Below are 72089 nucleotides of genomic sequence, written 5' to 3' on the forward strand. Positions count from 1 at the left end.
AGACGCTCTAGCTGAGAATTGAACCGGACAATGTCTTACTGTGAGGTGGAAATAGACATGTTTATGGAAACAAATGATAATGGTGAAGTGGCTGATGCTATACTATAGGACAACTTTAAAGTTTATATATATGGTAGAATAAAATCTTGGTACCTTAAAAAAAGAGAGAGTGGGATAAAGAATTTTTAGACTTAAAAAAAATAGACAAGATAAAAATGGATGCAAAACCAAATAAAGTAGCACATAATGAAATTATTAAGTTAAATAAAAAATACTAAGAAGTTCTAAATCATAAGGTAGCCATAAACCTGGAAAAATTGAAATTGCAATCTTATGCTGTAAATCCCAGATATCTACATAAAATAGCAGTAATATCCCAAAAAATAAACAATCAAAATCTTATTAATGAGATTAAATATAAAAGTGATAGTTCAGTTAAGAGTACATCTAACTTAATGGGCATATTAGAAGTGTTCAAAAACTACTATAAAGATATAAATAATAACACACCACTTTTGGAGACAGATAATGTAATAAATACTTTTATTCAAGAAAATATAATTACTAAGGTGTCAATGCAACAAAATAATATATTAAATAAACAAATAACTCTAACAGAAGTGAAAGAGCAAATAAAAAATTTAAAATGGATGGAATAATTGCTGAACTATATATGAATTTTCCTGAATATATAATAAAGAAAATGATGAGTGCCTTTACTATGGTTAAGCAAAAATGTATAACACCCCCATCGTGGAAATACACAATTATCTCCCCCATATTAAAACAAGGTAAGGACCCCAAATCTTGTGATTCATATAGGCCAATTTCGTTACTAAACACTGATTATAAAATTTTCATGACAATATTAGCTAATAAGATAAAGAAAATATTACCTAATATAATACATACTGATCAGACAGGGTTCATTCTTCATAGAAAAGTGCAAGATAACATTATTAAATTACTATCATTAATAGACATAGCATGCAAATACAAAAAACAACTAACTGTTATCAGCCTAGACATAGAAAAGGCTTTTGATTCTATTAGTTGGTCTTATCTACAAAAAATTCTGATTTGTTTTGAATTATCCTCAGATTTTGTCAACTTATTAATGAAAATTTATAATGGGGCACAAGCTTATGTGAAAATCGGATCATGTCTATCCTCACCACTAGAAATCCTCAAGGGAACTAAACAAGGTTGTCCTTTGTCATCATTGTTGTTTGCTCCTTGAATGGAACATTTTGCTACATATATCAGAAACAAACAAAATATAAAAAGCTTTCAAATTAATGACTATTGTCCTAAGATACAATTATTTGCTGATGATATGTTATTAATGTTGGGTGATATTGATGGTTCTTTGCATGATGTTATAAATACCTTAAGCAAGTCTGAAAGAATTTCAAGGCTTAAATTTAATCATAATAAATCTAAAACTAATAATTAACAAAATGATCAACAAAAAACATTAGAGAGAATAGCCTGTTTAATTGGGAGAATGACGTATTAGAATATTTGAGTGTCAGTATAAAGAGTACATGGAAAGAGTCTGTTAAACTAAACTATAATAATTTAATAACCACCATTAGTGAACTAGTCAAAAGATGGAATATAATGTTTTTTCACAATGGAGGAAAGGCTCTCTTTAATTAAAATGATAATTTTACCTAAAATTGTATTTTATATACAGTCATTGATACTACACCCTCCCAAAAACTTATTTAAAAAATTAGATTCCAGGATACTTACATTTTTATGGTTCCCCTTAAACCTAGGATTGCATATAAATAGCACATTAGAGTTTGGAACAGTAAGGGGATAGCATTCCCTAGCTTAGATCTTTATTCCAAATCAGTTATAATTAATGTAATATTACATTGGATCACACCTACCTATATATCTGGCTGGAAAACAATACATGTGATTCATATAACTGATGTCAGAACTATAGAAAATCAATTTAAGGAACAATATGGAATAAGTAGAGTTCATTGGCTTTAACGTGAATTTTGTTTATTTAATAAGAAGTTTGATCATTTTTCTTATGGCATTAATCAAATATTTAATAACTTTAAAAATATAATTGATTGTAATTACAACATTAAACAATTTCTATTTCTTATATTCTCTATAGCATACTCCCCTGATTGCCTAGATTCTTTCAACATCAATGCAATGTAAAAATTAAAGGAAAATAATTTGATTTTCTGGCATTAATTTATTGAAAATAAGAGTATTAAACCACTAAACTCTCTTTTATGTAGTTTTGATAATAGTCAAGACAATTGGTTGTTTGTACACTCATTATAGCAGTTTATAGAAAACAATATGAGAGTATCAGTCAACCTAGAGACTGAATCTATACCTAGTTTGATTCAGATTTATATAAGGTATCTTGAAAATACAGATAATCAAAAATTAAGTATCTCACTTATCTATAAGATACTAAGAGAAAACACTCTAAAGTTTGACTCAGATTTTTGGAATTACTACGTAAAGATTAATGGAGAACAAATATCTGATGAATCCAAAAAATTGTTATTGGATTATACGTATGGTACCTCTTCATTATATTGGAGATTGCATACATGGAAATTTATGAATAGGAGTTTCTATACTCTACATAAAATAAATCTTATACTCAAAAACAATGAACGTAAATGTTGGAAATGTGATGAATTACTAGATGCCAACTGGGTTCACATATTCATTGAATGTAGAAATGTTGTTCAATACTGGAAAAACTTCAGATATTTTGTAAATGCTTTATGGTCTGATAACTGTCATATTTCTAACTCACTAATCATATTCAGTGTTCCTATACCTAATGTATTACCTAAATAGCAGATTCAGTTACTCTGGTCAATTCTTGCAGTTGCCAGAAAAGTTATTACTTTGAACTGGAAAAGTAAACAAGATTTGATGTTTAAAGATTTTATTAATTTAGCAAAAGTTGTTTGTAAAAAAGAACTGCAAACCATTTGTTATAGAACTCATAACATTACTCATAAAAAATAGCATGACAAAAATTGGAAAACCATTTGAACAAAAACTGGTAACTTCTCATGGATAAAATGATTATTTATCATGGATGAATATAAATATTGTAAATAGTTTTGTTATTGTTTTATTGTATTTATGTGTACATTTGTGTATGTTTATAATGAAAACAAAATAAAAATGTTTTTGAAAAAAAAGTAGTGGCCTCACATTAAACAACAAAATAAAATGAAAAGACGCAATGTTATTTTGACAGAATTAACAAAGCAGCCACACAGTATACCAAGTCAAATTTTGGCTGTAAATTTGAGTTAGAATGCATGCCTTTAGCTTGTGGATACTAAGCACATGTGGGCCAGTAAGTCTTCAGTGGGAGGATCAGTGGTTGTTGGCACTGAAGAGAAAGATGCAGTATTTTCTAAACTCTAAAACAGTAAAAATGGATGGAGAATTTTCCTTTAAAGTGACATGAATAATTTTTGATTTTGTAGACTGGTCTCCCTATGTATTATGCAGATCAGCAATTAAGTGCCATTAGTGTCAGTTTGTGAACATGACACAGTGCGAATGGAAGTAGCACATTCATATTTATTTCAGTAAAGATTGCAGGAATCATGGGGCTGCACTGTGAATCTGTGAAGGATGCTAATGAAAAGGGGATGACATTTTGAATGCTTGCTTTATTACAATTTCCATAAATAGACTGTTTTTAATAATGATAATTATTTACACTTGAGGATGGGACAATGTCTCTGCATTATAGGGATGAGCTTTTGGGCTCTGTTATTCTATACTATGACTACTGTATGGTTGAATTAAGAGCTATGGCTTCAATTGCCATCACAAGAGCAGGAAAATCAAACTCTGGGGGAACTGAGCATTATTTCATGATAACAGATTCAAGGAACAGGTGTTAATTATTCAGAACCACAACTGTAGTTCATTGCAGCAACCTATGCCTTGCCCCAAAATAAAATGCCACTTTAACATATGTGTGGGGGCAAGTTGCTTTTGGGGCCTTACATAGCTTAGCAGAACAGAAACAGCTACACTAACATTTATAAGTCAGATCGAGCCACTCTGATGGTGTAGATGTATAAAGCCCTAACTATGACCTGGGCAACCTGGGTTTGTTTAGTGTCCTGGGTGACTGACAGGGCAGCAGGGAGGGATGGGAGTGCCCATCTGGGAGGAGGGGGTTACATAGGCATCTCTTGATGACAATCCCTGGTGGAGGCTAGGGACATTACTAGAGGAGGTATGGTCAGTGGGTGACAGTGGACCTGGCTGTGTTCCTACAGAATTGGAGCAATACACCCCAAAGTCACATTGCACTCTACTCATAGACCATAATACTTAGAAGGGAAGGGGAGAGAAATAGGGTTGGTCACGTAAGACCCCCCCTTAAAAGAAGCTCAGATGTGCTAAGCCCCATTGCCTTCAATATGTAACCAGCCCAAACAAATTACTGAAATAAGTCCAGGGGCAAAGAGTAGTTTGTAGCCTCAGAGCAGATGGGCAATGAGGGCCAGGCCATTAAAGTGAAGGAAGAGTGGGAGTTAAACAGCAAAAAAAAAGCATTTATAAATCAGATTAGGCAGCATAAGAATAAATATAACTTTGTAGACACCCTGTTATGATTAGCAAACGATTTAGATATGGTCATCATATCTTCTAGTCATCTTCTTGCCCAAAATATACATTACCCTCCTGACATAATAGCTTGGTTCTATTTAGTCCAGATAACACAGTCTGTCAGCTGGTCCAGCTTAGCCTTGCTATATCAACCAGTTTACCTGGACATCTTTCAGAGGTCTTTACCTAGTCCAAGCATATTTTACACATTTATAAATATGCTGGGACAAGGTAAAGATCCAGCATATTTGCATGTTTACCATACTGTAAATGACAAGCCCAACAGATCCCAGCCTACTTTAAGTTGTATAGTATGTAAATGACCCTAGCATTTACTACCCATACAAATCATAGTCTTTCTATTTGTAAGCTGCCCTTCACCTTTCCAGTTGATGAACAGAAGAGATGACTTCAATTTAACCTTAGTAAAGTCAGTATTAAGCTTTTCTCCCCAGATTTGAAGCCACTTCATAAAGCAGCAGGTTTGAAGATAACTCACAAAGCCCAACTTCTCTTAGTAGTCCCAACATTTAAATGACAAGAAATCACATTTGACTCAGTGACAAAATGGAATAATCACTTCACCTTTGTCCTTCAGTAGGGGAACTACTATAAACTAGACTTTCTCTATCAGGGTTGACACCATAGCTTTCAACCTGCAGTCATTAAAAATAGGCACAAATGCCCTTCAAATGTAGGTACATCCAGCAAAAATTTGGAACATCTAATCAGCATAAAAATCTGAATACTACATAGCACAGAACTCTTCCTGCTTCTTGGAGGTATGTGAGACACTACTCAGAAATATTTTTACAAAACAGAGAGAGACAAAAATGATGGAGGTTGCAGGTTGGCATAATGGTTAAAGTGTTTACTTCACAAAGACAATGGTTTTATTCTCACCTTGGGAAGCATGGCTACACCTAAAAAGGCCCCTGAGGTCATTGGCCTAGTAGTACCTTATAAACCTATGAATCTATGGAAAATATAAGGAAACTATCAATGAGACAGTAGAAAGTCTGTATACTTTAACTATATAGCAAAATCCTACCAAACACTATCATTTATTTTTGTCTCTGAAAAAGAGAGATATAAAATGTGTGCCTCCTTTAAATTATTGGTGCTGGTAGTATATTGGTCATGTAGTGTGTACTTAACAGCTTCATGTATAGTGAGAGGGAGACTCAATGATTGTGTAAAGGGGTAAATCAAGCATGAAAATAGGGGGATACCTTCCAAAAGTAAGATGGGCAGGGGTAAATCACACCTGAAAATAGGTATTTTATCCAAAATAGGGACAGCTGTGAGCTCTGCTTGACACTGACTCAGCCTCTGGACAGACTAGCAACAAGTTTTCTGCTGCCAAGCCTCTTCTATAGTCCACAGTTTTTATCAACCTAGATGCATTCCATGGAAAAAAATAATACACACCCACCACCAACTGTCCTTATTAACCTTCTATTATCCCTTCAAACTTACTATTGTGTGGCCCTCAGCTATAACAACTGACTCAAGAATAGTCTAGGTCTCAAAACCCTAGAATTCACCCATACAATTCTATTTCACCTTGATGAAAGTACTACACTCCATTTCATGTTACAGTGGTATAATCTGTCTCATTCTTTTGGGTCCTCAAATAACTTCCTCTGGCTATCTGAACACTACTGACAGACATGGGAACCAGAGCTGTAGTTTGTTGTAGCACCTGGTACTGTTCCCTGATGAAGTACTCCTCAATTCTAAGATGGGGAGCAAACAAAAAAGGTCCACTCTTCACCAAAGGCCAAACTAGGTCCATTCTCCATGATCTATGCCCTCAACTCTAACTTGTGAAGCAAAGTAAAAAGCCCTTTCTCCTCTTTAAACTGTAGCAAACTACTTGATACAACTGTAACATGTGCCTTGCTGCAGCTAATTACAACATTTGAACTTTCAGTCCTAATAAATAGTACATGAATGTCGGTACTGTACCAGACCACACACACAACACTGACGTGCTTTGTCATTCAAACACTAAGTGTCAGCACTGAGGATTCCTTCCCCTAACATCTTGCTCCCAGGTCAGCTGCCCCCTTTGCCCTACCCTAGCTATGCCTCTTATGGGAGCCGTAATCAACACCAGTTCATTCAGTACAACCCTAATGAGTTGCTACTGCTTTAGCTGAACGTGTAACTATGTTCACTAGGCTGTTGCTTCTCACAAATAACTGCATTAATCCCAAAAAGAAAAATATAACTTATTTGGTTATGATAAAATGATTGCCTTTGTCATATCTGTCTATTTATGTATGTGTGTCTAGCTATAATATGTATGTGTTTGTATGTTTGTATATATATAAAAATCTATAATACACACACACATACACACACACACATATATATATATATATATATATATATATATATATATATATATATATATATATATAAACTGTAAACTGTCAAAAAGTTGTCCAAACACTTATAAATCCATAAATCTTTTTGAACATGAAAGAAAAATCACTTCACTTTGTGTAGCAGCTTTGAAATCTTTTAATCCAGCAGTAAAAAACATCACCCAAGACAACAGTATAAGAAAATTTGAAATAACCTTGAAATAAAATGGAACACTTGTATTTAAGCGCTTTTGTTCATTGTCAAGATCATTGTACAGTAATTTAACAGTCGAACTTCTTCAGAAATGTTATGGATTTATATATATATATATATATATATATATATAAACTATATATATATATATAAAATATATATGCATATATATGTATATATATATATATTTATATATATTTTTCTGTGTATATGTTTGAGTGTGTGTGTCTGTATCTATGTGTGATGGCGTACATGTGTAGTGGAGGAGTATTCTTTGTAATATGTTTAGGAATTGTTTTCATTTCAGTTTGAGGGCTTATTTTTATTCATCATTATTATAAATCATGCAGTGTTTTCAGAACCTTAGAATTTATCCATAAAAAGGCAAGGTCTTTATTAAAGAAATCCTGATGCTATCATCCTTCTGGTCTTCAAAGCTATTTTTACAGCTTGAAATCTTTGTTTAAACTACTGTCCAATTATCTAAAAACAAGTTCATATTTTTATTTTGTCTTCCATTCAGAAAAGCAGGCAGCTTGAATTTTAATTTAAATTTATTAATTTGATTACCTGGTTAGTAATCAGGTTCTTAGACTGTCTTCACCTATGACCAGAACCACAATGGTAAGAATAAAGGGTTTACCATAATGGTTAAGGTGTTTACCTTGCAGATACAAGGTACAGGCTTTCATTCTCACCTTTGAAAGGAACATTAGATAGACTTAAGGTGAACTTCAAGAGTAGATAGTCTAGTACATGCTATGAATCCATGGACCTAAGAATGCAATGTATATGGAGGGTTTAAAGTTGTCAGTGCAAAAGCACATCTTCTTTGAAAGGATAGGAAAACAGATTACTTGGAGAATGTCCATAGCTAGTGGTGAGATGTGAGGAATGAATACCAAACCCAGGAACACTGAAGTAGATTTCCATTTGCTGCCTTTACAAATGATAGTAGACAGAGACACTCAGGAACAGCTGTAGTTATGAAGACAGCTATACTTTATAAATCTACATATTTCTTGAACAGTGCAGATGTGCTTTATTTTTTTTTTTAAAAACAAAATGGACTTTGCTGCAGTGTTGCAACAGATCATTTTCTTCTCAAATGGCTTTCTGTTACTTTTAAAGCTTCTTGGTCGCTATCATTCATGTGCAACAATTTACCCAAGAGTCCTTCACCCCTTAAATGTTACCATTTTATATTATAAAAACATATTTCCTATTTTGGATAAGTAGCTTTTTAATCTGTTATCAAATAAGTAAATGTACTTCCTTTGTCCACCTAATGGCTGCCTTTTCTAAAAGAACAATGCTTTATTCCTGTTCATCACTAAAAATAATACACTCCAGGACCCAGTGCCTCATCATTCTACAAATTTTGTCTGCACTGATTTAAAGAATATAACCTCAGGAACGTGGTCAGACATGCCCTTAAACTTCTTTTGCAGTGTACTCAGCTGGGTGAGAAGTCATTTCCTGACAGGTGTGGAAACTGATTAAACAAACTACCTGATTGAGTGGCTGCACTTTTTAGCACTTAAACATTTTAAGACAGTTTTATCATATCCATCCAGACTGATGCAATAATTAAGTTTTCTAAGTAAACAGTATGTTAGCTGCAACGATTTACTGAAAATGATTTGTCTTGTGTGCCTGTTTTGTTAGCTGCTCCTTTAGACGCCCTTCTTGGTTCCTTTTGCCCACGACTTCATGGGGTATTTTCAAGAGAAAAGTCTCATTACCTGTGTGATGGCATATGAACAGAAAAACTTACTTGCAGAAATACTTATAACACTGTAGCTTGTTTCAAGGAAGAACATGGAATCTTATTTATTTTATTTTATTGTCTTAATAAATAAAAACACAGCCATCTGGCTCTTTGTAAGGGATACTTGTGGTGGTATTTATCCAGACCATGCAAAATTATCCAGAAGACTGGAGAAGCTTCCTACCTCTTGAGGAGATAAGAGTTTCCTAAAGTGACACTGAGATGGAAAATCAAATGCCATTTACTAATGCCGTAGTATTCAGGGGAGTGAAGCATGTTGCAACTGAATCTGGAAGTAAGGTGTGAAGTGGTGTCATTTTTATTTTATAAGTGGAATTGCTTTATTGATCTAACATACAAGATAGGGCTTCCTAAATGCTGGTTGTAGGGTATGGAAATTACTAACATACTCTGGCCAGAAATAACTGGAAGATTCATGCAATAATGAGCATTTCTCACATTTTCAGCTCAGATGAGGAATGTAAATTGAATATGAAGAGATTTTAAGGTTTATTGGTTGGAGCAAGTATGCAGGAGGTTGCAAAAGAAATGAAAGATTTTCATAAAGTTGAAAAGTTCTTAAGTTAGAAATGTTAAAACTTTGAATTTTATTAGACAAACTGAAGAAAAACTAAGTCTGATTATAAAAGTGCTAAGGATTTGGGAAGGACGTCTGATGAGAAAGAAAAAGAAGAGATAGTACATTAAGTACTTTATTTGGCCTGGTTTTGATTTACGTGAATACTGTTTTCCTTAAACTCTGAAAATCAAGACTTTTAAAAATCTGGTTCCAGGGCTACATAGACAGACTGACTGAATTTAATTCAAACAGCTGATGGAGCCTGATTCAAACTGCTACTTAATATACAAACCTGAGTGAGGGAGTAGTCGATTAAATACATCTTTTTTTTATTATTGTAACAAGTTAATTTTTAAGCTACAATAACATTCCAATATAAAAACATAAACTTCAACAAATTCTTAACCTACATTTTGCGTGTGTGCATATGGGAGGGGCAACATTAAATTTAACTGTCTGTTAAAACAATGATTCTGGTAATAAAAGACATTACACTATAAAGGCAGTCAGGAGTAACATCAGATGACTCTCCCTTATCTTCTATCCTGTCAAGAACCATGCAAGGGGCATGAAAGCATATTTGGATAGCTATGACAAGCAAGTTTTTGTTTATTTATTTATTTGTTTATTTACATTTGTTAACTGGGTAGTGTTCGACTAGGCAAGTAGCCCATGTTCAACGGAGACCCGAGGAGAAAAGCTCCAGTAAAGTACAATTAGTTATGAGTCCAACATATTATGAACATGAATATTAGCAAAAAAATGCAAATTAACAGAATGCAATGTGAAAGAAGAATAAAATTTGTAGTCTTGTAAACCAGTATTAGCAAAAATGCAATTAAGAAAATACATAAGAACATTTAGTCAAAAAGCCAAACGATGTAATGTAGAACAGAGATAAACATATTCTAACAGAAAGTCAGAGTGAAAAATTTATTAAAAAAAGTGGGAGTAAAAGCAGTAGCTGTTTAAAGGAGATGAAGAGAAGTATGTGAGAAGGGGGTTGTGAAGTAATAGGAGAAGGAAGCTAGCCAGGAACAATACACAGGTAGAGCCAGTTGCTATTGAGATAATCTTTTAGGCTTTTTTCAAATGAGGACATGTTGGGATTATTTTGGATGTGCTTAGGAAGAGTATTGCAGTACTTAGCTATTTTATGGGAATAGAGGGAGTCACCATAATAGTTGTGGGACTGGGTAACTCTTAGCATTAGCCTGTCAGAGGACCTAAGGGACTTGCAGTTAATGTTAGGTCAGATCAGGCTTGAGAGTGCAGGGCAGTTACTGGGGTTATATATGATTTTATGGGCAAAGGTCAGTTGGTTTAGTGTTAACAGGTTGGGAAGTTCAGCCAGCTGAGCTGTTGAAGAGTAGAGCAATGGTGAGTTTTACATGGAAGACTGGTGGTAAACTTAGCAATTTTGTTATAGCAGGACTCTAGGTTGTTAAGGTCAACCTTGTGTAGGTTTATGAAGATAATGGAACAGTACAGGAGGGTAGATAGTAAGTGAGATCTAGGTGTGACAAGTCTAGCTTCATATGTAAGGAACAGTTTGGCCCTTTAGAGGGCTCTAAGTTTGGTGTGGACATTTTTAATTGTTGTTAATTGTCTTTATTAAATTGTCATTAATGAAATATAGTAATTTTACTAAGGGCATCAAGTATATGATGAAAGCATATATAGTATCCTAACATTTCAAAGCCAAAATATGAGTATCCCTTAGTTATAAAATAAAAATGACCACTTCTGCCATTTAAGTATTGTAGTTTTCTCTTATACGAGTACCATTAAGTTATACATTTCATGCATTATTTCTCTGACATTATCTGTGCTGGGTGGCTGCCATGTTTTCCATGTCCAAGTAATTGTTTTCTTAGCTACTAACAACATAACTTCTAACAGTTGCTGTTTTCTACTTCTCATAGGTGTAGTGCAGCACACAGTAAGAAACAGCTGAGGTGCAAGTAAGACTGGGGTAAAACTTAAATTATTGCATGTGTCCTACAGGGTCTTTATGAACTGTTTTAACTGTAGAAATCCCCAAAATATGTAGCCAGTCAACAGGATCCCCCAATTACACATCTAGCACGTAATAGTAGTATTAGAGAACATTCAATGCACTCTAGAAGGGGTATAGAAAAACATGAATAAACATTGCCACCCCCCAAAAAAAATGAATCTGTGAGATCTAGCTGTGTATGTGCATTAGCTAAGTTCATTCCTCCAAAATAATTTAGAGTCATAACTCACTTTCCCAGGCTAATCTAAGCATTCTATTTACAACAGAGTATCCTTCTAGCAGAGACTAAACAGGATACTTTATATAGTGTTAATGTATTATATACACTGCTAACAGTACTCTTTCAAAGATAACTGTCTTCCCTATTGTCAAAAGTCCACTGGAACCAAATTGGCTGGCTGGCTGGTTGGACAACCTATGCAGCTTTTAGCTTTGCCAAAATCCCCAGTAGTTTATCAAAAATAATTTATTATCATCTTCAGCAATTCAAACTTGCTGTAAATCCCTTTCACCTAATAGGCCTGTTATCTATCAGTTGTTGTTGCCTGCAACTCATTCCTTTATACCACATAAATTCTATTTGAATCCTGCCTGCTTGAATTTCCCAGACATTTGTCTTTTTTGTAGAGACTAGTTCCACTAACCAAGTACGAAGCCTATTTCATTTTATGATTAATTTTACCAGTTCAATAACCATAATATAAATGGTATGTTCCTGTTTATGTGGGGCACAGCTACTGCATTTAATATTATTGTAACATCCTGTGAGACCATCTACTTGTTTACATATGAGAGTATTATTATTATTACTTTTAGAATCAGCTACAATTAATTCATAAGACATTCAAAGCTTAGCTACTGCAATGTAAGTCTCAAAGAGGGGGGTCCCAAGCACTTGCAATGCAGTTTGGCTCTCACAAGCTTTCTTTGGCTTAGTATTAACTTGGATGAAATCCAGCACTCATTTTTTGAGTCTTTTGAGTAATTCCACTGGTGGGAACATTGGCACCCATTAGCTGCAAATAGCACCTGCAGAAGAACAAACCAGAAGATTGTGTTCTACCAAAACCCCTGCCATGTGACTATAAAGTTAGAACTTTTTTGAGCATCTCTGTATATGCTAGCTCAGTTGTTGTGGATAGTGTTGAACCTACCTTAACCCTGCGGTATATCAAACAGTTAGCCTGTGTTAGAGACTCTGTTTCATTAACTGGATAACATGTACATGCTTTCATCTTGATTTGTAATCACTGACAATTTACATTATCTAGTCAATAGCCTTAAAAAATACAACTATAATTTAGCTACTCGTAATTTGAGCAGACTACCTAAAGCAACAGCCTCATTCTACCCAGGAAACTCACTTGCATTTAATCTAAGTTGCCATAACAGTTCACAGTATTCTAATTTGTGTTCTCATGTCCAACCTATTAGATTAATGGGTACTTGTTCCAAAACAAAAATAATAAAACTTTTTTATTATAAATACAATTAATTTTGTGCTTATATAATGCATTATCCAAATTCAAAACACAAATATTATAATAGTGTTCCTAAATCCTCTTTTTTAGAACATGCTCAGTTTTCCCGAAATAAAAACAGTGGTAGAAGTCACAAAGGACAAAATAAACTAGCCCCTTTGTATTACAATCAATGCTTTGGGTAAACTTAAATACATGGGTACAAGAGTTTAGTATTTTTTAAGCATAGTGACTAGGTAATGTAAATTATTTTTAGGGATTAGAGATAGTGACCAGGTAACGTAAATTATTTTTTAGGGATTAGAAATTATAATTGTCCTTACACAAATTTAAATGATTTTTATTTTTACATCAGTTTTTGAATAAGATGGATAATGGATGAATTTAAGGTTTTATATTTCACAATATTTATTGGTAAATTAATGTCATGTGACTAATTGAATTGTTATAAGAAAGGTGGTGTTTTTTTGAATAATGGTTAGTTCTGATGAAGTCCTGATATGTGGAAGGATGAAAGAGCTTAACTTTATTAAAATCTTATTTCTATTTGCTTGACTCCTTTTGTATTCAATATTTCTCTGGGGGACTTAGTGAGCCTGGGCTGTTGATTTGTGCTTTCACATTTTGAGACCATAGACTAACTTTACAACAGTCCATGCCTTCTTCCCCTTCTGGAATGCTCACAAGTCTGTGTTTTTTCCATTTACCTTAATTATCAATTAGCATGGCCTTCATAAGAACCAGGTAGATGTCAGTTGAACCCATATGGTATAAGCAATCCCTCAATATCCATGAAATGGTCTGATTGTCTGGTGAGAGCTATTTTTCATTTCCAGTGCATTTTGCATATTTTCTCAACCTAAGAATAAGACTGGAATTCATCTTCCAAATTTCTGTCATTATTTGATCCAAATAGATTTTATTTTATGTTTCTTTGCTACTCTGCATTGTGGATTATTCTGCTTACTGTCTGTACTTTCTGCCAAGTTTAAATTGCATGAATCAGCACACTGACTAGAGATGTTTTTCTTTGTTTCTGTTCTTTTTTCACATGGAAGTCCCAGTTGCAGTTAAATTCAGATGAGCTTAGGAGCAAAAGTCAGAGTCAAGTAAAAGTGCATGTCACTCTAGCCACACCTCAGCTAGAAGCCCAGTAATGTTTGGAGATAAAGAAATGTTGCAGTAGCTAATGACAAATGAAGTGCAATAAATTGCAATGCCTACATAGTTCAATGGCTATAACAATGGTAAGGAAAGACAATCCAACAAGTTAAAGTGAGCATGTTACCAGTGGCATTATGACAGGGTCTATACTGGGTTTAAACTATTCTTCTCAGATATAAAAGGATAAAATGGAGGCTGGCTTGCCATATCTATTGCTGCCTGAAAATTGTTTTACATAATAACTCCAATAAAAGATACAGAGTTCTCTAAGATGGTCTATAAAAATATGTCCCAGTGCAGTAATATTTGTATTTCTTCAATATCAATGACTAAAACATCATGAGATCAAAAGGATCTAAATTATAATTCCAAAATAAATGTAAAAATTAGAAGAAATGGCATCATCAGTACACATTTAATAGTCCCTTTAAGCCAAAGGACATGTCTTTTTGCTTCAAGGAGACTGATCTTTTTACTTAAAGTACCACTATATTGCATAGCCTTCATACAGGCCATCTGAAAAGCTACAAAGATTCCTTGTTTAAAATAATAATGTTAGTGTTGGAAAATCTGAGCATGTTGGAAAGGCCTTAGAAGTGGTCTTTGTTTTCTATTTCTTATAAGTTATTTAGAGGTAAACTTAACCTTATTTACAATGATACAAAATCGTATCTAATTTTTTCTGAAAGTCTGCAAAGTTGGGTCATGGCTATAAATTAACTCTAGACTACCATTTGTTTTTCACACAAATAATCTGAATGCTTAACTGAGGTGCATGACAACAGACTACATAACTTAATACTAAAACACAATAATAATGACAGAAAAACATTGACATATGAAAGTGCATTTCATGATTAGGGAATATGTTTCTCTCTCTCCTTACACTAAAACAAGTCACTCATTAACGAGCTTCAAAAAATGAATGAGAGAGAGAAAGAAACATATTATTACAGTACAGTAGCTGGGCTTCTTAAAGGGTTGTAAGTCATAAGACTGATAAAAGTTTAACCAGCAAAATAAAAAGAAAAAGGTGAAATAGCTGTGTAAATTCTATGTAAGAGATGAGACATTATAATATGGATAGGAAAATATGATGGCATAAACAGGTCAAAGACTTTGAAGGATAAAATTAAAGTGAAAATTTCAGACTGTACAGGGAATAAAAGATGGGAGGAAAATGTTGGCTCAAATATTGAAATACATTTGAACACTGACAGTTGAAAAAGAGTGATTGCAAAATTAAAAGAAATGTTATCAAATGAAGATTAAGGATCTACAGACCATCTGCTGTTTGAATTCTGTATGTGTGTCTGCATATGGAAGATCTGGAGATGACATAACCTTAATAGTAATAAAAGCAACTTTAAAGGTTGGTACAGGTGGAGTATGCTGGGCAATTCCTACTTCCAAATGGTAGGGAGTAAAATCAGGAACTGTGTAGTAAATACAATATCAACCAAATGTATATGGAGTTATCATAGTAGTAAATTAGAGGTTCACATGAGAAGTGTATGGCTCACTTGAAAATGAATTTCTGCAGGTTGCCTGACACAAAACCATCTGAATCCATAAAGGATTCTTGATTTTTAATATTGGACTGGAATAAAAGTGTAACAACACAGTTAAAAAAGGAAACATTTCCCAAATTGTCAAATGACTTAAGCATCCTACAAGAAGATTTTGGAAACATATGTAGACAGTGACATAACTTTTGACCAACATGTGTTTATTGTTCTAAGAACACTCTTCTTTATTGTACAGCTCATAAACAAAGGGATTGTGTTTAGATCTAAGGATCCTATTGTTCCCCTTTACTCAGACCTGATTAGCCAATTAATTTACTATAATACCCCCTTTGGCATGTATCTGGCCAGATACATACAACTGAAATGCTCACAGAGACACCTTAGTAAAAGTATACATGGCTTAAGTAACATGTCCTACATGGACTGACTCAAAGCCCTGTCACTATACTCATAACCCACAGACTATTAAGAGGTGTCCTATGGCTGGTATATAAGGCACCCTCTGACCTATTACTGATGTCAAGTCAAATGGCATCAGGAAATGCTCAAACAATGGATCTACATCTCTTCTGCAATATTCAGTATATTTCACAGAGGATACCTCTGCCCATCCACATAAAAAAATGTTCATTCCTGTCTATTTTCAAGTGCAGCTTAGATCTATGGAAGAGAAACAGAAACTTTACCAAAAACTGCCTGATGTACTACTAATGGACAAATGCAGCTGCTAAATACTTTCTCCCATGCATTGGTCCCCTCAAATTATCTATGGTATAATTCTAGTTATTCTCATTAGGGGTAATATAGAATTATCGACCATGGGATGGGTCAGACCAGTCTATAACCAGATGGGACAGGTTATTTTATACATAAAAAGGGAAATGGGCTAGGCTTAAAATGGCCCACAAGGGCAGATAGCTTAGTACTTACCTATGAACCTGTAAATTATGCAGTGTGAATGTTCTCCAAAGTGATAGTGGAAGATATGGTAAAGTCAGCCACAGGAAAGACTTGTGGGCATGTAGTAATGGGTAATAGTAATAGAAGGAGCAATAATGCAGGCCTAGGAGATACAAGCAATTAGAAAAGAACTCCCAGCAAGTCATTTTAGCCCCCCCCCTTTTATTGTATAGACTTAATCAAAATAGTAGTTAACTGAAGAAAGCTTAAGGCACAGTAGTAATAATACACTTTACTAAAATCTTCAGTTAGACGTTACCCTTAAGACTTACCCTAGAAAAAATAAAAGAGATTTTTGACTGAAAGTGGAGTGCCATGTACAGATTAGACAAACTATTCAGAGAGGAAAATAGCTTCCTTGCATTTGTAAGAATAGCATTAAGAAAGCCAAATCATTTCCAGCAGTAAAATATAAAATGAATGATAAAAGAAATTTCTGAGTCTATAAAGTAACTTAGTTAAAAAATAAAATCCTCTATATAGACCTGTGTCACCATATATGCTAATGCACAGTCACACCTCATACAGAGGCAGGATCAGACTGACAAAAAACAGTCCAAATAGCTACTTGTGGGGTTGACATGTCATTGTCTTTTTCTTTGAATTTAGCAGGAGATCCAGCAGCAGTCCTATTTCCACAAAGTAAAATAGCTTAGAAAATGTATCACCATTGCAACAAGGTTCTGTGCACTAATAAACAGGGTACACAAGAGAATGCAACTCATGAAGCTCATATAGTACATTTAATTGGGGAAGGGATATAGAATTCTGAAAAAGTCCACTGGTCTACTAACAGATCTGTCAATGAGAAATATGAAAACATTTTATAAAGATGTACCCAATTTACTATAACATACCATGAAAGATTAAGAATCATGGTAGTAAACAATGACGGACAACCAATCAGTGGTACCACAGTCATGGCTGGAATATTGACTAAGACAAAAAGAATTTTGTGGCCAAATCAGAAGCGATCATAATATCATAATTAATCATTTGCATCATGCAGTAAAGCATAATCAACTGACTCTCCAATGATAGCAGGGAATTTGGACCCACAGGACAATGAGTTGATTTCAGTGAGACTGGCAGGTATAGGATAGCTGAAGATCTACTTAGCAAGTTTCCCATGTGCTTTGTATGTCATAATTGACAATGTATTACTGTGGGGTTTGGGGGGGAAGTACAACATAACATGAAATAGATATAGCTGATTAACAGAAAAAGGAGTAGAATTTTAAATTAAATGACACTGAGTATAAATGGAGAGTGACAGCTTTAGATACATGGATCACTGAAAAATTAATGAAGTCAAAATCTGACGAAAAAAGTCACCAACTCTGAGAAAAAAATCTCCTCATATCTATGAGAGCTTTGTTTTTCGTCGGCCCCCAGTTTCAAATTGGTAGGAGGGGTATCAAACTTAAGGCATTGTCCAGAGGATCAAATGACTTTGCTACAGCTCTAACAACATTTACAGATACACAAAAGAGAGATGATTGAATAGAAAAAGATATGTTAGCAATGGGTCAAGCAGAAAACATTATGTTAGCAATTCTATATGGATTCCAGAATACAAGTAGAGGTAGACTATATATCTTTACAGAGTAAATTCAGAAGATCTTTGTACAAAAGCCAAATTTGAGGTAAGTTTGGCATCCCAGGTCAAGGACAGCCACAAAGTATTGTTTAACTATGTCTGCAACCTCAAAGGCAGTATACAATTGTGTGCAGAGCTCCTTGTAAATGGAGCCATCTATACTGAGCCAGAAGATATAGTGAACCTCCTGCCTGATAAATTCAGCACCAAATTTACTCCTCTCTCCCCGTCAACTTTCCCTCGGGAAATATCATTAAATATAACTCCCGCCTCTCCAAGACCAAGAACAATGCATCAGTGGGCCCAGACAATATCCCAGAATGCCTTATAAATAGCATGGAATATGACCTGTCAGGTCCTCTGGAATTACTATTTAACTGTAGCCTCTGATCAGCCTTCATGCCTCATGAATGGAGAAATGCAACAGTCATCCTTCTGCACAAAGGTAGGCCATCTACAGACCTTGGAAACCGCAGACCCATAAGTCTCACTAGTCTTTTATGTAAAGCCATGGAAAGAATTATCATAGAGATGATCAATACAGATATAGTAAACCTCCAGATACTAGACTCAACCAGTTTGGTTTCATCAAGGGCAGAGCATGTCTACTCAACCTGGTGGACTTATTTGAGGAGGTCACCAAAGCAATAGATAAGGCAAGATCATTCACACATCTTCCTTGACCTTACCAGGCACCCCACTCCATCATTGTTGACAAACTCAAGAGGTTAGGTACAAACCCGTATGTCACCTGGTGGATAGCCAACTGGATCACAGACAGGACCCAGGAAGTTAGAATTGAGGAGCCCACCTCTACAAAGAGGCCAGTCACAAGTGAAGTCCCTCAGGGATCAGTCCTTGGACCACTCCTTTTTGGCATTTACTTCTCAGAAGTCAAGGCCAATGTCAGTCGCCTCTGGCTGACTAAATTTGCAGATGATTGCAAATTAGGAGCTGTCATTGAGTCTTACACTGACACAAATGTTCTCCAGGAGGGGCAGATACAGACAAACAACTGGTGTCAGAGCCATGGACTAAAACTAAATGCCAAGAAATGCATAATAATATCCTTTGGGAAGTCATCCATCCCTGTTAACTATCATATTGGCAACATACACCTTAGAGTTGACCCAGTGGTCAGGGACTTGGGGACACACATAGAAATCTAGCTTTTGATCATCACGTGTCTACAGTGGTGAGGAAACCATTCTATGTTGTGCAACTTATAAACAAAGGTATGGCATCTAAACCCAAAGAAGTCATTGTCCCACTGTATTTGGCATTCATCAGACCTGTCATTGAGTACAATGCCCCCTTTGGTATGTACCTAACCAGGCATATCCAACAATTGGAACGTCCACAGAGGTTCCTCATTAAATGAACACAGGGAGGAAGTAATATGTCCCATGCAGACTGCCTCAAGGCCCTATCCCTTTTTTTTTTCTCCTACAGGCTTTTGAGGGGAGATCTATGCCTGGCATGCAAGAGCATTGTCAGACCCCACTCTGATGGACCTCCTGCATATCCACAAAACAAACAGCAGCAGAATTATCCATTCTAAAGACTTAAACCTTACCTGTGATATAAATAGGACCTGCTGGAGAGATAGGTATGTAGCCCAGAGACCACCCCGTGTATAGAGCAGGCTCCCCATCCATATGAGCCAGAGTTCCTCCCTAACCTGATTCAAACACAACTTGGACAATTGGATGGGAGACCAGAAATTCATCCCTGGTTTGACACTTATGTCTCTAATGGACACAGGTAACCTGTAAATGGTTCATTGCCAAGGCCCATATTTACACTTATCAAGGGTATCAGAGATTGTCAGAGATTTGGGAAGCATGGCTAGGCTTAAAAAGGCCTTTTTGGTTGTTAACCTAGTAAACACCTATAAACCTATAAAGCATCTCTGACATTAAAGAGAAGGTTGCTTAATCTGCAGGATTATGATCTAGAAATGAAATACAGACCAGGCAAGAGAGGGCATATAATGGTTTGCAATGACAGAAGAAAAAAAATAACACGTTTTAGCAATGCTGTGCTAGTGACTTGGAAATGTAGGTATTGGTGCAGCCTAGAGATTATTGTATTATCAATGCTCTTCTGATACTATAATATGACTCATATACTTCAGAAATTATACCATAAGAGGAGGGTCAGAGCAAAAATCATGACTGTTAAAAGAAAAGCAGTTTTAATTTTCAGAGAAGAAATAAGTTATGTGCATAGTTTGATGTTAAACACTGAGAAGATTATTGCACCTGACTAGTTGAGAGAAGAGAAATTTGAGAGAATACAGGAGTCATGGAATACTGATTTGAAAGGGGAAAGAGAGAAAGATGCAATGTATTGGGCAGACATATCAGCACAGAAACAGGAAGTGATATAGTGTTATAATGTGTACTGTTCTTCGATACAATAGCAATGCAAGAGGAAAATTTTTTACCCTCTACAATACAGTTATCCATGGAATAATGTGACATTCTCCTTATAATTCAAAGAAGCAATGTATTTGATACATGGTGGAGTATTACACCAAATACCTTGATGTTATCAATTTTAGAAGTACTGCAAGTACCAGTGTGATGTTTATTAACTTTTTTTATTTTAAAGGCATGGCATACCTGATATCATATTGATGGTCCACAATATATGAGCCAAGAATTTTAAAAGTTATAAGTGAGAATGTAATGTAATGTTAAACAATTAGCTACAAGCTCACTTTGCCACAAATTAAAGGACCTTGATAGAACTGTTCAAACTGAATCAACCAAAATACAGAAGAACAAGCTACTAATATTATCACACAATTTTGAGATATACAAATAATTCACTGTAAAGATTCTGTCTTTTAACAGCCCAGTAGTAAATGGAAAGAATGCCAAAAATTAAGTTGACAATTTCTGTTTCATTGCTGGTGCCACAGAACCAGGGAAAGTCAGAAAATATTTGGAGAGGTTATTAGAATAGAGAGAAAGAAATATTATCATGAAAAAACACTTTATTAGAATAGAGAGAAAGAAATATTATCATGAAAAACACTTGAGGAAACTGATCTGCAGTAAAGAGGAGGAAGAATTCAGCATTTTTGGACCTTTACTGTCCATGGATAAGATGGAAGAATGAACAGAATAATATAAGGTATGTACTCAAGACAAATATGTCTAGGCAAGAGGAAGTACATGAATAAATATGTACAAGAGACATTGTATTATTTACTGATGTATTTATTTATCTATCTATATGTCTGTCTATCTATCCTTTAGCCAGGTTAGTCTCACTAAGCTAGTGCCTTCTTTTCAGGGGAGTTACAGGCTGGTGCTAATACTATGAGAAATTTGGCCAGGGCATTGGGGAACTTCCTTTATTCCTTTTGGAGTGTACAGGGGTGCTATTCATTGCTGCGCTTTCAGTTTCTATTCCAAGCATGAAAGCAACTCAGAGAAACTGTTAGGAAGATGGAGCAGCAAGTGAGTATGATGAGACATAAAAGGAAGAGGGGAATATGCCAAAGGTGGCAGAATCCAAAAGTCATTGGTCATTTAAGGAGGATGGAATTGAAGGAGCAGTCAAGTTATCAAGGAAGGATGACAAAGTGCAGGCAAATGGTGAAAAGAAGGTAGTCAAAGCTTCACAGTATTCCGAGTACATATTCTAAAAAGATCTGTTTGCTATGTCAAGGCTGGAGTGTATGATTATAACTCTCCAATTGGGAGGGTTGTGGGATGTATATCCAAGGGAAATGATAAATTAGAGTGAACCAGAAAGTGAAGCAGTGATATCTTGTGGTGATATTACAGACAAAATTCAGCAAGAGGTTTGAGAAATTACAGAAAATAAAAAAAATCATATGCAAGAATGGTATAAGAAGGCAAGAAACATGTATGAGTGGGAGAAGTTGAAAAAAAGATCATGAAAATAAATTTATTGTACAACTCAGTAGTAAGGAAGAAAAAGAACTTGAAAGATGTAAGGTAGGGGGCACAGTTGTTGTGACTTTGGGAGTATCACCTAAAGAGGTAAGAGCTTTTAGTCATCTTAATAAACAGGCTTACTGTGATATTTTTTCCAAGATGGGACAATATATTTAATGTTTCTTAAAGAAATTTGAGAAAAAAAGATTGTAGTCTATCAAACTCTTATGTAGTGCAGACTTTTAAGAGAGAGTCAAAAAAAAAGATTGCTGTACAGTTTCAAACTGAGGTGGATAAAGAAGCATGGAAATACTGCTTAAAAACTGTATGCAAGGAAGTTTAGGACACTGCAAAATATATGATGATAGAGGTTTATGGACTCAGAGGTGGGACTGTGGGGTAATTTTGAAAATGGAAAATTACAAGATTGTACATATTCTAAGTGTAAGAAATGTTGAAAGCAATAGAGGTTTTGTAAGATATAGGGGACAGAAAAATAATTTTTCTGTGGAAAGAATGATTATTTACTAAGTAATTGTAATAAGAGAAAATTATTTGTTTGTTGAAAGATCAGACATGAAGCAAAGAAATGTGATTTGATGTGTAAAAAGTAGGAAAATGGGACATGATTGGGTTCATTGTGATGAACAACTACAAGTTGAAAAACAAGAACCGATAAAAGAACATGTGTATGATATAGAAAAAAACGTAGAACATGAAAAACAAAATATACAAAAAGAGAATAAAACAATATAATGAAAATAATGAAGGTGAAAATTAGTACTTGAAGTGAGTGAAGAAAATACAAGCTGGAAAATAGTGAGAGTAAAAAAAGAATTCAATAGGAAGAAGGGTAAAAGAAAAAGAAAATTTAAAAGTGTAATTGTGAAAGAAAATAAAAAAGATAAGGGGTAAGACGGAAAATACAATAAACTCAAAAGAACCTGAAAATTCTATCAATAAATGCTAATAGCATAAAGTCCATTAAAAGAAGGTTGGGTGTTTTGGAATGGTGTATGCTGTTTGATATGCATCTAATTATTTTAGAAGACACAAGAATATTAAGAGAAGAAGAAATAATGCAAAAGGAAAAGTTATGGGGTAAAATCAGTGGGCGGAATATAGGAAAAGATACATGCTCGGGGATTGCTGTGTTATGCAATGAAATAGTTAAAATTATAGAGTATACTGTAGTTGAGTTGAATAACAGTGTTTGATAAAAGATATAAGAAAGTTGTGCATAGAATTATTGCAATGTATACATATGTTCCTAGAAGAAAGAGAGGAAATATTTAAAACATCTTAAACTATGTAGGGGTTAGTATGGAAAGAATATTGGAAGATTTTAATTTTGATCTAAAGAAAAGAAAGAAAGAAAGGAACGATGTCAAGAGGTTATATGAAATAATGAAAAGTGGAAATTTGTATATATGGGGAAATATACATTGGACTTATAAAAGAAATGAGACTGAAACAGAGACTGATTATTTTATAATATATGATAGTTTAAAATTTATAAAGAAGGAACAAAGGAAACAGGCTTTTCAGATCATTTGGCTATATGGGTAGAAGTAAACGAAAAGCAAGAACATATATGGTTAGATAAAGGTATTAAAAGATTGAATGAAAAGCATTTAGATGAAGGAGGGAGAGAAAGTAAATTGATCAATTATTGAAAGATCATGTAGAAATGAGAATATTGTATGAAAACTGGAAGGCTTTAAAGAAAAACATAAAAAAATGTTTCTTGAAAGGTCAAGTGATGAAAAGAAGGAAAGAAGAGCAACAATATGTTATTAAGCCAGATAGTATTTAGAGAGGCATTAAGAAATAAAAAAAAGTATGAAAAGACGAAAGAAATATATGAAATGAACCAAGAGAAGATTAAGAAAATGTTATATAAACAAAGGCACTTTCTGCAAGGTAAAAAAGAAGAGGTGGCTCCAGTGTTTGAGTAAAATAGACAAAATGACAGGATAATAAGAAATTTGGAAGGAGAAAGAGTGAATACACAAGGAAAAATATTTGTGGTAATAGAGCAGTATATAAAAATACACAAGAAAAGGGAGACAAAAGAGAGATGAATATAGAAAGTAAATAAAGTAAGTAAAGACGACAGTGAGGCTATGGAAAAAATATAAATAAAGGAGATCCTAAAATTTAAAAAAATTTGGATATGGAGAAAGTTGCAAGAATACATGAAACTGAGTATCATATGTATTATAATATAAAAGAATGGCAAAAAGTATATTTTGTAGAAGTATTGCATGAATGGTTAGAAAAAAGAATAGATAAAAAAAAGAGAGATATATACGGGGGCTGTGAAATTTATATGGAAGAAAGGAAAAATAAGGATATTAGACATTAGAGAGCAATAGTATTAAACAATACAGATTATAAAACATTAATCAGAATAATAGGGAGAAGATTAGGAAAAGGTTTGGATAGGTTGATGGAACTTATGATTTTTGGCAAAAAGGGAAATGAAATCAAGATTTATTATGCATGTTAAAATATGCGATAGGTGATATTATAAATAAAAAGGTGAAAACTAAAGTAATGGTAGAAGTTGTGAGCATTTGATAGAATACAATATAAGGAATTATGGAGTATATTAAGAGATTATAATATACGTGAGAAAAAAATTATAAGATCAGTATATGAGAATAATGACGTAACAATAATATTAAATGGATGGTTAAGCAAAGAAATAAGAATACATTGTGGAATAAGACGGGTTTGTCAGCCAAGTAGTATATTTTTTGCATTAGTTATGAATTTGATTGTAAATGAAAAGGGGATTAAAAATGGCAAGGTATAGGATGATAAAGGGAATATATGTCCCAATTATTTTTACTTATGCAAATGATATAGTTTTAGTTACTAAAAATAAGAAATGGATGGAACACAGAATTAGAAAATTAAACAAGCATTTAAATATACTTGGCTTAAGTATTAACAAAGACTAAAGGGATTGGATTTTTTAGGTGAATTAGAAGGTATTCACTTTAATGATGAAGAGAGAGATATCCTGGAAATAACATTTGGGATAAACATGAAGAAAGAAATACAATGGGAAGAGTTATACACAAGTTGAAAGAGATATGTATATTTTGGAGATCATATAGATTGTCATATAAGAAAAAAAGTAGCCTACTTGGCAAGCATATACATTATCCCATCTAAGTATGAAAAAGAATTGTTGATTGTATTTTCATTTATATGGGGGTCAAAGCTAAATCATGTAAGGAGAAGAATTTTGTATGGAAAGAAAGGAGGACTAGGGTTAATCAGTCTTATAATCCATGCAGCTTCTTTGAATATGTATAAAATTTGACAGGATTAAAAAAGAAAATAGAAATACATTAAATGATATAATGAAACTCAAATATAAATATGTTTGGGGAAGTTTAAGATATGGGAAAAGATGAAAGAATAGTGTAAATGATGACATTAAAGAATAGCAGAATAAGATTATTATGGAAATTAAAAATAGAAAATGTGGTACTCAGATATAATGAGTGAACACTATTATATTTATCACTGGGGAAATTATGGAAATGAAAAAAAAGAAATGCAATTAAAACAAGGTTTATATGGAGTAAAAAGATGTATGAATGTAAAGATTTTGTGTGGAGATAGGCAATAGGTAAATTGCCTGTTAAAGCAATTATAGCCTTTAGAATGATTCAAGAGAGAGTATGTAACTGTTGTGGGGAAGTTGAGACTACAGAACACATCTTTTTGAATTTTACAAAAGTGAGAAAATTATGTGAAATTAATACATTGGATGATTTTAAAACTGTAAATGATATAAACACAAATAGAATATGGGTACTATGGTAACAAAAGGAAAGACAAAGTAAAGGAAATTGGTAGAAAATGATTTTACATTTTATGAATGGTATGGAATGAAAATAACTGAATGAAATAAAATATAATGGGAAATTGGTAGTATTTGAAATTTTGAAGAAGATACATTTTTGTTGTGGAACAAAGAGTGGTGGTGAACAATTAAAATATATGAAGTTGTATTATGTTGTTATCTAACATGCAAACAAGTGTAAACAATATATATATAATGTAAATTGTGTATATAAGTTGTTATAATGAATAAAGAAGTGCCACTCTTTCTGTCATTGTGGCAGGCCATAGGGTAGCTGTATTTGTAGTTGGAAAGAAGATGTAGGAGTAGATTTTGGGTGGTGTACAGGAAAATGTAAGTGACATTTCAGAGTTGGTAAAATAAGATGAAGGAGTGAAGAATTGGGTGGCAGATATCATTTCTGTTGATAGCATCAAGATTTCTTTGAGTTCTAAAATTAAAAAAAGAAGTGGTGTATAGCAAGAATTTCCATACTTAAAAGTTGCTGAATTAAGTGAAGGAGGTCAAAAAACAGAGGCTTTGTGCAGTATGTTAAATGAAGATGAGCCCAATGATAAAGTAGCAGCATCCTGATCGATTTGGGATGGGAGTTAAATAATCAAAGAAAAGAAATATGCTTTTGTTGCTTCTGGACAAAGAATGATGTGAATAAAGAAAGAGGATGTCATTAACTAATAAAGGCTTAATAGTGAGAATAGAAAGCAAACAGGATAGTCCTATTAATATATATTATATAGGGGATAAGGTTTTTCCTTTGGGGATTAAGCCTTAAGATGCAAGGACTTTTATTCTGATTGGACTATAGATTTTTTGTGATATTACTTTAGAAACTTATGAAAAGATGGAATAATTTGTTGTGTTTGAAAGAAAAAAATTGTGCTGTGGAATAATTACATGATTAAAAGAACAGGCATGATGTTACAAAGGAATGTTACAATTCAATGTAGGACTTTTAAAATTACTGGAGAAGAGTTGAACATATGTTTCTGAATAAGTATAAAAAAATGATATTGAAAACATATGACAGAAAGTTATGGAATGGGAGAGCTAAATGTTTGGATTCAAAAAATGGTGAAACTGGGCTTTTACCATATGTGATTACAGTCAATAAAAAAAGATATTAAAATAATGGAGCCAAATCAAAACATGTTTTCATTGTAGGGCTGGGGATCATTTGACAGGGGAATGCAGTAAAAGAAAGTTTCACCAATGTGGAGAAGTAGGACATGTGGCAAATAATTGTAAAATAAATTGTAGAAATGTGGGAGTAGTGATCATTTTTGGTTTGATTTTGGCTGCATATCAGAAGAAGAAAATTTAAGTAATGAAAACCTTTATCAAAATGAAATTAAAGAGATTAGGAATGAAACAGAGGGAGATAAGGTGGAAGAAGGGGGAAAAAGATAGATGTAATGTTGAAGTTTAGAATCAGTATGACTTGTTAAGCCAGGAGGATTGTGAAAAAATGAGGATAAAGCGATGATAGGTAACATATAAAAGAAAGAAAAAAAAACAGTATTATCTTAAAAGTGATAATAAAGGGAATAGCTAGTTTAAAATGTCTGTTTTTGAATGTTAATAGTTTGATAAATAAAAGAAGGATAAGAATTATAAATTTATATGTCGAAGAGAAATATGATTTAATCTTTTTGCAGGATGCAAGTTTTTTTTTTTTTTTTGAGTGGGCAGATAAGAAAACAGTAGTGATATGGGGAGGTAAGTTTGAGTTTTGTTGAAGATTTATATCTGAGGTGGCTTGTTAAAAAAAGATGATGATTACAATTCTTGACATAATAGTTGCAATTCTAGGACATGTTTTGGTATGTGATGTTAAGGATGAGAATAAAGTATGGAGGATGATAGGTGTATATGCTTCCACTCTAAAGAATAAAAGAGGAATTATTCTAAAGCTTAAAAAAATGTATTACCTAAGATAGATATTATTATTATTGTTATTATTGTTATTATTATTATTGTTATTATTGTTATTATTATTATTATGAGATATTTGAATTGTAGTTTAAGGAGAGAAAATGGAAAGAAAAAGATTAAAGTAGGAGGAAAATTAAAGGAAGGACAATTCATTCTGGATAAAAAGAGAGATTACTTACAGATGGGGAATTAAAAACAGAACTAGTAGATCTAGTATATTTTTCACAGATCATTTTTGTGTAGAAGCAGTAATAACAAATAGGTTATGGAAGATAAAGTTAAAAAAATAAACAAATGGAGAAGTTATGGCAAGGTCATAATACAATAATATATTTTTGTAAGAAGACTGAGAAGTGGTGTTTAAAATATAAAGAAACACTTGAAAAAATAATTTTTAATATTAGAAAAACATATTGCAGAGAAACAAAAACAGTATATATATCAGTTATAAAAGAATTTGAGACAAGTTTAGAGGAGATGAAAGGGAAATAAAGTTGAAAGAGAAAATATATAAAGACAATGTATTAAATGTAGAGAGATTAATATGTAATCAGATGTTGATTGTGCAGGGAAGGGGAGAGGAAGTTACTCCTTTCTCAGTAAATAGGGAAGAGAGAAAATGGAACTTTTTAGAGATTAATAGGAGAATATGCTCCAGAGAAAATAAGCATGGGAGACATAATGTTAGAAGTAGAAAGTTGATAAAATTTATGTATACAGTATAAATCAAATGAGTAAAAATCAAGAAAAAAGAATTATGGAAAAGATAAAATTAAAATAATTAAGTATTGAAAGGAATAAAAAATATGTGTACTACACCCATATGGGTTAACTTATGAATGTTATATAGAAGCAAGTAATGAAAATGAAACATTCGTTTGTACAGGTTTTAAATTATCGGTTAGTAAGTGAGGTTACAGACAAAACTGTATATGAAGGGGTGGTTAAATTAATTTATAAAAAATATGATGGAAGGTTACTGAAAAATTGGAGCCCTATTACTTTAAATAATATGGACTATAAGGTTTTCATGAAAATTATTCAGAAAACATTAAGTAGAATTAAATACAGTGTCAGTGACAACACACAATTTCAGTGGTGCAACAGGTAGCACACTCACCGTTGGTGTAGAAGGCTGTTGCTTTTATTCCCAGATCAGGAACAAGGATTGCTGGCATTGCAGTACAGCCGAGGGAGGGGGTTACTCCTGTGTGTGTTGTCTTTCAGATGAAATGTTAAACTGAGGCTCCATCTGCATGAATTGGTGGTAGATCAGGTGGGTGTAAAAGGTCCCATGGTACCTACTGAAAAAAGTATAGGAAGTTCTCCAATTCCCTGGTCAAATTTCCCCTAGTTGTATAAATACCACCTCAGGTCTCCCCTGAAAAAAGACTACTAGCCTAGTGGGACAAACCAGCTAAACAAAAAGGATGGATAAATACATGAATTAATGAATAAATAAAAAAATATGGGCTTTAGTGGGAAAGTTCACTTACACGCTACCACAGCTTGCTCTGAGGGAAAGGTTAGTTTTTGCTTTCTTGGATTTTGTATTGCTTCATTGCCTTCTTCTATTTTGAATACTGTGAGTTATTTTCTTTATACTGTGATTTACTTCTATTCTGCTTTTAACTGCATATGTAAACTAGGGAAAAGACCAAAGGTGTGTCTCTTGTGAGTTACACAGAAATGAAGTTTTCCTCTACCCTCCCACCCTGGTGCTGTTGTGTTTTTAAACTCAACTGTCTTTCTAATTGCCTGCCCCTTATGTTAATCTGACCACATATCTCCTTTCCACTCCTTCCTCACTGACTATTGTGAGAAAGCACAAAAATATCATTTTTTTTAAATCACTCTCCTTCAGCTATTTAAATTTATTGGCCATCCCACTGTATTCCAAAGGGCCAGAATACAAAGTGCCCACCCACTTCCAATCTATCTTGCTCTTTTAAAACTAGTGACTCTCCACTTAGATAGCTAAAGATTAAGTTGCCCCTCTTTCACACCTAACTGCTTGGTGTACACTGCAGCTATTAGAATATTAGCACATTTTTTCCAACTCACCTTTAAAATCTGCAACATCGATTGCAAGACCACTAATTATTGGAGAGCCCACATTCTGCCTCTCAGTACTCATATTGGGATTAGTGCATCTGTTTTGCTCCTGGTGAGAATGGGAGGATAGGGACATTATTTTCTGGAGATTGCTGATCAATGGAAAGCCTAAAACCTGCTTCATAGATACCATCTTAGAATTTGTGCTTATATTTTGCTCCTGGTGAGTGAAGGAACAGAGTGCATTGATTACTGACTGTTTCTGATTAGGCAGTCTCTGTTTTTGATGTTCCTGGTTGGCCTGGTTGCTATTCTAGACATCTACCAGGAAAAGGCTACAAAATGCTTATAGACCCTTGCATCATCTGGGATAAGACTGTTGATCTTCAAAGAGCCTGTGGCCTGCTTCTTACCATGGGATGTGTGCAACTGTTCTGCTTCTGGTGAGAGGAGAAGCCAAGCAGCATTATATCTTTGTATGAAGCTATGGTGTGAACAGCACTAGTTGTAACCAAGCAGTAGTAATTCAGGTGAATCCCCTCTTTTCAACATTCTTGACAAGCTAATTCCTTATTTTCAGTAAGTATTGCTTGATTTGCTACTGTCTAACCTAACTTCAGAATATCCACCTAAATACTTCATCCATAAATCATTAGGCTCTAGTCATTAGCTGTCCTTCACGTGTTTGAAAGTACTCTGTATAGACACAGACACCTTGAGTTGACATTTTTCATGTAAACACACCCTTGAAATTTGACCGATACCTAGTTACACACAGAACAACTAGGTACAGTGATAATCACTGCACTCAGATATATAAATCAGATACTCCTGACATTACTTTATATTTTGACTCCCACCATCTAATTAGTAAAGAAGTGTCTACTGCCATGGATATGAACTTTTCCACTATCTCTGTTACCAGCTTGGTGGATATGGGTATCCTTAAGCAATGTAGAAATTGCCTCATGTTTACTTACAACCAGTTAATTCTCAAATAAATTGATATGCAATCTGAGAGATATATTTGCACAATGTCACTGGAGGAAAAGCTCTCACATAAAAGCACTCCGAATGTCAGTCAGGTTTTCAGTGGTATACACGCTGCACCCATCACACTTAATTCAAAGCAACCACATAGACATACATATGCTGAGACACTTAAATGTAACCTTCTTAAACCCCAAAGACCACCTAGATGAAGTGCACTTAACAAATACCCTCAATAGTCCCAAATGCACTCTGTCAAAACAACACCTTGTGCTGTATGTGTTGCTGTGGGTGTTGTTTTGACAGAGTGCACTTAACAAATACCCTCAATAGTCCCAAATGCACTCTGTCAAAACAACACCCACAGCAACACATACAGCCACATCTCCATGAGTCTGTACCTCTAAGCCCATAAGGTCAGCCACCACATAATCCAACATTCTGGTCATTGGAGACTTCATTGTGAGACACACACATATGTACCTCTCACCAGGCTGAGTAAGGAGAAACTCACTGTCAGTTGCTTATCCTGGCTGAGGATCTGCCACATTGTACCCATGCTCAGGTCATTGGACCACAACTACCAGTATGATTCAGTCATAGTCCATGTAGGTGTAAATGACCTGAGACATACATCCCTAGTCAATATGAAGGAAGACATCATGAAACTCTCAGAATATGTGACCCAGGCTGGTATGAGAGTAGCACTGAGCAGCAGTTTACCTTTTCCAAGGATGATGCCACAATATGAACAAAAGATGACTGACTTTATTAATTGCCTTAGTTTCTGGTGTTGTTCTAAGAGGGTGCAATATTTGTCAGCATGTAAGGAGATGGCCAACAGACCATGCTGCTTTGCCAGGGATGGTTTGCATCTCTCCCCTCTAGCCTTTCAAATATTATCTAAAATATTGCCCTCTCCAGAGTGCCTTTTTTAGGCAATGCCAAACTGAAAGTACTTTCAACATAACAAATCAAAACCAAGAAAACCTAAAGGTGTTACTGCTCAATGCTAAGAGTCTAAACAAAAAAATTCCACTCTGTACAAGCTGTCCTCACCCTAGCAAATGCTGACATCTGTGTGGTCATTGAGACATCCCTTAAAGCCATGGAGAGCACACCATCAGTGCAAGAGTATAATGCCTTCCACACATTTAGTCCATCTACCACACAGAAAGAGACTAAAGGTGGAAGTGTCTCAACTTACTTGAACAATAAATATACTTCAAGGTTGGTCAAACAGGACAATGCACTTGAGCTTCTCCACGTTCAAATCACCACAGGCAAAATCCCATAACCCTACCTTCAAGCTATGCATTTCCTTCTAAGACCTAGGAAACCCATAATATTATTTAAACTTATTGGAAACCATCCAACCCAATACAATATTCATGGACAATGTTAGTTACCCCACTATTAACTGGAATCATACACAACACCAAAAATTATGAGCACAGAGATTCCTGGATTTTGTAAAAGCAAAATCCCTGAACCAGATTGTCAGTATACCAACCAGAGGTACAAGCATACTGGATGTGGTACTCACTAATACAAGAGAGTGCTGCACATCCTCAAGTGTAATGTCTTGTCTTGATAAGGTCAGACCACAAAATGGTCTCCTCTGAAGTAAAAATAAAACCTAGATCACCAGCTAACCGTGGAACAATCAGGATCTATTCTAAGGCTAACCTCCTAGTATTAAGTGAGAATATGGCAACATTGCAGGCCCTCATAAACCATGAGATCACTGCTGCCTAAGTGGAACTGTTCACAGCAACACTATACAAGCATGTTAATAGCTGCATAGATGCAGATGTACCCACCAGAAAGAATTACAGAACTAACTCAAAAAAAAAAAGCTGACTTGGTGGAATCACAGCATCAAACTTAGCAGGCAACTCAGAGGACAAAGTCTACCAAAGCCAAACTGGAGGTAGATTTGGCCTCCCAGGCCAAGGACAACCACAAGGCGTTCTTTAGCTATGTCTGCAGCCTCAAAGGCAATACAAAATTATGTGCAGAGGTGATTGTTTATGGGGACACCTATACTGAGCTAGAAGATATAGCAAACCTACTGCCTGACAAAATTTAACTCCAACTTTACCCACCTACCCCCTTCAAATTTCCCTCAGGAAATTCCATCAGTTATAGCTTCCCCCCCTGTCACTAGGGAACAAGTCCTTAATGCTCTGTCTAAGGCCAAGAGCACTGCATCAATGTGGCCAGGCAGTATCCCAAGAGACCTTCCAAATAGTATGAAATATGACCTATTGGGTCCTCTGGAATTGCTATTTAATTGTAGCCTCCAAACAGGCTTAGTGCCTCATGAATGGAAAACAGTAACAGCCATTCCTCTGCACAAAGGTGGACCATCTACAGACCCACATGTGTTACTAGTCTCATATGCAAAGCCATGGAAAGACTTATCATGGAAATGATTAATAATGACATAGTAAACTTCTAGCTGCCTGGCCCAACCCAGTTTATGCTTATTCAGTCTGGTGGACCTCTCTGAGAAGGTCATCAAAGTAATAGATGAGGGCAAAATTGATCATACTGCCTACCTTGACCTGACTAAGCATTTGTCACAATACCCTACTCAGGTATTGTTGACAAATTCAAGAGGTTAGGAATAAACCCTTATGACACCCAGTGGATAGCCAGCTGGCTCACAGAAAGGACCCAGGAAGTTAGAATTGGGGAGTCCACCTCTATAAAGAAGCCTGTCACAAGTTAAGACCCTCAGGGATCAGTCCTGGAACTGCTTCTTTTTGGCATTTACTTCTCTGAAGTCAAGGCCAATGTCAGTGACTAAATTTGCAGATGATTGCAACTTAGGAGGGGTTCTAGAATCTCCCACCAACACAAGTGTTCTCCAAGGCTTGCAATCACTTACTAGAATTGCAGAAAGTTGAACAGTTGATGTGTGAACACGCGATTGTCAAGGAGCAGGAAATTGAACTGAAAGAGGTTAAACAAGGTTAGTTAAGACTGTGGAGGGAGGCCGCGCTTCAGTGAGGAACAAGGAAGTAGCCCATTTCCTCATTGTACTGCGATCTTGGAGATGGTATTGGTATATTTAAGTAGGGGTGTGTGGGGACAAAGCCCCCTACATGAGGGGTGTAGGGGGGGCAAAGCTCCCCTGCTTAATCATAGAGGTTAGCTGAGTCCGTCGGGTGGAAGACTGTAATGCTGAAAATCTCGAATAGACATTCCCATTTTCAACATTCCGGTCTTACACTGTTGCAAGATTTCGATGTTATTTTTCGGTGTTATCATTGTTCGACTGGATCATTTTCGAACATAGGAACACCAAATAAAATAAAATCATCATATTAGTTCATGGTGTATTTTGATATTATAGTCATATTATATATATATATATATATATATATATATATATATATATATATTTCTTATGTAAAAAGGAAGTATTTATGTGTTCATATTGTTTGTGCTACTGGACTTTTTTTCATTTTCGAACATACCATGGTAAACCCTTCTCCAAGGACTGACACAGACAAATAGTTTGTGTCAGAGCCATGGACTAAAACTAAATGCCAATAAATTGATAATAGTATCCTTTGAGAAGTCATCCACCCCTGGTAACTATCATATTGACAGGACACTTATAAGAGTTGACCTAGTAGCCAAGGACGTGGGGACACAAATAGACAGTAATCTAACCTTTGACATTCAGTAGTGAGGAAATCATTCTATTTTGTGCAACTTATAAACAAAGGTATGGGATCTAGGTTCAAGGAAGTCATTGTTTCACTGTATTCAGCACTCATCAGACCCATCATTTAGTGCAATGCCCACTTTGGTTTGTATATAACCAGGCATATCCAAAAAACTGGAATGTCCATAGAAGTTCATCTTTTAAAGAATACAAGGTGTAAGTAACATATCCTATGCAGGCCACTTCGAGGCCTATCCTTGCATTCTGTCTCCTACAGGGTGTTGATGGCTATGTCTGGAATACAAGACATGGTCAGACTCCACCCTGATGAAACTCCTGCATATCTGCAAAACAGTCAACATCAGAATTACCCATTTTAAAGACATAAACCTTGACTCTGATATAAATAGAACCTGCTGGAGAGACAGGTATGTATCTTAGAGACTACCCCTTCTCTGGAATAGGTTCCTGTCAGAAGAACAAAGATGCATTATGTCAAATGTGTCTTCATCGAACTCTAAATGTCAAAAATGCAAAATGACGAAGTGGCGTTTAAGCAAATTCTTTCCCTGGGAAAGAAGTCGCTTGGCCGCTTCCGTCACTTTGCAGTTTTCGGCACTGTAGTGCGATCTTGAAGTTGGTATATTTAAGAGGGGGGTATGGGTGGCGAAGCCTCCCACTTAAAATAGTGTTTAGTGTGTTTTTTTTTTTTTTGGGGAACAGCAAAATTCGCTGTTCTGGCTGTTCACTCTTTTTTGTTTTCGTTCTTTTGTGGTCGATATAACTAGTGTTCGATCTTTTGATCATTCACTGTTATAACATAGACCCTCTGGAACAGGGTCTCCATACATGTGAAGCAGAGTTCCTCCCTCATCCAATTCAAGTGTAACTTGGACAATTGGATGGGGAACAGAAAATTCATCCCTGGTTTGGCACCTATGTCTCTAATGGACACAGACAGCCTGTAAATGGTTCATCTCCCAGGCCACTGCTTGTAAATGTTTCATCTCCCAAACTCCTGCTTACACTTATCAAAAGTATCAGAACTTGTCAGAGATTTGATATGCATGGCTAGGCCCTTTCATTAGCCTAGTAAACACCTATGAACCTATTATTAGTGGTTTAATGAGTAAAGGTATTTTTGGAATTCAAGGAGGAAACAGCAGGGATATGTTACTTATTTTTAAAGAGGTACTGAGAAGTGTATTATATGAAGGAAATAATGCAAAGATTATTGTATGTGATATTGAAAATGCATGCAGTAAAGTGAAGTTTTAAAAATGTGTTGTTTTTATGATATATTTTTAAATATAATCGTGTCTATACAAATTCTTGGAATAGAATTTTAGTGAATGGTTGGTTTAGTCAACAAAAACAGGTAAAAAGAGGGATAAAACAGTTGTTGCCCTTTAAGTAGTTTATTGTTTGCTCTAGTTCTGAGTGAGATGGTTAATAAGGTAAAACAATCTTTTAATAAAGGAGGTGTGCATTTATATCAGGTTATAAAAGTCCCAATATATTTATCATATATAGATGATTTTGTTATTATTACAAATGGAAAGGGGTAGGTAAAGGAAACTGTGGAATATAGATGTGTATCAGGAAAGGAGAACTACATTTAAATAAAGAAAATTGCATAGGTTTTAGAGATGCTGTTAAAATGTAGGGATGCATTTTCTAGTTATGAGATAAAAGTTTTGGGGGTTAGTATTTTTAAGGAGGAAAATTATAGTGAGATGCAGTTATCTATTTTGAATAAGATTAGGACTATAATCATTATGTGGAAAACTTTTGATTTATCATATAGGAAAAGGATTTATTTGATTCATTCATATATATTGGGGAACATAGGGTATCTAGGTAGTATATGTACTTGTTCTATAGGTGTAAAGAAAAATGTACTGGAGATGACATTTTCCCTTATATTTTGGTCTCATGTGAACCCTGTTAATAGAGGAATATTATATTGTAAAGAGAATATAGGGGGACCTGGATTAAATAACCCTATTGTATATTGAGCATCATTGCAATTGTTTTGGATTAAAGAAAGAAAAGATTGTGTTGGTGAACTTTTGTGGGAAAAATGTAAAGATATATTTTCTCTGTTGCTGCCATGGTGTTTGAATACTGTTGAGGCAGCTGTAACTTTGTAGTCCAACTGCTATTTTGGTTTAAGAATGAGATTTTAAAACTAATATCTGTAACAGTGAGTGTTTGAGGAGTATTTGTGGAAGCAACAGAGACAGATGTTCAGTCTTACCATTTAGTTGAAGCAGTACAATGTTTGTCATATGAATGTGGATTAGACTGAATTTCAAAATGCTAGCTCATCAGCTACTGAAATGGTTGGATGACAAAAACACAGTTACTTAAGATTTCTTTTTTTAGATTCTGTTGATTTATATTACATGTACAGCTATCACCCCACTGTTGTCTGGAATAGGCTGCCACTAGAAATCAGAACCTTTACACATCCTAAACAATTTAAGACAGCTACTAAAGAGCACTTTAAAAGTCACTGGTCCTGCCACTGCACTCTCCCTCCTTAACATCCCCTACTCCTCATACCTTAATCTACTTTCTGCCCTTAACTCACTCTTCTCACTAGCTCTCTCTAATCTTCATTGACTACTCTTTCTACGGTATTCTAAAATCTATTAAGCAAATTGCCTCAGAGAAACATTCTATTGTAATTTTCTTGCCTTCATGCAACTACATTATGATAAAACTGGGTTTTTGTAACCACTTACCCCAAAAACTATACTCATCTTAATGATGTATTTTCTTTTTATACATCTTGAAACAATTTTGCTATACTCCTGATCACTGACACTGTATAACATTGTATTGCTACTTAATGCCTTGTAATAATCCTGTAACATTGCTGTTTAATGCTAATTTATAATGAAACTTGTATAATATGTTCGGGCTTTTCTCCCCAGGCCTCCACTGAAAAGGGCTCTTCAGCTCAGTCGGACAACCATGGTCAACAAATGTAAAATAAATAAATAAACAAAATATTATCAGCTTTATTTTATATCATCCTGGTATCGGTCTATTTTTGTTGAAAATATTTATTATTAATGATAATTTGTTTATGCTAAATAACTTCCATTAGTCAAATATTTTGTAAAAAGTGGTATATTAATAGTGTATCTTTAAACCGAAGGTTATGTTAGTAATGAATTCTTGTCGGCTATAGACAAAAAAATATTGCTTTTCGATACATGTGACATAATTTTAAAATAGGAAAAAATAGGAAAACAAACAAGCAAACAAATGTGCATTGTATGGGTATGGGGAAGTATGGGAAACATACTTCACAGTACATGCATGTTATAGTGATCCAAGATGTATTGGTTTGCAATTGCATGTTAAGCATTTTTTTTTGGATTCTGGGAAAAATCTTAAGGTACTAAAGAAAAGCCTTCATGTTGTCATCTGGTTAAGAGTAAGATGGCTTCAGAGAACAAAACACCCATAACTGCTGAAATACAAACATGTTTCTTCTGAAAATGTTGTGTTTACTATGCAGTCTTGAAATAATATCATTCTGCTATTTTCCCCTTAATAAATTCACAGTATTTAGGACAGTGTCACTATGTAGTTCTTGATGGAAAAAGCAATATACCTGCAAATCTTGAATGACTAGTTACTGTGCATGCCTTTCTATAGCCATGCTGTAAATTATCTGGGGAAAAAAACAGTTTTACAGTACGTAGTCTCATTACTACAGGCACCAAATATTTAATGAACATTGTTCGATGTACGTGATGAAGTAAACTAATCTGTGCTTTGGTCTGTATGATGCTTTTGTACTGATGTTAGCATTCCTTTTCCATGGATTTATTGTGTTTCAAGCCTCATAGGTGCATTTTTAGTAATGAAAAGAACAAGATTTCCTCAATAAGTGCCACACTGATTATTTAAGCTCTCTGTGAGCTGTTACTACTCACAGAGAAGTATGCATTCACATTGACTTACCAAAGGCCATTTTAGAATGCAAATGATTGTAAACAAATGTGAAAAATGTTTGGTTAAACTGCTTTTGACAAATCTCTGGGGATGTTTTTAAGGGAGATTAAGCCTTCCAGTACCCATCTTGTGGAGAACACCTCCATGCCCTCTGAACCTTATACACACCAGTCAGAGCCAGATCATGTGCAGATGGGTCTCTAGGCAGGATAATGGACTGGGCCCACTTAGCCATGACAATATCCTACTATTTTGCCATTTCTCCCCAATTACCAAAAAAAAAACACTGCTCAAACCTGTCAATGTGCATAATGTTTTCTTAATTACTTTTACAATAATCAAAAGAGATTTTGATCAAATGTAAAACTGTTATTACAATGTTTACAGAAAAACTGACACTGGCAGTTATTTGCTAACAAAACAGTATAAAACAGTATAACACTGAAAACAGACTTAGCATAAGCAGCAGTAAACTATTCTTCCCTTAAAACTCAAATTTCTTGAAAATGTGTCTGACAACCAATTAAACTACAAGACAAATGTGCAACACATTTACCAAAAGCTTGGACAGCCTGCTGCAGGCAAGTGACCCTTTTTTGGGATAGCCCAGGAGTACTATAATCTAAAATGAGTTGGAGAGAGTCAAAGAAGACAAGCAAAGACAGAGGAAATCAAACCTTGCACTATAAAAGCAGTTATTAGCCTAACTCATCTGCAACAACATGCATATAAGGTTTGGGATTTAGGGTGGGGCTTAGGTTTTTATATTAATGAAGTGGGGGAAGTAGTGTCACATTTTTGCATGAATTTGAAACCCATCCCACCCTCCCACTTTTCTCTTTGTAATTTATTTGGTTGGATTATCAGGTGTTTATGGGCGGAGAAGAGGGACAGGATTGTCTTCTTCTGTTCCCCTCTTGGTGATGGTGTTGATGTTATTGAGTTTTGGGATCAAGTGAGCTACAGGATGCTGCTTGATAAGAATAAGTGCGTGGAGTATGGACACGTTAGCTAATGGATGGTAAGAATGTCATGTTACGTTAATTTTGTTACAGTTCTTTGAATAAAGATATCAGTTTCTGTTTCAATTTAATAAAGGCCATCAAATGTCTTTTGGTGTCAGTATGCATTATTAAAAGGGCCCAGGACAAACACTGTTGTAGCACAGCATAGTGAATTTCACAATAGGGTCCCCATAAAATAAATAAGTTAAATTAAAAATATATTTGCAGTTTCAACATTAGCATTAAACCTGTCGACTTCAAGCTGTCCAATTTATTCAGAGGCAAATAATAAACACATTGTCAACAAAATAAGGAAATAGAGGATCATACTCAAAGAACATGGTTCATATGAAGATGCCCCTGTTTAATACAATCATTTCCTTTCTTTACATCATAACCACTTTGGCTTGCAGGAACCACAAATGTATTTATATATGTGCACGCGTACACAAACCCACACACACACACACACACACACACACACACACACACACACACACACACACTGAAAACCATCAGTTACAGTAACTTCTATGACTGCACACCTCTGTGATTGAATACATTCATAATTAATGGTCCAGAGATGTATTTCAGTTTACTGCTGTCAGAACCATACAGTGGAACCCACTGTAAATACCCCCTCAGCTTCTTAGCTCAAGAATCAGACACACTTTAAATGCTTCTCTTACTTACATAGAAAATTGCTAAAATAGAAAGACGTTTTGCACTAGCAAGTATTTTTTGAAAAATTCACAGTGTGAAACTTACGTACCAAGCATGATTTAATAACTGTAATACACAATTTGCCCAACAAGCCATAAGGAAGGGCCAACATACCTCTCAGATTTTTTTATTAAAAATTCTGGACAAACTCAAAAATAATGAATGGACAAAAGAACAAAGTTTATTTATTTTCTTTTATCTATTTTTTAACCAGATAAACTCGATGTACAAAGTGTCCCTTACTGTGTGACTCTGAACAAGTCACTTAGCCAGACAGGGCAGTATGAGGCAAACATCAACATGTCTGTGTGCATTTTTTGACCGGAACTTTAATGACTAGTGGTCTTTTTCTGAAAGAGACTTGCACTACACACACACACACACACACACACACACACACACACACACACACACACACACACACAGACACACACACACACACACACACACACACACACACACACACACACACACACACACACACACACACACACACACACACACACACACACACACACACACACACACACACACACACACACACACACACACACACACCAATGAAACAGAGTCAATAATTGGGAGTTTTTTTTTTTTTTTTGTAAGGCCAGGTCTGGCCCTGCAGCTTGCACTGGGCTCTAGGGAGCTGCCTAGGTCACCTTGTTCTGGATCTTGTACTGATACCAACTCTGAGGTCACACAACAGTGGAAAAAAAGGCAAACCATACTATTGATGCAAATGGTTTCGGTGAACATACTTTAATTCTTTTACATTTGCTAAAACTGCCTTCAACAAACTGACTGGAACCCAGTAAGTATATTGTGGTTAATTTTCAAGGTTAGAAAGGTTTGTCTTTGAAGTATAATTTAATATACTCAAAGGAGTCTGTCTTTGGAGAAGTGATCTGCTTATTCAGCTTGCAAAATTATTTACATATACCATGTGGTAATCAAAGTGACTTGATGTATTGCTATTAAATTATATAATAACATCTGACAGGCTTCCAAATATTACTTAGTCGCATAAATAATACTTAGTCATAAACATACTCATTTTTGATAACAAACCAGTTGCACTTACACTAAGGGAGTATTTAAGTTTAGACAAAATACTATCTACTCAGAGGAAACTACACAGACTTTATGAAACTGTTATATCTATAGTGCCAACAGTTAAGTTGTGTGAGTCTGTACTGTCTTGTGGATACAGATTTTAGCACTATAACAACACGTGGTATGGTTCATATCTGACGATACTGAAGATATGTTACATTTTGTACTTAGGTTAGTGGTCAGGGAAGCAATTTTTTGTTATTCTTGGAGCAGTGTTAGACTACATTCATTACAGTCTGAGGTGGGTAGTTGGATCTTGAGACTGTTTTCATCAAGCCTCATATTTTTGGTTTCCAGGAGTGAGGTATGCCCCAGATATATATAAAATACATGTCACTGTGCATTGCTTGAAGTGGTGCAGATGTGTGTTAGAGAAACAACTGCGTGGTTGGGACCATGGTTCTTCCTTATGTGTTTCCAGAGGCAGAAGAGATGGGATGTTTAAAATTGTTGTCCGTTAATTATTTTGGTTGTTGTTATTTTATTTGTTACCAAAAATACATGATGGATAAAGTTAAGTGATCAAGATTTTAAGATAGCAAATAATGTGTACTTAGCCACCTTCAAACCCAAAGCAGCACTTTGAAAGAGACTGTTAGTGTTAGTTTTTATTGGGGAAAAAAGTAGAATTATGAACACTATGAGCTCCTCTGACTTTGAAGGACTGTCCATAACTCAGCTGTCACATCCAGATGTCTTCAGCTCCTCTGACTTTGAAGGACTGTCCATAACTCAGCTGTCACAACCAGATGTCTTCATCTTGCACTCTATTTTAATCATTTCAGTCGACATGCATATGGTTATGTAAACATGATCTCAGCTTTGGCATCTTCTGGTGAATTTACATCATGGTAGAATATTTGAATATGTTCAAGAAGAAGTCAAATCATACTGGCAGACTGATGCAAGTAACTCCTTTTGAACTGCAGAAAAAGGCACTTCTGGGAACATTGCTGTTGCTGAGAGGAGCACTCTTAGCTAATATCAAAGGCTGAAGCAATACTGATTTCACGACTGACTTAGAAATGGGTCACTTCCCATCAAGGATTGTAAAAAAAAAAAAAAAAATTAAATATCTGTAGAAATTAAATAAACACAAAAATGAAATGTATTACATTTATTTATTTTATTTATTTATTTTTATTTTACATTTGTTTTCCGGGTTAGTCTGACTGGATACATATCCCTTTTCAGCAGAGACCCGGGGAGAAAAGCTCCACATTTGAAAGGAACAACAATAGATAGACTAAACATAAGCAACATTCGTAGTATTCAAAATACAGTGAGACTAGTTACAAATACATTCTATTAATTTCCACAAGTACATGATGAGTAAATACCTGGATATACAGATAGGTTAAGAAGTAAAGAGGCTTGGGCTTTAATCCCAAGGGAGAAGGATAAATCTACTTTCACAGGTTGATTCTATGGTTATACGGAGGGGGCAGTCTAAGAGGAAATAGCGTGATTTGGGAATAGGTTTAAAGGGATCAAGAGAAGTTTTGAGGTGAAGAGTCCTTTTAGATGATAGTGTGTGAGTGGTAGGCAGCTTATAGGGTTAGTCAGGATTGTCACAAGGGCATAGCCAGTGTGCCTTAAGAAATGACTTGAGACTAGTTTTAAAATGGCTGAGTGAAGTTGTTAGTCTTAGGTTATTGGGAAGGGAGTTCCAGAGCTTTCCAATAGAGTTGGCATAGAGAGCATCACCACCTGAGTTATTTGATTTCATAGTTTGTACCAGGACACTATTAGAAGATCAGAGGCAGTTAAGGTTGGAGTACGGGGTCAGGAGTTTGTTCAGAGAGGGTTTTTTTTCTGGTTCCTTAATTATTTTAAATGCTTCCGTAAGTTGGTTGAATTTAAGTAGGTTAGGTAGTTCTAACCATTCAAGTTTCTTTAGGTTGAGACAGCGGTGAGTACGGTAAGGTGATCCAGTAACAAATTTAGCGATATGGTTATAAGCAACTGAGAGCTTGTTGAGCTCATTTTTATTGAGGAAGGATAGGACCGGGGAGGCATACAGTAGGGTGGAGAGAAGGTGTGATCGTGCTATAGTTAGTTTGGTATAAGGAGTTAGAAAGTTCTTAATTTTGTACATGGAACCCAGTTTCTTGTTTACTATCTTAATAGTTTGACTAATGTGAACATCAAATTTGAGCTTGTGATCAATAGTAACACCTAGTAGTTTGGTGTTGGTGACAGGCTCAATGATGGTGCCGTTGATGGATTGAACGTGAAAGGTCCTATTATTAGAATGTGGTGGATATTGGCCTAAGAGGATTCCAGAGGTTGGGAAGATTAGAAGTAGCTTAGTTTTTATGGGATTTAGAATGAGTTTCCGTTCAGAAAACCATTTTTCAACTGACGCAAAACAGTGTTGGGTGACTACTTGGAGATTATGGAGAGAGACATCAGAACAAATCAGGGTGGAGTCATCTGCATATTGAATGCAGGTGGCTTTAGGGATGACTGAGTGGAGGTCGTTTATGAATACAGAGAAGAGAAGGGGACCAAGTATAGAGCCTTAGGGAACTCCTATGGAATTTGGTAGCAAGTGAGATAGTTTGCTTTGCCACTGGACTGCTTGTTGTCTACCAGAAAGGTAAGCATTAAACCAGCGTAGGGCTAGGTTATCGAGGTGAAGGGATTTAAGGGTGTGGAGCAATAGTTGGTGATTGACCATGTCAAAGGCTTTTGACAAGTCAAGAAAGAGAGCAGAGGTTATTAATTTGTTGTTCCGATTGTTATTTACTGAATCAACAAAGGAAAGGAGGGCAGTGGTAGTACTATGATGGGGGCGAAACCCATGTTGAGTTTTAGACAGAAGATTGTTTAGGGTGAGGTGGTGTAGGAGTTGCTTATGAGCACACCTTTCCATAATTTTTGCTATAGGCGACAATATTGCTATAGGTCTGTAATTTGATGTTTCCGTAGAGGCGCCTCCCTTGTGAAGTGGGATGACGTATGATATTTTCCAGATTGAGGGGATGGTGGCCTCTGTAATAGTTCTATTAATCAGGATTGAGATGGGATATGCTATTACATCAGATGCTATTTGTAGGTATTCAGCTGGGAGATGATCAGCCGATAAGGTGGATGGTTTGAGTTTCTTTAATAGAGTTCTAATATAGGAGGTGGATATTGGTTGAAGACTAAAGGCGGGTAGATTTTTGCCAGTGGGACTGGTTGAGGAGGTGGAAGAAGTAGGTAACTGACTGGCTAGTGCCTGAACGGTCTCAGTGAAGAAAGAGTTAAACGAGTTAGCTATAACTTCAGGATCTTTACCTATAAGTTTTTCAGGGGTAGGGGTAGTTGATTTCCCCGAATAAAGGAGGTTATTGAAGCCTGCCCAAAACTTCTTTGGGTTATTTTGGTGTTTGTCCTGGAGATGACAGAAATAATTATTTTTATCTCGGGTAGTATCTGTTTTTGTAGAGTTTCTGAGCTGCTGAAATTTGATGCGATCTAGGGGTTCTTTGGTGGTACGCCACTTTACCCAGGCCTGGTCTCTGAGCTTAATTTTAGATTTGGTGTCCTTGGTTAGCCAAGGTGCAGTCCTGACTTTGGCTCGGATGGATCAGTTAGGTGCATGAGAGTCCAGTATATTTAGGAATGTGTCATTAAAGTATGTAACACTCTCGTCTATGGGGAGTGTTTTTAGCATGGACCAGTTGCAGGATTTAAGTTCTGCTAGGAATTGTTCAAGAACAAATTTCTTCTTGTTTCGAACTAATTTATATACGGGATGGTTTGTACACGTCAGTTTATGTTTTATGATGAATGTGATAAGGTGGTCACTAAGATCATTGGGGAGGGTCCCTGTGGTATAATTAGGTGTGTCTTTATTGGTGAGTATCCAGTCAATAATGCTTTCTTTTTGTTGAGAATTACCTATTCTTGTGGGGGATTTTATATTTTGGGAGAAGCCATGTAGGTTAATGGGCAGAGGATTCATCTGGTCAGAGTACTGGGACCAGTCAAGGTTAAAGTCTCCTAGTGCAATTGTTTCTTGAGGGTAGTTTGAGGTAAGCCAGCTTAGGGTTAGCTCCACGGTTTCTAAGTTTTTCCCTGGTGGGATGTAGACTACAATTAGATTGATAGTCTTTTGGTTGTTTAGGCATATTTTTAGGGCAAGTGGTTCCATATTAGAGACCTTGGGGGGTTGTGTTGGATTCATAATGATATTCAGTGTATTTCTAAACATTACTGCTATTCCACCACCTTTTTTCTTTATCCAATCAACCCTAAGTATATTGTAGCCAGGTGGAAGAATTTCTTCATCCTTAGTGGATGGTTTGAGCCATGTTTCAGATAGACACATGATGTCTGGGAGATGTGTGGCTATCATAGCATGTAGATTATGTATCTTGTTATTTATGCTTCTTAGGTTAAGATGGAAGATGAGGAGGGAGCTAGAGGATCTTTGAGTTAACATGGGGTTGTCAGGGTCTAAGTCACTGGATGGGCCAGGATTGGGGTGAATATCACCATCTTTAGCAAGACTTGCTTTCAGATGAACTAAGAGTCATAGTAGTTTACTTAGTATCTTCAGACCAGATTTTGTAATGGTTACTTTAGGGTAGCGCTGGATGAGATACACACTTTTGGGGCGTGATGTTATAGTGGGGCAGTTAGAAGGAGAGATAAGATTCAAGGGAGGAGTTAGATGATTGCAGGTGTGACCATTTGGGAAATGAATACCTGATAGGGTTTGGTTTTCATACCATGATAAGAGATAAGGAATCAGTAAGAAAAGAACTAAAGGTGGGATGATAGACTTCATTATTTTGCCCATGTAGTAGAGAAGGATGGATAATTTTCTATGTGGGGTTTTGAGGGCCAGGTAGTTAATTGGTAATTATCTAGAACAATGGGAGGAGATATACTAACTGCAGGGGGGCTGTGATTGGTTCAGAGATTGAGTGGGATGGGATTGTAACCCTAATAAATGTGGATATAGCAGGGGCAGGTGGGATATGGGGGCAGGGTGGGGAGCGGAGCGAGCCCGAGTGTAGCGAGGGCGAAGCGGAGCGGGGATACACCGGTCAGGAGTTTGCTGGGTCCTAAAGTCCAGCTGCCTGTAAGTACAGAGTTCAGCTTTTGTGGAACAGTTAATTCTTTATACTTAGTACCTAGTTTTATATACTATTAGTACAATTAGGTTAGGTTTGTGTCCAACTTCTTGGCTTCACAATACCTATGTTTTAGGATGAAAGTAGTGGGTTTTAAGAAAACTTTTTGTTGTACGTTGTTTGGACAGGGGCTGCCAGATTAGGTGAGTGGTACTGTTTTGTCCCTGCCTGCGAGACGCTTTACAATATTACTGAATTTTAACAGGGTATCCTTTTACCCTAATTTCTTGGGGAATAGTTGGCTGTGAAATTAGTACTTGTAGCCTGCTTGTGCATTCGCACCGTAGAAGCAGTCCCTCTGCATCACCGCCTTATGTATAGGAGTCACGTGGTTGGTGTTTAAGGGGCTATCTAAGATAAGAGAAACATTGATTATTATGAGGATAGTATAGTGCTCTAGTCTAGGAAGCCTGTGACCTATGCATTTCAATTCAGGTAGTTAGAGATGCTCTTACAGAGAGGCTGATATCAAAGTTCAGTTCAAAGTAAAAATAGTATGCACGTCATTAATATACTTTGAATTAGGGAAAAAGCATTTAGTTCAGTTAGTGATATAAACAAAAATAAGCACCAGTCAATCTCAATTTATAGCAAGTTAACGATAAAGCTATAGCTTTGTTGATTAAGTAGAACACTACTAGAAGCAGGAGCACATGCGACGTTAATCAAATTCACCATACAGTGCACTAGTAGATATAGTTTAACACAGATAGGTATAGAAAACAAGAGTCGCTAATACAAGCTTTCCACAGAGCAATCAGCATATCATTTACATGAAACAAATATGCAACCAGTATAAATGATCAACAAATCGTTGTATGCAGGAAAGAAAAGAAAGTACAAAGTCTTTCCAAGTTCTGCATTACGCAACCAAAAAAATTATGCATCTCTGTGATTGTGCATTATCCTTAACTGAGATGCCACATAAGTACATTGCATATCTAAGATGCTTCGTGAATAAAACAGAAAGTGAACATAAAAAGTGCAGTGAATGCCAGCCCACCAAGTACACCACACACACGCACATTACAAAATGAGTTATTGTGTTATTAGAAATGCAGCACCTCAAACTCGGCATAGACAGATACATTTGCTACTGCAAAAAGCAACTAAGCTGGCTGGTATTGCATTAACAAACTATCTTCACTTCCATTTCTAAACCGCAAATGACTACATCATGGCTAAATCAGATGAGTGTACAGAAATCTTAGACAGACTACATCTGTGAGCTTTTCTTTTAACTACTAAATCAAATTGTTGGTGAACTAGCCAAATAAGCGTGTACACATACATAAATCTCATTTCTAATAATACAACTGTCTACTCAGAGGGAATTCCCTATAACTATTTTCTTACCAAAGCACATGATATAAGATACAATATATTCAGACTAAGAGTAAAACCAGTCACTACATCAGACAAATAAAAAGCTAGCACCTACACCTTTTTGCCAACCTTAATGACCTAGTATTAAACATACTCTTTATTTGCCAAGGGATGTGTTTCTGTTAATATACACATTTTACCTACCATTTTGTCTTCTGTGATTCTAATCTTTTGTCTTCATAAACTGGCAAACCCTGTGCAGTAAACAAGATGTTTCAGTTCAGCACCTTTTACTGTAAACAGTTTGTAGAAAAGTTCATACACAATTAAATATCCAGAAAATAGTAGGCCTGTCTGTATTTTGCACTTAGCAGAAACCAAATATAAAACAGCATACTCAGTCCTCCTGCTTGGCATGTCTTCTAGAGCAATTTCACTCAAGCCTGAGTTATTCTGCCACATCCTTGTCAAAGCAGACTGAAGGAGGGCATAATAGAAATGAGTCTGTCTTTGGAAGGCCTTGTGTGTAACATATCAAAATGTTTTCATTTTTCCAGTAAAACAGAACAAAACAAAAATTTCCATTCAGGCTAATTATATAAAGAAGGATCACCAATTCTTTGTTCTCTAAAAATTAGCAAAGCTACAGTGGAATGCCAGAAAACTCATAAACAGTGATCACTGCAGACTCGAACACCCATATCTCTAGTTAGTAGTCCATGCTAATCAAATCAATTAGCAGCCACATACATTTCAGCATATACTAATGGTAAAACATGACAATGAAAAATAAAATAAATTTTAGATGCTAAAATATCTTCGGATAATTCTTTGCCAGTCATAATGACATGCTTTCTGCACCCCTACAGATAAGAAGGATCACAATTGAGGAGGGGAAATAGCAAAGAGAAAATTTAAATTAACTGTGATCATTTAAGTAATTAAATGGCAGCAGTAGAATTCTTAAAAAACCTTTAGGGATTCTTACTGACCATATAGTTTTTGTGGTGTGTTGACAAGGGACTGACATGGTTGTAGGATAGTAGTTTTTTATGATTGATACATTGCTGTTTATTTTCAGCAAACATAGCTTGTCTAAATGTTTAAATGGAGGCAAAATAATGCAGACTACTCAGGAATTAAGTGGAATGATTCTTGAAAGTGTACTCAGTGTTTAGTGCTGCAAAACAAAAACATAAAAATAAAAGCAACAATAAATAATTAAATAATTTTTATTTTTTATTTATTTTCTGTTTATTTTATACTATTTATGAGAATGAAGGGAAATCAAATGAGCGCACAAAGATAAAAAAAAAACTCCTGCTACAATGTGTATCAAACAGGTCAAAAATTCATGCATCTCTGTTTTACTGAATGCTGGATGAGGTGTATATAAATCTAGTAGACATGGTCAAAACTTTCTAGTGCCATTTAATATCACAGCACTAACAGGCATTCTCAACTGTAGTTTGAATAATATACCTCTCAGTCTTCATGACAAACATTTATATTTACTGTACATGTCATACATGTGTATTTCTCCCTCTGTATATATATATATATATATATATATATATATATATATATATATATATATATATATATATGCACATATATGTGTATGTATATATCTCCTGTCTTGACCTCCTCCTCTGTATAAACTTCTCATCTCTTTATTGTCAAGTAATCCCTCCACAGTTATGGTACTAAGTATTTCTGTAAAATTATACTGATAAATATACTATGCTGTATCCGCAGTAAAAACCAAACAGTGCTGGCAAGAATTACCTCCAACAACAATAAAATGAACAGTAAAAAACAAAGCAGGAGGTAGCAGCCACGGCTATGTAGAATAACAGCTTTATTAGTAAAACAGGTGAGCGCTTTTGTGGCAGCAGCCACTTCTAATTTTTTTCATTTGCATTTTCCTGTGATTGCATTTGCCTGTGCTACAGCTGAAATTGATTGTCATTCACTACCCAAGTATCAAACAAAAAAATATACACACATGTGATATATCTATATATATATATATATATATATATATATATATATATATATATATATACACATAGATATATATAGATAGATATACAGATTTATATATAAATATACATATATATAGATGTAGAGAGATAATGTAAACTTTGTTTAGCTTAGCTAATATCCATAGAAAGTCTGACAGAATGGCACCTATAAGAAAAGTGCAAGAAATCCTGCCCACATAATTAAAAGTCATAAAAAAATATAGGTAAAAACTGAAAACTTACATTAACTAAGCCACAGACTAGAACAGCAAACAAAAAAGAAAAACATGAAATTTGCTGTATATTCCAATATATTACTGTTAGATAATCTTATCATTCCTTAATATAGCTAATGCTAGAGATGACAATATTTTATAATAGATAAAAAAACAAAACAAAACAATAAAGAGCCTTACATTTAAGCATCTTCTAGCAATTCTCCACAAAGGAATCTAGGAGCCTTTGTGCTGAACAAATATATCCATAGTACTAGCTCTGTGGACACCTATCTAGTCCATAAAGTACCTCAACATGACACATAACAATTCCACCATTCAAACTATTTCACCTGTTAAAAAAGTTATGAAAAAGTTCTGTCTTTTCTCCCCCACCCTCACTTATTCACCAAAAAACCCCAAGGCAACAACCAAGAAAGCTGAAAAAATACCTTCCACAAAAACAAACCCTAAACAATTACAAAATAAATGAATGAATAATTAAATAAATAACTAGCCTAAATTAACCCTGTAAGCATATGTGGCTCTTATGTGGTATGACCAATTCTTAAAAAAAAAAGAAAGAAAGAAAAAGGAAAAATCAACCAATCTGGACAGTGTGATTCCATGAAGAACTAGTCTAGGTTCATAGGTAGATACTAGGCTATCTGCCCTAGGGCATTTATAAGCCTAGCCAGAGTGTATTGGCTTCTGCCTCCCTATTAGATTAGCCTACTGTGCCTCTGTAAAGTAGGTCACAGAAGGTACCCTTTTAAGATTAGTTTACTGTGCCTCTGTCTAGCAGGGACACAGGAGAGATCCCAGGGGTGAATTTGCGATTTCCCATCCACGCGTCCAAATTTCGCTTGAAGAGGGTCAGCGAGGGGCTATGTCTAACATGAATTGGGATTCTATTCCAGAGTGAGGGGAGCCTCTGGGAAATGAATCTGTCCCTCTAGCATGTCCTATTTATTTTTGTGCTGAGCTTTAGGTCCCTGGAGCGTGTAGCTCTAAGGGACTTGGATTTTTTGAGGTGGAGCATGTCCATTAATTCTGGGTTTGATATGGCTTTGTACATCAGGCATAGATCACCTCTGAGTAGGCGGTAAGCAACTGAGTAGAGCTAGAGTTTCTTTAGTCGAGCTGCATAGGACATCTGTTTGTAGCCCATGATCATCTTTGTGAGGTACTTTTGGGGTCTCTCCAGTTGCTGCAGGTGTCGGGTAAGGTACATACCAAAAGGGGCATTGTATTCAATTATGGGCCTGATGAGTGATGAGTAGAGGGGCACAATGACCTCTCTTGATCTAGATGTGAACCCTTTTGTGATAAGGTGGGCTATATAGAAGGTCTTTCTAAACATTTTGGCAATGGTCCCCAAATCTCTAATTACTTCTTCGGTACTTAATGGATTACCACCTATGTGGTAATTTGTGGGCACCTTGTTTTTCCCAAAGGAGATGACTATGCACTTTTTAGCATTTAGCTTGAGGCTGTGGCTCTGACACCAAGCATCTGTCTCTGTGAGACCCTTTTAGAGGATGCTTGTGTCAGCTGGAGATTTGATTATGGCCCCCAGTTTGCAGTCATCTGTGAACTTTGTCAGCCATAATCCCCCCATGTTAGCCTGAACCTCAGAGAAGTATATACCGAACAAGAGAGGTCCCAGAACTGAGCCCTGTGGGATGCCACTTGTAACTGGTTTGGATTCGGACATGACACCTGCGATTTTGACTATGTGGGTTCTATCCCTGAGCCACTTTGCAGCCCATCTTGTGATATAGGGGTTGATATTTAAGCTGGTAAGCTTATTTATGATGCCCGAGTGGGGTATTGTGCTGAAGGCTTTTGCGAGGTCCAGGTAGGCTGTGTGGACTACCTTGCCCTCATCTATGGCTTTGGTAACTGTTTCAAAGAAATCAACTAGGTTTAAGAGGCAAGATCTGCTCTTAACAAAGCCGAATTGGGTAGGGTCCAGGGTCTGGAGGCTCCCAATGTCTTTGTTTATGAGTTCCATGATAATACACTCCATAGCTTTACAGACCAGACTAGTCAGGCTTATGGGGCGATAGTTTCTGGGGTCCGTTGTGGCACCACCTTTGTGGAGTGGGACCACTGTAGCTGTACGCCATTCTTTGGGTACATATCCTGTAGTAAGGCTAAGTTTGAACAGTAACTTAATGTGAGGGTTCAGTTCTTCTTGTAACTCATATAAGATACAGCCTGGGACACCGTCCGGTCCCATAGATGCTGTGTTTTTTGCTTTGGAGAGGGCAGCTTTCACCTGTGCATCTGTGATGTCAGGGAGGTTACATTCAGTTGGGATAGGCGTTTGCTCCTTTGGGGGGGGAGGGGGGAGAAGTTTGCGCTGAATCTGTCTGCCAGGATGTTGACTATGTCTGTGGGTTCGGTATATTTTGTACCATTATGCAACAATTCAGAGCATATCTGGGAGTTTCCGCCCATGTTTCTGACATAACTAAAGAAGGCCTTGTGATTATCTTTAGTGTCTAGGGCAATTTTTCTTTCGAAACTGGCCTTTGATGATTTTATGAGGGATCGAAGTTTCTTGCTAATACTGATCAGAGATGCCTTCCCTTTTTGGGATTTTGCTCTGTCATGTAGTAGCTTCCTCCTTCTGTTGTATAGCTTATTTATGGCCGGGGTCCACCAGACTGGTCTCCTGTTTTGGAGGAGTGAGTCTTGGTTTTATTTGGGATAGCACGATCCATGCATTCCTGCAGGTGCTCATAGAATGCATTTGTAAAGGATTCTGCAGATTGGGCTGTATTATCCTCTGGCCCAGGGGCTTTGAAGGATTCCACCTCAGTCTTGAGAAGTGCAAAGTTGGCTTTTGAGAAATTCTTTACAGTGATTTCCTTGGCTGGGGGTGGGGATGGGATATGGATGTCCAGGGAAATTTGTTTATGGTCTGATCTTACCAATGAGGGTTTACCTCTGGTGTGGAACATAGAGTCCCCATGTTGGTGATGACCAGGTCCAATATGTTGTTCCCTCTTGTGGGAGTGGTGACCAGTTGTTCCATTGTGTTAGAGTTTATAAATTCAAGGAACCGTTGGGCGAGTGTGTTTGGACTTGAGTAGTTTCCCCAGTCAATGTTTGGGTAGTTGAAGTCACCCAATAACATAGTTTAGAGAGACCTTCATATTCTCTAGTGTTCTCAGGAATGCCAAGTGGGGTTCCTGTAATAGGGAGGGTGTTCTGTAGCAGGCTACAAACTGAAAGGCAGTTTTGCCCGTTGTTAGTTGCACATGGATGGTTTCTGATGCTTCGTGCAGTGCCACTAACCTGGAGGTGTAGGTATCTTTGATGAATATAGATACTCCCCCTCCTTTTGTGCTTCGGTCCGAGTTTTGGGTCCGAAATGCATGGTATGAGTTATAACCTGGTAGTGCTGGGGTGCTCTCAGGAGCCTTGAACCAGGTTTCTGTTACTGCACAGATATCAATTTTCTCCATACTGAGGAGAGTCTCGAGTGCGTGCATCTTGAGGTTTAGACTTCTGGCATTGAGTAGCATTACCTTTAGTTTTTTTATCTTTGGGTTGTCTATGGAGGTGGGTTTGTCCTTTGAGCCTTGCCTAAAAAAGGCACTATGGGGGTGGCAAGAGCCTTGGCCAGTATACGAAAGCCTAAGGGTGACAGGTGCAAGCTGTCCCTAAGCGCAACGTGGCTTGTCGAGCATGTCATCCCAGGCTGACAGACACTGGATCCCCTTTGAATGACACCAATACTTTAGCCAGTTGTTGAAACTGATCTAAACCCATAGAACTGTTTTTTCCCACTTTCTGAAAGTTAAGAAAGTTCAGTTACAGATAAAACTGATATAAACCCATAGAACCTAATGTAAAGAATTGAAAGGTACCTAAAATATAACTGGAGTAACCAGGGAGCAGGTGTTAGATATGTGGACTGTCTTGTACTATATGGTAGGGAATGTATATCATGATGACTGGCTTTGTCAGAATATACATTTCCAGCCCCATATAGTACAATATAAGTCAAGTCAGTATATTAGAAACCCAAGGGACTTCGAGAAATTAAACTGCAAGATAAACATCAATTATCAAACTTACAGAGATTTTGTGGTAAGTAAGGAATATATGGGAGTCTGGTGTGTATTTCATGAGTTATTTTGTTACTGTAATCAGAGGGAAGAAGTTTTATGATATGTAACAAATTCCTTAATCCTGCAGTGCAAGATATTTCATTAATTATACACATCAGACCCCCATGTATTCAATTTATCATTTTTTTCTGTGTATTTAAATGCTGTTTTTATTGGTTTCATTTGATTGTGTTATATTTCTAAGTTTCTACTGAAAAGGACTTTAGTTAGTTTGCAGAGATTTTTGTGAATGGAATGTCTTTATATTCTAGTTCTGAGGTAAAATAGACTTTTTCTGTTTTGTTATGGTTTCATAGTGACAATTCATTTCTTTGATGTATTTTACTTGTTTAGATAACTTTACATTAAGATTTGTCAGTTTTATAGTTTAATTTTTATTTTATTTTATTAGTACCATAGTTTAGTAGTTTAGTTTTTAAATTAGTTATTGGATAATAGAATTTAATATTTTTTGCTAAGGCTAATTTCCACTTGCTTAGTACTTGAATTTATTTAATTTTTAATAAGAATGAATTTAATTTCTAAGGAAGTGATTTAGATTGGCAGTGTTTTTTTATTTGGATGTACTGTGCAAACAGATTTTTTTGTGCGCATTGTGCTAAGTTGTTTTTTTCCTCGCTGTCTAATAAATATGAATGTTTATTTATTTTTATTTATTTAACATTTGTTGACTGGGAAAGTCTGACTAGGTTCCACAGATCCTGTTTTCAGTGGAGGCCTGGGGAGAAATGCTCCAGAAGCATGTCTTTAGAATGTGGAGGAAACCGGAGTAGCCAGAGGAAACCCACGCAAATGCAGGGAGAACATGCAAACTCCACAGAGAAGGCACCCCAGCCGAGAATTGAACCAGAGAACTTCTTGCTGTGAGGCCACAGCGTTAACCGCTGCACCACTGCGCTGCCCAATGCTGCTCATACTTCATTTGTCTGAAGTTTATTTTGCGCTTTAAATTATGCAGATTTGAAATAAGGGTTTTTTTTACATGGGTCAGGATATTCTTATGGTTTTAGTGTGCATGTTTTGTATTTACAGAGTGCAAGCTATCACATTAGATTTTGGTGGAAAATGTTTAGTATGACAGGCGTATGGGAATTTTACTGATGACTATATACTGAAGATCTGGGAATTTACTAGATGGGTTGATGTCTTCAACTTATGTATAGAGTGAGTCACTATATGTGCCAGCTTATCATATGTAATGTAGTAGGCAATATGTGCATTGTACACTGGTTCTTCTTGAATAACAGCCCATCTAAATGCATCTTTGGAAGACTGTCCATTGTCACAAACTAGTGTTATGAGGAAATTATCCCAATCTGACATGCTCAAGTCACACTTGTATGCATTCTTCTGTTTCTGGCTATTGCAGGCTATAGACAGGGATATCACATCATGCCACTAATTATGCTATTTTAGGCAACATCTGTCCTGCTGCATTCTGTATGTTGCTGATGTCTGGATTATTGCTGATGTCACATTGTCTGAGATTTGTACTGTCACAAGCTACTGTTTTATAGGCAGCATCATTAGGTTTTCCATGTTACGGTTTTTTAATCCTCTGTTTTCTGTTGTATTATAGACAGTAGACAGTATATGTATTGTCCATTTTAACTACAATTAACTTCTCCCTTATTGTAGCCTAGTGTGCTATAGAAAGATCACTTTACAGTTATTGTTAGATATAGAGCATATTATGATGTGATGTCCACCAAGCTAGAATGTGTTTATGTGCATGCATTATTGATTGTACAAACACTTATTCCCAAACTCATCTAAATGCATATAGGCTAGGTCATTGTTACAAATCTATATAGAAGGGATGAAGGAGCATTACACTTCATATCCTCCTCAGAGCTGTAGATTCACAGAAGGCATGTTATATGCCAACACACTCAATACTATAAGTAAAAAATAAATGCTGACTGTTGTCAAAATAGCAATCAAAAGGAGTAAAGATGAACGAGATTCTTCAAAGCATTGCAAGTGTAAGCTTCACAGAACTGGCATTAAAATGATCATAGTGCAGCAACAAGCTACCTGTGAGACAAACGAGCAAGAGACGAGACATGAAAGAAAAGGGGCAGCAATGAGTGAACAGATGCTAAAGTCTGACCCCTATCAAGAACATGGCAGAGACAGCAAGATAGGGGATGAAAAAAGTGCTGAGGTCATTAAAAAGCCAGTTCTAAGAAGGATGGCTCTGCTAAATAAAGAGTGATGTGTAAAAAAGATATGAAACTAAGGCAAACAGAAGACCTCAATTAGTAAAGAAACAGAATTTATCAAGGATTACTCAGTATTTAAAAAGAGAACACTAGTTAGTGTAGGTTAAAAGAAAACACCCTGAGTGAGGTAGGGTGGAAGACCTATTGATGACAGTGACTCTGGTAGTGACATGATGATTGGTAAACAATGTTTATCATTGTAATGCAACAGCAGCTGAGTGCTGTTATTCTGAACATGGGAATTTTGTTTCTATTACAAAAGATTACTCATTATTTAGTCTTTTAGCTGGCATCCATACAAAACTAAACTTCATAACGCAAGAATAATTAGCCAGCAAGGAACAAAAAGTGATAAAGCATGTAAACAAGTATGATTCAGTCTGGCACAGTAAAACAAGCTCAGCTGGTTTAACTAGCATCTTCTCAGAACTAAGGTAAGTTATGATGGATTGTGATCCTAGAAATCCTAGAATCATGCAACTGATGTGGAACTGGAGCAGAGTTACATTGCAGTAATGTCCCCCCAAACTCACTAGCAAAACTTACTAGTATTATTAAAGCATCAGTATCATCAACCCCCATGTTCCCATTGTTGTGACAGCAAAAGTCATAGGAAATTACACAGACAGGGATTGTTCCAACCCCTCTCAAAGAAAAATTTAATTAGCATATAATAAAATAAAATAAAATAAAACCATAGCCCGATGATTCACAAATTTAACTCAAGTACAGGTATCGGTATTAGGTATTACATGCTCATATAAAAGCAACGATCCAGTAAGCAATCAACATGGCAATTATCAGATCTAATGGAAGAGGTAAGTCATCAACACACCACCATTCTCACTTATAGTGACCCCTTATGGCATGGTTGATGTTATGAAGCAAGTATAAATCACTGATAAACACCAGCAGATAGTTCACATTACATAAGCTATCCTTGGAGAAATTAGTATCTGCTACACTATAACCACAATAGTGACAATCAGATTTTCACTTTACTTAGGTTCAACAGGTGAAAAAGAAAAAATAAGAGAGATTATTTTGTTACCGGTATGATGCCTGCACCTTAGCAATGGTTCAACATGTTTAGCATACTTGATTTTGCACTGCAGACTCTTTACTCAACTATTGAAGAAGGGCTTGACAAGTAAATGAGCTTCTTGCAGCTACTTGAAATCAAATTTCAGCTGATAAGAAGGAAGTTCCCACAGTATATTTATGAAGCATATCCGTGATTCTTAAAACTATGAGAATTTAAGTGCAATTTTGGGGGTATGCATATTGACTTCAAAATTACTGTATCTCAAAATATTCCCTTTTCTCTAAGTCATTGAATTTCCAAATGACTTAACCATCCTGCAGGAAGGTTTGTCTCAGAGTTTGTTTATATGAATATCTGGAATTTGAAGGGTGCAGTCCCTACCATTTGGTGTGCAGGGGAGTTACTCCTCGCAAAAAGTGCTTTACATTTGTAACAGCAAATTTTGAAGTCTACCATTAATTATGTTACACTGGTTACACTTCCATGGGTGATGAGGTTCACAACCCCCACCAGTTGGGCTCAGGACAACCTTGGGTGATCTTCTATTGCCCAGTGCAATCCACCCTACTAGGAGTTATTTATTTCTTATATAAGATTCAATAGTTTTGGATTCATCAAGAGCAGGTCATGCTTACTCATCCTGGTGGATATTTTTTAAAAGATCACCAAAACAGTGGATGAAGGCAAAACAGTACACATGACATACTTCAACAAGGCCAATGATTTTGACACATTTCCCACTTAGGCATAGTCTTCTTCTTTTTTCGGCTTTTCCCAGTTAGGGGTCACCACAGTGGATCACCTTGTCCACTCATGATTGGCAGTGGAGCTTTATAGTGTTGAGTTCTCAGCCTGGCACCCAACCTTCCACAGAAGGCACACAAATGCATGCATCCACACCTAGTTCCAATTTAGAGTGTCCAATCCACCTACAACATGTCTTTGGGATGTGGGAGGAATCCAGAGCACCTGGAGGAAACCCACACAACCACAGGGATGACATGCAGACTCCGCACAGAAGGCACCCCAGCCAAGGATCGAACCAGATAACCTCTTGCTGTGAGGCGACAATGCTAACCGATGTACTACTATGGCCGCCCTCCCACTTAGGCATAGTAAAAAAGCTAAATAAACTGGGACTAAACCCCTATGTCACCTGCTGGATTGTCAGCTGGTTCACAGATAGAAAGCAGATAATTGAAATAAGGGAGGTTACTTCCATAAAAAGACCAGTCACCAATGGAGTCCCCCAGGATTCTATGCTGGGACCTCTCTTGTCTGACATTTACTTTTCTGAAGTAAAAGCTAACATCAAGGGTCTCTGGATAACTAAGTTTGCAGAAGACTGCAAGCTAGGAGCAGTCATTGAATTTCCAAATGATTTAATCATCCTGCAGGAAGGTTTGTCTCAAATAAATATCTGGTGCCAAAATCATGGACTCAAACAAATGTGAAAAAATGCATTATTGTATCTCTTGAAAAGTCATCTACACCAGGAACTGCTATATTGACAATATGCACCTAAGAGGTGACCCAGTTGTTTTGGATTTAGGAACTTATAAAGACTTATAAGAACTTAGAAGGATAAGCAAAAACTTAACAGTACTTTTTGTAAATGTGAACGGTATTATTGACAACGTAAGAAGGCTAGGGATACTGGAATGATGTGTAAAATGCGATGTAGATGTTATTCTAGTAGGGATGTAAGATTCTTGACAAGTGAAGAAAAACTCCAAACAGAAGTATTGTGGGGTACAAATGTAATATTGAACTTAGGAAGTGAAAGTTGTTCTTGAATAGTTGTGCTATGTAAAAAACAGGGAAAATACTAGATGCAATATTGGTAAGGATGGGAAGGTTAACTGTTGTGAATGTGAAGTGCAGAGAAGATATTTATTGAATTATAGCATTATATGCATATGCAACTAGCAAAGAAAGCAAGACTATGTTTCATCAAATAGAACATATAGTGGCAAACATGAAAATTATAATTGCTGGGGACTTTAATTGTGATGTAAGGGGAAAATGTAAAAAGAAAGGGAAATATGTAAAAAATATACAAGAACTGATAAAACGTGATAAATTAACTAAGTGGGACAAACATCAATGAACTTATAGAAGGGGATACTTGGACAGGAAATTGATTATTTAGAATTATTGGAAGGTTTGGGGGTAGCAGATGGAGATACAATTGTGATGTTTTTTTCAGACCATTTAGCAGTATGGTTGGACATGATGGAAGAAAGGGACTATATGAAAATAAAAAAGAGAATAGAAAGAATAAACGAGAGATTATTGATGAAACTGGAGAGTGGGAAGTGTTGTAGTTATGAAAGGATAATATAACTATGAAGAACTTCTATAAAAACTGCACTGACTGATGGAGTGAATTATAGAAAACATTTGTTTTACCAATGGCAGGATGATGTAAGAAAGGAAAAGAAAGTGAAGCATAAGAAAATGTATAGAAATGTATTAAAATTTGGAGAATAATACAAGGAACTATTATAATATGGAAAAAGAAATATATAAAAGAAATTAAGAAAAAAAATAGGCATTACTGTTTAAGCAGAAACATTATTTGCAAGGGAGAATGAAAGAGGTATTTGCATATTTGGGTAAAATAGCAAATAATTAGTATTGTAGTACATGTGGGGAAATGTATAAGAGTAAAAAGAAGGAAAATAAGAAAGAATAGAAAGTAAAAAAATATCCAAAACAAGGTAAAGAATTTGAAAAATAGATCACTATTAGTGAATCAGATTAAGTATTTAGGAAAGTCAACGTTGATTCATTTTTAAGTCTGTACAGTATAGAGAATGGGATGTATAAGAAATTAGTGGATTAGAAAAAAGTATTTTGTAAATGTAGTGAATTAATGGCTGAAGGAAGGGTTTGTTTACGAAGAGTTATGTAGTAGGATATTAAAATATATATGGAAGAAAGATGAGAAGAATCAAATAAAAAAGGGAGACCAGTCAAACCTAAATAAAATAGATTATAAAATTTTATGAGAATAATACAGAGGAGAATGGAAGGCAGGATGAGAGATGCTGTGGAAGAAAGTATATATGATATAAAAGGGAAGGAATGTCAAAAATTTTTATTGTGTAGGAGAAAAATTGTGTATTATGTTATAAGTAAAAGGGAGGATATGAAACTTATGGTAGGTAGTATTAGCAAGACATTGTTGATACAGTAGGTCATGATACTTTGTAGGATGTTATGGACAAGTATGGAATAGGTAATTGAGTTAGTAGACTGAGTATTTCAGCATATCGGAATAATAGATTGAGAGTATTAGTGAATGGGTGGCCGAGTAAAGAAACATCTATGAAGTGTGGTATAAGAAAAGGAAGTCCCATAAGCATAAGTAAAATATATACAGCTCTGGTAATGAATGTGATAGGGAGAAAAGTAGCTTATAAAATGAAAGATGCTAAATATGTGATGCAAAAGAAAATGGTGATTCCAGTAGTTTTGACATACACAGCGGATATAGTTGCAGTTCTTATGAACAAAATCTAGATGAGGAAAGTGTTGGTTTGTCTAATGGATATTTAAAGGAAATGGGAATAACCTTGAATAAAGATAAAAGTAAAGATCTGGGTGATGTGGTGAAAGTTGGAGGCGTGTATTTTTCAATGAATGAGTTGTCTTTGCTAGAGTAAAACTGGGAAAATGATGTAGTTTATGCCCTGGGTAATTTTAATAAAAAAAAAATGAAAGAAATATGTCTTCTGAAGAAGACAAAAATAAGTGTGATGGGTCACTACTCTCCAGTCCTGCAATCAAGGAGGCTCAATCCTCACCAATGACTCCAGTGAGGGACATTTGCTAAAGGTAAATATGAATTCACAAAGTATTTTCTAATGCAGTTCCCTGCACCAAGCACAATTTCCATTAAGACCACACAAGGAGCACACTCCAGACCTGGAGATGGACACTCTCTCTCTCCAGACCCACACAAATCTCCACATTGACCACGTTGGCGCTCTGTGTCCCTGTTCCCAGTACCTGAAACACACACTTGGATATATGAGTTTCACACACACATGCACACCAGGGAAAAGCTAATACAGATTTACTAGCTCTGCCCCTTTCTTTCCAGACTCAGAGGTAATCACGCTGCCACAAGCTACCCTAAGGCTCTTACAAGAGTACCCAATTATACTATGTAAAATGAATAGTAATAAAAATGGTAGAGTGTGATCAAAGCAGCAAGGCTTTCAGGAGCAGCCACAGTGTCACTAAAACAAGCATAAGTACTCTCAAGATGTTAAAAGTATTCCCTAAAAGATTAGCCACAATGAAAGGTATTATAGGTTTATAGGTTGGTACTAGACTATTGGCCCTAGGGCCTATACAAGCCTAGCCATAATAATTCCCTGGATATTTCTTTCCACAATATTTACTTCTTTGGACCCCTGTCTAGCAGGGTGACTGTCATGATCCCCACGGTGAATTTCCTATCTCCCATCCAATCGTCAATGTTCCTTTTGAAGAGGGCCAAAGAGGTGCTCTGCTTGACATTTATGGGCAGTCTATTCCAGAGTATGGGGAGTCTCTGGGTCAAGAACCTATCCCTCCAGCAGGTTTTGTTTATTATGACGACAAGGTTGAGATCCCTAGAGCGTGTGGTTCTGAGGGATTGGGATTTCTTTAAGTGGAGCATGTCCATCAGCTCGGAGTTTGACATGGCCTTCTATGTTAAGCAAAGATTGCCTCTGAATAGACAATATGCCACAGAGTATAGCTGGAGTTTTTTTTAGATGGTCAGCACAGGACATCTGCTTTAGGCCTGTGATTCTTTTAGTGAGGTATTTCTGTGGCCTTTCCAGCTGTTGCAGATGTCTTGTGGGGTACATACCAAATGAGGCATTGTACTCTATAATGGGCCTAATGAGGGATGCATACAGTGGGACAATGACCTCCTTTTTTCTGGATGAAAAGCCCTTAGAGATGAGATGTGCCACATAGAAGGATATCCTGACAGTTGTGATGATGTGGTTATCGATGGTGAGACCACTGTCCACCTGTGTCCCTAAGTCTCTCATCAAACTTTCGGTGTTTAGTGTACTGCCACCTATGTGGTAATTCATGTGTACATGTTTTTTCCCAAATGGGATAACTATACATTTCTTGGCATTAAGCTTGAGCCCGTGGCTCTGGCACCAAGCATCTGTTTCTGCAAGGCCCTTTTGTAGAATATTCACATCATTTGGGGATTCAATAATGGCTCCCAGTTTGCAGTCATCTGTGAACTTTGTTAGCCAGAGTCCCTTAGTGTTGGCCTGTACTTCAGAGAAGTAGATGCCAAACAAGAGTGGTCCCAGGGTTGAACCCTGAGGTACTCCAGTTGTCACTTGTCTGGAGCTGGATTTGGAGTCTGCTACTTTTACAGCCTGGGTTCTGTCAGTAAGCCAGTTGGCAACCCATTGAGTGATGTAGGGATTTATGTCCAGCTTAGTAAGTTTATCTATGATTCCAGAGTGGGGGATGGTGTCAAAGGCCTTGGCGAGGTCCAGCTAGGCTGTGTGGACTGCCTTATCCTTGACCACAGCTCTGGAGACTGATTTGAAGAAGTCAGTCAGGTTCAGGAGACAAGATTGGCTCTTCACAAGCCCAAACTGGGTGGGGCCTGGTGTTTGAAGGTTGCCAATGTCTTTGTTTATAAGTTCCATGATAATGCGTTCCATGCTCTTGCAGATCAGGCTCATCAGAATGATCAGATGGTAGTTCCCGGGATCCAAAGTGGATCCCCTCTTTATGGAGTGGGATAACTGTAGCTGTGCACCACTCAGTGGGCACAAAGCCTGAGGTGAGGCTATGATTAAACATGACACTTAGGCGAGGTGCCAGTTAATTTTGTAGTTCATGTATTATACAGCCTGGGATGTCTGGTCCCATGGATGCTGTATTCCTAGCTTTGGAGAGTGTGGTTTCTACCTGTGTGCCCATGATTACCGGAATTTGGCAATCGTTTGGTATAGAGATGTGCCCTTTAGGGGGTGAGAGGGGGTGAAGTTGGCACTGAATCAATCTGCCAGGATATTGGCAATATACTTGGGATCAGTATATTTAATGCCATTCTGCTGTAGCTCAGAGCAGATCTGAGCATTGCCATTTAAATTCTTGACATAACTATAGAATGCCTTGTGGTTGTCTTTGGAATCTTTGGCAATTTTATTTTTGTATCTAGTTTTGAAGGATTTTATGAGGGATCTCAGCTTCTTACTGAGGCTGGTAAGGGAGTTTTTTGCATCATGGGATTTTCTTCTTTTCTGCAACAGTTTCTTCCTTCTGTTGTATAGTTTGTTTATGGCAGGGGACCACCATATTGGCTTCCTTTTTTTTTGGAGGAGAGCATCTTGGTTCTATTTGGGATGGCACGATTCATGCATGAGTGGATGTGCTCATACAGTGCCTTAGTGTATGATTCAGCAGTCGAACTTTCAGCTGCCATCTGCATGGGTGTCATGAAATTTATTACTTCTGACTTGCAGCACAAAGTTCGCTTTGGAGAAGTTTTTTACAGAGAATTAATTACTGGTGGGTGTGGGTGGGATGTGGATGTCAAGGGTGATTTGCTTGTGGTCAGAACTGACCAATGAGGGGGTGACCACTGGTGTGCAGCATCTATCTCCCATGTTGGTAATGACCAGGTCTAAGATTTTGGAGCCCCTAGTGGGACTATCAATTAGTTGATCAAGGGCATTGGAATTTATGAATTTCAAAAAACGTTGGGAAAAGATTTTGGTACCTGAGTAGATTTCCCAGTTAACGGCAGGGTAGTTGAAATCACCCAGTATTATGGTGTTTGGTTGTAAAGCTTTTCTGTTTTATTGTTTCATTTATCTGATTATTTGTTCACTGAAAATTGTAAGTTCTCTCTCTGTCTGCAGTTAGTTGGTTTATTTTTCTACCTTCATTGATATTTGGTGTAGAAGTCTTAGCCTAGAGGGCTTTTCTGTGCCATAAAGTCTTAGTCCCTTATCTCTGAAATTATTTCTGCTGAATAGTTGCATACTTGAGCTGCAACAATTTTATTACAAGCTGCAACAATTTTATTACAAGCTTAGATAAGTACAAAGTTGCAGTGTTATAAGATAGTACTGTATTTGTTTCTGTTTTATTGTTTCATTGAATATTGTATTAAAAATTAGTACTGCAGTTATCTGATTATTTATTGGTTCACTGAAAATTGTGAGCTCTCTCTGTGTCTGCATTTAGTTGGTTTACTCATCTCACTTCATTGATATTCGATGAAGAATTCTTAGTCTTGAGGGCTTCTCTGTGCCTTAAAGTCTTAGTCCCTTATCTCAGAAATTATTTCTGCTGAATAGATGAATGCTTGAGTGGCAACAACTTTATTACAACCTGAGATAATTACAAACTTGCAGTGTTATAAAATAGTACTGCATTTTTTCTGTTTTATTGTTTCATTGAATATTGTGTTAAATTAGTACTGCATTTATCTGATTAATTGTTCACTGAAAATTGTGAGTTCTCTCTGTGTCTGCAGTTAGTTGGTTTATTCTTCTCATTGATATTCGGTGGAGAAGTCATAGCCTAGAGGGCTTCTCTGTGCCTTTAAGTCTTAGTCCCTTATCTCTGAAAATATTTCTGCTGAATAGTTGCATACTTGAGCTGCAACAAATTTATTACAAGCTTAGATAAGTACAAACCTGCAGTGTTATCAGATAATACTGCATTTTTTCTGTTTTATTGTTTCATTGAATATTGTGTTAAATTAGTACTGCATTTATCTGATTAATTTTTCAATGAAAATTGTGAGTTCTCTCTGTGTCTGCAGTTAGTTGGTTTATTCTTCTCACTCCATTGATATTCGGTGTAGAACTCTTAGCCTAGAGGGCTTTTCTGTGCCTTAAAGTCTTAGTCCCTTATCTCTGAAATTATTTGTGCTGAATAGTTGAATACTTGAGCTGCAACAACTTTATTACAAGCTGAGATGAGTAAAGACTTGCAGTGTTATAAGATAGTACTGCATTGTTTTCTGTTTTATTGTTTCATTGAATATTGTGTTAAAAAACAGTACTGCACTTATCTGATTATTTGTTCCCTGAAAATTGTGAGTTCTCTCTATTTCTGCAGTTAGTTGGTTTACTCTTCTCACTTCATTGATATTCGATGTAGAATTTTTAGCCTTGAGGGCTTCTCTGTGCCTTAAAGTCTTAGTCCCTTATCTCTGAAATTATTTCTGCTGAATAGTTGAATACTTTAGCTGCAACAACTTTATTACAAGCTGAGATGAGTACAGACTTGCAGTGTTATAAGATAGTACAGCGTTTTTTCTGTTTTATTGTTTCATTGAATATTGTTTTAAAAATAGTACTGCATTTATCTGATTATTTATTTGTTCACTGAACATTGGGAGTTCGCTCTGTGTCTGCAGTTAGTTGGTTTATTCTTCTCACTTTGTTAAAACTTGCTGTAGAAGTCAGCCTAGAGGGCTTCTCTGTGCCTTAAAGTCTTAGTCTCTTATCTCTGAAATTATTTCTGCTGAATAGTTGCATAGTTGAGTTGCACCAACTACTTTATTACAAGCTGAGATACGTACAAACTTGCGGTGTTAAAAGAAAGTACTCATTTTTGTTCAGTTTTATGGTTTCATGGAATATTGTGTTAAAATAGTACTGCATTTATCTGATTATTGATTTGTTCACTGAAAAGTGTGAGCACTCTGTGCCTGCAGTTAGTTGGTTTACTCTTCTTACTTCATTGATATTCGGTGGATAAGTTTTAGCTTAGAGGGCTTCTCTGTGCCTTTAAGTCTTAGTCCCTTATCTCTGAAATTATTTCTGATAAATAGTTGTACACTTGAGCTGCAACAAATTTATTACAAGCTGAGATAAGTACAAACTTGCAGTGTTATAAGATAGTACTGTATTTTTTTCTGTTTTATTGTTTCATTGAATATTGGGTTAAAAATAGTACTGCATTTATCTGAATTTTTACTTGTTCACTGAAAATTGTGAGTTCTCTCTTGTCTGCAGTTAGTTGTTTTATTCTTCTCACTTCATTGATATTTGGTGTTAAAGTCTTAGCCTAGAGGGCTTTACTGTGCCTTAAAGTCTTAGTCCCTTATCTCTGAAATTATTTCTGATGAATAGTTGCATACTTGAGCTGCAACAACTTTATTACATGCTGAAATAAGTACAAACTTGCAGTGTTATAAAATAGTACTGCATTTATTTCTGTTTTATTGTTTCATTGAATATTGTGTTAAAAATAGTACTGCGTTTATCTAATTATTTATTTGTTCATTGAAAATTGTGAGTTCTCTCTGCTTCTGCAGTTGGTTTATTCTTCTCACTTAATTGATATTCGGTGTAGAAGACTTAGCCTAGAGGGCTTCTCTGTGCCTTAAAGTTTTAGTCCCTTATCTCTGAAATTATTTGTCTTGACTAGTTGCATACTTGAGCTACAACTTTATTACAAGCTGATATAAGTACAAACTTGCAGTGTTATTAGATAGTACTGCATTTTATCTCTTTTATTGCTTCATTGAATATTGTGTTAAAAATAGTACTCCATTTTTCTGATTATTTGCTTACTGAAAATTGGGAGTTTTCTCTCTGTGTATGCATTTAGTTTGTTTATTCTTCTCACTTCATTGAAATTCATTGTAGAAGTCATAGCCTAGAGGGCTTCTCTGTGCCTTAAAGTCTTAGTCCCTTATCTCAGAAATGATTTCTGCTGAATAGTTGCATTCCTGAGCTGCAACACCTTTATTACAAGTTAAGTACAAACTTGCAGGGTTATAGCATATTACTGTATTTTTTGTTCTGTTTTATTGTTTCATTGAATATTGTGTTACAAAATAGTACTGCATTTATCTGATTATTTATTTCTTCACTGAAATTTGTGAGCTCTCTCTGTGTCTGCAGTGAGTTGGTTTACTCTTCTCAATTCATTGATATTCGATGTAGAAGTCTTTGCCTAGAGACTTCTTTGTGCCTTAAAGTCTTAGCCCCTTATCTCTGAAATTATTTCTGCTGAATAGTTGAATACTTGAGCTGCAACAACTTTATTACAACCTGAGATAAGTACAAACTTGCAGTGTTATAAGATAGTACTGCATTTTTTCTGTTTTATTGTTTCATTGAATATTGTGTTAAATTAGTACTGCATTTATCTGATTATTTATTTGTTCACTGAAAATTGTGAGTTCTCTCTGTGTCTGCAGTTAGTTGGTTTATTCTTCTCACTTCATTGATATTCAATGTAGAATTCTTAGCCTTGAGGGCTTCTCTGTGCCTTAAAGTCTTAGTCCCTTATCTCTGAAATTATTTCTGCTGAATAGTTGAATACTTGAGCTGCAACAACTTTATTACAAGCTGAGATGAGTACAAACATGCAGTGTTATAAGATAGTACTGCATTTTTCTGTTTTATTGTTTCATTGAATATTGTGTTAAATTAGTACTGCATTTATCTGATTAATTTTTCACTGAAAATTGTGAGTTCTCTCTGTGTCTACAGTTAGTTGGTTTATTCTTCTCACTCCACTGATATTTGATGTCGAAGTCTTAGCCTAGAGGGCTTCTCTCTGCCAGAAAGTCTTAGTCCCTTATCTCGGAAATTATTTCTGCTGAATAGTTGCATACTTGAACTGCAACAACTTTATTACAAGCTGAGATTAGTACAAACTTGCAGTGTTATAAGATAGTACTGCATTTTTTCTGCTTCATTGTTTCATTGAATATTGTGTTAAATTAGTACTGCATTTATCTGATCATTTATTTGTTCAATGCAAATTGTGAGCTCTCTCTGTGTCTGAAGTTAGTTGGTTTACACTTCTCACTTCATTGATATTCGATGTAGAATTCTTAGCCTTGAGGGCTTCTCTGTGCCTTAAAGTCTTAGTCCCTTATCTCTGAAATGATTTCTGCTGAATTGTTGCATACTTGAGCTACAACAAATTTATTACAAGCTTATATAAGTGCAAACATGCAGTGTTATAAAATAGTACTGCATTTTTTCTGTTTTATTATTTCATTGAATATTGTGTTAAATTAGTACTGCATTTATCTGATTAATTTTTCACTGAAAATTGTGAGTTCTATCTGTGTCTGCAGTTAGTTGGTTTATTCTTGTCACTCCATTGATGTTCGGTGTAGAAATCTTAGCCAAGAGGGCTTTTCTGTGCCTTAAAGTCTTAGTCCCTTATCTCTGAAATTATTTCTGCTGAATAGTTGAATACTTGAGCTGCAACAACTTTATTGCAACCTGACATAATTACAAACTTGCAGTGTTATAAGATAGTACTGCATTTTTTCTGTTTTATTGTTTTTTTGAATTTGTTAAAAATAGTACTGCATTTATCTGATTATTTATTTGTTCACTGAAAATTGTGAGCTATGTTTGTGTTTGCAGTTAGTTGGTTTACTCTTCTCACTTCATTGATATTCAATGTAGAAGTCTTAGCCTAGAGACTTCTCTGTGCCTTGAAGTCTTAGTTCTTTATCTCTGAATTTTTTTCTGCTGAATAGTTGCATACTTGAGCTTCAAAAAGAACTTTATTACAAGCTGAGATACGTACAAACTTGCAGTGATATAAGAAAGTTTGCATTTTTGTTCAGTTTTATTGTTTCATTGAATATTGTGTTAAAATAGTACTGCATTTATCTGATTATTGATTTGTTCACTGAAAATTGTGAGCTCTTTTTGTGTCTGCAGTTAGTTGGTTTACTCTTCACACTTCATTGATATTCGATGTAGAAGTCTTAGCCTAGAGACTTCTCTGTGCCTTGACATCTTAGTCCCTTATCTCTGAAATTACTTCTGCTGAATAGTTGCATACTTGAGCTGCAACATCTCTATTACAAGCTGAAATAAGTACAAACTTGCAGTGTTATAAGATAGTACTGCATTCTTTTTGTTTTATTGTTTCATTGAATATTGTGTTAAAAATAGTACTGCTTTTATCTGATTATTTATTTGTTCACTGAAAATTGTGAGCTCTCTCTGTGCCTGCAGTTAGTTGGTTTATTCTTCTCACTTCATTGATATTCAATGTAGACATCTTAGCCTAGAAGGCTTCTCTGTGCCTCAAAGTCTTAGTCCCTTATGTGTGAAATTATTTCTATTGAATAGTTGCATACTTGAGCTGCAACAACTTTATTACAAGCTGAAATACGTACAAACTTGCAGTGTTATAAGATAGTTCTGCATTTTTTTTGTTTTATTGTTTCATTGAATATTGTGTTAAAAATAGTACTGCATTTATCTGATGATTTATTTTTTCACTGAAAATTGTGAGTTCTCTCTGTGTCTGCAGTTAGTTGGTTTATTCTTCTCACTTCATTGATATTCGATGTAGACGTCTTAACCTAGAAGGCTTCTCTGTGCCTTAAAGTCTTAGTCCCTTATCTCTGAAATTATTTCTGCTGAATAGTTGCATACTTGAGCTGCAACAACTTTATTACAAGCTGAGATACGTACAGACTTGCAGTGTTATAAGATAGTACTGCATTTTTTCTGTTTTATTGTTTTTTTGAATATTGTGTTAAAAATAGTACTGCATTTATCTGATTGTTTATTTGTTCACTGAAATCTGTGAGCTCATTCTGTGCCTTCAGTTAGTTGGTTTACTCTTCTCACTTCATTGATATTTGATGTAGAAGTCTTAGTCTAAAGACTTCTCTGTGCCTTAAAGTCTTAGTCCCTTATCTCTGAAATTATTTCTGCTGAATAGTTGCATACTTGAGCTGCAACAACTTTATTACAAGCTGAGATGAGTACAGACTTGCAGTGTTATAAGATAATACTGCATTTTTTCTGTTTTATTGTTTCATTGAATATTGTGTTAAAAATAGTACTGCATTTATCTGATTTTTTATTTGTTCACTGAAAATTGTGAGTTTTCTCTGTGTCTGCAGTTAGTTGGTTTATTCTTCTCACTTCATTGATATTTGGTGTTAAAGTCTTAGCCTAGAGGGCTTTACTGTGCCTTAAAGTCTTAGTCCCTTATCTCTGAAATTATTTCTGATGAATAGTTGCATACTTGAGCTGCAACAACTTTATTACATGCTGAAATAAGTACAAACTTGCAGTGTTATAAAATAGTACTGCATTTTTCTGTTTTATTGTTACATTGAATATTGTGTTAAAATAGTTCTGCATTTATCTAATTATTTATTTGTTCATTGAAAATTGTGAGTTCTCTCTGTTTCTGCAGTTAGTTTGTTTATTCTTCTCACTTCATTGATATTCAGTGTAGAAGTCTTAGCCTAGAGGGCTTCTCTGTGCCTTAAAGTCTTAGTCCCATATCTCAGAAATTATTTCTGTTGAATAGTTGCATACTTGAGCTGCAACAACTTTATTACAAGCTGAGATAAGTACAAACTTGCAGTGTTATAAGATAGTACTGCATTTTTTTCTGTTTTATTGTTTCATTGAATATTGTGTTAAATTAGTACTGCATTTATCTGATTAATTGTTCACTGAAAATTGTGAGTTTTCTCTGTGTCTGCAGTTAGTTGGTTTATTCTTCTCATTTCATTGATATTCACTGGATAAGTCTTATCTTAGAGGGTTTCTCTGTGCCTTTAAGTTTTAGTCTCTTATCTCTGAAATTATGTCTGATAAATAGTTGTATACTTGAGCTGCAACAAATTTATTACAAGCTGAGATAAGTACAAACTTGCAGTGTTATAAGATAGTACTGCATTTTTTTCTGTTTTATTGTTTCATTGAATATTGTGTTAAAATTAGTACTGCATTTATCTGATTATTTATTTGTTCACTGAAAATTGTGATCTCTCTCTGTGTCTGCAGTTAGTTGGTTTACTCTTCTCACTTCATTGATATTCAATGTAGAACTCTTAGCCTTGTGGGCTTCTCTGTGCCTTAAAGTCTTAGTCACTTATCTCTGAAATTATTTCTGCTGAATAGTTGAATACTTGAGCTGCAACAACTTTATTTCAACATGAGATAATTACAAACTTGCAGTGTTATAAGATAGTAGTGCAGTTTTTCTGTTTTATTGTTTCATTGAATATTGTGTTAATTTAGTACTGCATTTATCTGATTAATTGTTCACTGAAAATTGTGAGTTCTCTCTGTGTCTGCAGTTAGTTGGTTTATTCTTCTCACTTCATTGATATTCGATGTAGAATTCTTAGCCTTGAGGGCTTCTCTGTGCCTTAAAGTCTTAGTCCCTTATCTTTGAAATAGTTGAATACTTGAGCTGTAACAAATTTATTACAAGCTTAGATAAGTACAAACATGCAGTGTTATAAGACAGTACTGCATTTTGTCTGTTTTATTGTTTCATTGAATATTGTGTTAAATTAGTACTGCAGTTAGTTGGTTTATTCTTCTCACTTCAT

The sequence above is a fragment of the Protopterus annectens genome, chromosome 8.part0, assembly GCF_019279795.1.
Source record: "Protopterus annectens isolate FY-2018-M chromosome 8.part0, PAN1.0, whole genome shotgun sequence".
In the NCBI taxonomy this organism is placed as follows: domain Eukaryota; kingdom Metazoa; phylum Chordata; order Ceratodontiformes; family Protopteridae; genus Protopterus; species Protopterus annectens.